Raw genomic sequence first — 72,089 nt, 5'->3', positions numbered from 1 at the left:
CAGGGTAACGACGAGAAGCTACATCCTGTGGCTTTCCACTCCCGTAAGTTTGACGCCGCCGAAATCAACTACGAAATTCATGATAAAGAGCTATTAGCAATAGTTGATTCTTTTATGCAATGGAGGCATTTCCTGGAGGGATCTCCTCATCAGGTCACTGTATTCAGTGACCACAAGAACCTTGCCTACTTTCAAGATGCTCGTGTACTGAATCGACGTCAAGCTCGGTGGGCCCACTTCCTCACACGCTTCGACTTCAAAATTACATATCGTCCGGGGAAGCACCAAGGGAAGGCAGATGCATTATCACGGCGTTCGTATCTAACACCACGTCCCGGTGAGCCAGCCTTCGATAACCAGAAGCAAGTAATCTTGGGTCCAGCACGACTGCAAGCAGCACAGGTCTTTGACATGCCCGTGGATTCCGACATTACCAATACTATACGTGAGGACTTGAAGACTGACGCTTTCGCCCAAGCTATACTAGCACAAATTGACCCCTCTCGAGCGTCATGTTCACAATCACAATCACCAGGTACGGATTATCGGCAATTCAAATACTGTGATGGATTACTCTTCTTTAAAGAACTTTTGTATGTTCCTAATGGTTCTTGCCGCCTTCGAGTAGTACAAAACTGCCATGACACATATACAGCAGGACATTTTGGTAGTACTAAAACATTAGATTTAGTACAACGATCATTCTGGTGGCCCCGTATGCGACAATTTGTCGAAGATTTTGTTCGGACTTGCGATACATGCTGCAGAGCGAAAATGCCAAGACATCATCCATATGGTTTATTAGAACCATTACCAATTCCAAGCAAGCCATGGCAATCCATTGCTCTTGACTTCATTACAGATCTTCCAGTCTCTAAGGGATTCAGTGCGATTCTCACAGTGGTGGATCGATATACGAAGATGGCTCATTTCTTACCATGTACTAAAGAAATATCTAGTGAAGACACCGCCGAAATTGTCATGCGGGAAGTATGTCGGCATCATGGACTCCCTGATAATATCATCAGCGATCGTGGACCCCAGTTTGTGTCAAAATTCTGGAAGCACCTTTTTAAAATGCTGAAGGTCACTTGTAACCTCTCCTCCGGCTACCACCCACAAACCGACGGTCAAGCCGAACGAACAAATCAAACACTGGAGCAGTATCTGCGGTGCTTTCTCAACTATCATCAGAATGACTGGGCAGATATTCTTCAGTTCGCCGAATTTGCCTATAATAACGCTATCCACGCATCGACTAAAGTCACGCCATTCTACGCTTATACAGGATATCATCCCCGGTGGTGTGTCCTTGAAACCCCAGAAGTGTCCACAAATCCTTGCGCGGAGGATCGTTTGGAGCGGTTACGCAAGATACAAGCGGATTTATCTACTCAACTCCAGCAAGCTCAACAATCACACAAGGACTACGCAGATCGTCATCGACTTCCATCCAGTTTTAACATTGGAGATCGGGTGTGGCTGCTACGACGACACATCAAGACTACTCGCCCATGTGAGAAGTTGGATTATCGGCGATTAGGTCCTTTCCGTATTATCGGGAAGATTAATGATGTCGCTTTTCGTCTCGAGCTACCTCCGCAACTTCGGATACATCCGGTGTTTCATAGTTCTCTCCTCGAACCCTATCACAAGAGCACTATCCCAGGACGTACTATACAACCACCACCTCCTATCGAGCTCGAAGATGGACCTGAGTATGAGGTCGCTGCCATCCTCGATTCCAAGATTGTTCGCAACAAGCTCTACTATCTAGTCGATTGGCTAGGATATAGTCCCAGCGAGCGTACTTGGGAACCGATCGAGAATGTGACCAATGCTCGTGCTCTTCTAGAAGACTTCCATCGACGATACCCCGAGAAACCGGGTCCTCAATCCAAAACGACTCGTGGAACTCGTCGTTTTAAAGGGGGGATAGTGTCATAACTAGACTCGAACCCATAACCTTTTGTTACACGGGTCGAGACTTTACCATTAGGTTATGAATTGTAATTTGAAGGATATTATTTTCATTTAGGTTTTATTGGGAAATTGATGTATATTCCAGATTTCTCTGGAACATTCTAGAAACTTCAGGAGTATTCCTGAAGACACTATAAAAGGAGGCGCAAGGCATTAGTTCGAACCAAATCGGTTCAACGCCAGTCTTAAGCCTTCTAACTACTGTTGTATATCTTCCTTCATATAATACATATATCTTTCGCATCATCATTCTCTCTCTCTCTCTCTCTCTCTCTCTCTCTCACTCACTCATTCCTTCTCTCAAAGTTCGACACCTCTCATAGTACTAATCCTTCTCTGTCTTAGTACTATTCCCCAACAATAGTACTAATCCTTCTTTTAGTACTAATTCCTTCTCTGCCTTAATAGAGTTCCTGACAGCTGGTGCATACCGATGTGTGTCAAGTGGACACGAAGTCACATGCCGGATCGTAGTACTTCGTGACGTTCATAGATGACCACAGCCAGAAGTTGTGGGTCTCACCATTGAAGACGAAGGATCAAGGTTTATTTGTCTTCGAGGAGCTCCACACGAAAGTGGAAGGAGAAACCGGCCGAAAGCTGAATGCGGTTTGAGCAGATAACAAAGGAGAATACCGGGGGCAGTTCGAGGAGTATTGCCAGTTGAAGGGAATCCGGCTTGAATTTACAGTGCCGAAGATGCCAGAACTAAACGGGCTAGCTAAAAGGATGAACCAGACCATAATGGAGAGAGTCCGGAGCATGCTCACACATGCCAAGTTACCCAAGACGTTTTGGGTTGAGGCGCTGACGACAACAACCTATGTGATAAACAGATCACCCTCAGTACCCTTGGGAGGAGACTCACCTCAGAAAGTATGGACCGGTAAAGATGTATCTTATCGGCATCTAAAGGTGTTCGGGTGTCTCGCATACGTGCATGTGGCGAGGGACAAGAGAACAAAGCTGGATCCGAAGTCCTGACCATGCATATTCCTTGGATACGGCGATGACGAGTTCGATTACCGGGTGTGGGATGTGGTCGACAAGATGGTGTTCTGGAGTCAGGACATAGTCTTCATGGAAGACATGACCATTGCCAACTAGGAGTCAGAGAAGAAGATGATCAACCCCGGATCATCCAATGAAAACCGGTTTGAGGACACAAGGACCTACTCGGTTGAAAACCGGAGGTGGCCGGCAACCGGATGACACTCGACGAACCGACTGGATTCGGACAAGAAACCAAACCGACCGAAGAAGAAGAAGATGATGAAGACACTGGAACAAGACAAGATCTCGAATCGGATTCAGATTTGGAACAAACAGAGGAGCTGGTAGTCAAAAGCCAAGGACGGAGATATCCTCTCCGAGAGAGAAGACCCCCCCGGAGATTTCCGGATGCAAAGCATGTGTTGCTAACCGATGAGGGGGAGCCAGAAATCTTCGAAGAAGCAAAGAGAGACACCCACTACCGCAAGTGGTTGAGTTGCATGTAGGACAAGATGGATTCCCTGCATGAGAACCACACATACGAACTGACGGAGTTGTTGAAAGGGAAGAGAGCACTCCGGAACAAGTGGGTGTACAAGCTGAAACCGGGAGACACTAGAAATCCACCAAGGTACAAAGCCCGAATCGTGGTGAAGGGCTTCTAGTTTAAGAAAGGAGTGGACTTCGATGAGATCTTTGCCCCGGTACTAAAGAAAAAATCCATCTAGACGGTATTGAGCATAGGAGCAAGCATGGACCTCGAGGTAGAGCAACTAGACGTCAAGATGGCATTCCTACATGGCGACCTCGAAGAAGAGATCTACATGCATCAACCAGAAGGTTTTGAGAAGAAAGGGAAGGAGCACCTGGTGTGCCGGCTGAAGAAGAGCTTGTACAGATTGAAGCAAGCTCCTCAGGAATGGTACTGGAAGTTCGACTCTGTCATGACCGACCAAGGGTACCACATGACGCAAGCCGATCACTGCATGTTTGTAAAGAAATTTGACAGAGGAGATTTCCTGATACTCCTCCTATATGTGGATGATATGTTTATTGTCAGACGAGACCAAGGCAAGATTCGGATGCTGAAGAAGGCAAGATTCAGATACTTCTCAATGAAAGACTTGGGTCCGGAAAGACAGATATTGGGAATGCACATCATCCGGTATCGATCGAAGAAGCTGTTGTGGTTGTCACAGGAGAAGTACGTGACAAAGGTGCTTCAACGGTTCAACATGTCGGAGGCGAAGCCGGCGGATCGACACTTCTGGCAAACTACTAGCTATCTGGTAAACAAAGTCTGAGGACAAAGGCGGAGAAGATGGATATGATGAAGATACCATAGGCATCTGCCGTCGGAAGCTTGATGTACGCGATGGTATGTACCCGGCCGGATATCGGATATGCAGTCGGAGTGGTAAGCCGGTTCATGAGCAATCCCGGAAGAGAGCATTGGAACACGGTCAAATGGATACTCCGGTATCTGAATGGCATGTCGAGTATGTGCCTCCGGTTTGTTGCACATACCAACAATAACGATGAATTCGGTCTCAGTTGGCCAAATCGTGGAGCAGGGCATGCAGGTTTGCTTCAACGACGGTGGCTGCTTCATTGAAAAAAATGGAGGACTCGTAACCAGAGGATGAAGAGAAGGCCGAATGTTTATTCTTGACTTGGACGAGGTAAAATCGACCATGTATGCAAATGGTCTCAAGGTTGAATCAAATCTCGAGTTGTGGCACAAGATAATCAGCCACATCAACCTCCAATGACTCTGAGCTATGCAGTCGATGGGAGTCGTTATTGGACTTCTAACCTCTGAGTCAAAACAAGTCGACTGAGTACATGAAGCTTGTCAGCTCGACAAACAACACCGACTTCCCTTTCCAAAGGAGATCCATGTAAGCAAAGGCCTCCTCGACGTGATCCACTCGGATGTATGGGGACCAACTCAAATACCAACCATCAGAGGATGTCGGTACTACATCACCTTCATCGACGACTACTCCCACTACACATGGATCTTCTTGATGAAGAAGAAGTGTGAATTGTTCTCCCACTTCCAAAAGCTCAAGAGACAAGTGGAGAACGAAATGGGTCGGCATATTCGATGCCTACGATCGAATGGAGGAAATGAGTACTTTTCCAATGAATTCATCTCCTATCTCCAAGGTGAAGGCATACAGAGAGAATTTTCATGCCGACACACACCCCAACAAAATGGTGTAGCCGAAATAAAGAATCGGCACATACTTGAGGTAGCACATGTCATGTTGCATGAGAAGCACATGTCAAAATACTATTGGGTGGAAGCGACATCCATGGCCATCTACATTATGAATTGATGCACAACTACTGGAGCATACGAACTAACTCCATACGAGCTGTATACTGGAAAGAAGCCGACTTTGTCACATATATGACTATTTGGAAGTATTGCGTATGTCCACATCCCGAACGAAAAATAACAGAAGCTCGACCCGAAGTCGGAAAAATGCATTCTCATGGGATATTCATCCGAACAAACGGGGTACAAGTGTTTCAACCATTCTACTCGTGTGGTTCGGGTAAGTCGGGATGTTATCTTTGACGAATCGGCATCATGGTATGAGTCCAATTTGGCTCCATCTAAACCAACTGAGGAAGAGTTGGAAACTCGGATGACAACATTCGACCACAGCTTGTACCAAGAGAAAGTCCATGCTCAACCTTGATGAGCGAACCACATGAGCCTTCCAGCACCGAAAGCATATCTCGACCAGGGGTCAGATCAGACAAGGGTAAAGGTAAGATGCTCGAATATGATGTCGATCGCCCTGACGAAAGTGATTTAGATGAGTCGGCTAACTCACTAGACAATGACTTCGGTGTGCCCATTATGCAGACCCCGGCGTAAAGAAGGCGTTGGCATCTACGAATGAAAAACTTTGACGCTTGTCCTGAGAGAAGAATCCGGTTACTCGATTCGGCTACAATGAGTATATGGCACACCACTATGCCTTCATGATGAAGGTAGCAGCCGAACAAGATCTTGAAAGTTTTTCGGAAGCGGCTCATGAACCTCGATGGATTAAAGCCATGGACGAAGAAATGAAAGTAGTAGTCGACAACGAGACTTAGGATCTTGTAGCACCTTCACCGCACAAGAAGACAATTAGTTGCCAATGGATATACAAGATCAAGCACAATGTTGATGGCTCCATCAACCGATACAAAGCTTAGCTTGTCGCTAAGGGGTATGCTCAAACCCATGGCATTGACTACGAAGAAACCTTTTGCCTTGGTGGCAAAGATGGCCACAATTTGGACACATCTAGCACTCGAGAGGCGGCAAAAGGATGGCACCTCCACCAAATGGATGCAAAAAATGCGTTCCTCCAAGGTGTGCTAGAGGAGGAGGTGTACATGGTACAACCACCCAGGTACAAGTCGAATTCACATCCGAATGTCGTGTGTAGACTCAAGAAGCCCCTCTATGGCCTCAAGCAAGTGCCAAGGGCTTGACATTAAAAAATAACGCAGTCTCTGCACCGAATCGGCTTTCGAATGTCTAAGTCTAACAATTCATTGTTTATTTGAAGCAACTCCAATGGTCTGATCTTCATCGTCATATATGTCGACGACTTAGCGATCAGTGGTGAACATCTAGCCAACATCAACAAGGTCAAGATGCTCCTATCCGGGAAGTTCGAGGTGAAAGACATGAACGAACTTCATTACTTTCTGGGAGTCGAGGTCATTCAAACCGGCGATGACATCATGCTCTCCCGATGCCACTACATCATGAACCTTTTGTTCAAGTTCGGTATGACTGACCACAAGCCAATTTCGACTCCCCTCGATGGACTCTAGAACACCATGTGAACCAACTCAATATCGGCAAATCATCAAGAGCCTCATCTATCTAGCTATCGCTCGACCCAACCTGAGCTATCCGGTTGGCCTCCTTAGTTAGTTTATGCAAACACCGTGCGACACACATTTGCGTTGTGCTAAGCGAGTCTTACGATACGTTAGTGGAACCATGGATCGGGGAATCTTCTACAAGGCATGAGCGACTATTCGTCTAAAAGGATACATAAATGTTGATTGGGCCGACAATATATCCGATCGACGATCAACATCCGGTTTTGTCTTCTCACTCAGAAGCGGAGCCATCTCGTGGAGTAGCAAGAAGCAACCGACAGTTGCGTTATTCCACACCGAAGCAAAATACAGGGACGCGGTTATAGCCACCTACGAAGCCATTTGGCTGAATCGGCTACTCAAGGACTTCAATGAATCGGTCGCCAAACCGATACGTATCTATTGCGACAATCAGAGTAGCCTACAACTAGCCCGAAATCCAGTGTTTCATGCCCGAACAAAACATATAGAGGTACACTACTATGCTCAGGAGTGCATTATTGCCAGAGATATCAACCTTCACCACATCCGCACAAATCAACAGACGACCGATATCTTCACCAATGCCTTAGGAGCAAACAAGCTCCACCATTTTTCACTAGCACTCGGCCTTCGACCACTTCACACTCCAAGCCTTCATCGACGGCTTGAGGGGGAGGAACTAGTGACATGAGTCGGGATTCAATGCCGAACACCGAATGCCGAACACTTGAGCTTGAGGGGGCATGTTCAGATATCAAGCTCAACAAGTTTAGTTATATTTGTCATTGTTGGGAGACAGGTCCCTCCGGATGGGAAGGGAGAAGAACAGTGCCGATGAACAAACTCGGCCGAGGCCGAGACCGGATGAGGAGTACCCGGTTACGGAGAGCCGGATGATACAGACCCGGTGAGAACCGGACGAAGAGACATATTCGTAAATATGTTTCTGAGAGCCCATCGAGGCTATATTTGTAAATAGCCTAAAAGTCATATTAGTATAAATATGACTTAGGGAAAACTTTTAGTTGTGTGGTTGTTATTCACTTGTTGGTGCAAGAGAAGAGAGAGTGTGTAACTGTACAGAGAGAGAGAGAGAAAGAAAGAGGTCGTTGCCTCTGTTGTAACCGCCGCCTGTGGCGAATATCTGTGAGCACAAGGTCGTTGCCTCAGTGAACTCACTATTGTACATTCTTACATAGTGACAGTTTGCAGCCTGTGGGCTGCCGTGGTTTTTCCCCTAGTTTGGGGTTTTTCCACGTAAACCTCTTGTGTAATTTTTCCTCTTCTTTGTGTCGCGTCTTATTACCTGTTTTCTGTGTATCATTCTAAGCTTGGTTGTGGCCGAGCCTTGCGCATAAGGAACGACCAGTTGCCGTCAGTCATATGTGTAACTTAGTAGTTACATGTACATAGAATCTAGTTAGTGTGTTGACTTCAAAGCCTTAAATAGGATTTTGTACCTAAATGGAGATACATTCTAGATCCTCCACTACCAAGTTCATTGATATATAGGACTTACATTCTTGTACCTATATTCTTTTCACACATGGTCACCCTTGCACATGAGATGTATATATACCTCATTGTGGGTATATTTGTTTTTTGATGTCTTTTAATATAAGTAAGAGTTCCTTGCGCTACACTTGTGTTAATCATCCCCCATCTTGTCTTAGTGTTTCTAAATGTACTTTCTCTCATTCTCTCATACATCTACACAAACTCATATCACATAATCTTCCGCTACTTAATTATGTACGTGTTCAACTACTCACATAATTAGACACTAATTAAACCTAAGTTAATTTCCTAATTATTTACATAATCCATCTACCCGAAAAGTTCGAGTGAGTCGTGATGTCGTCTTCGATGAATCAACATCCTGGTATGAACTAGAGACGACCTCGACTCCAACCCCAGTCGACCCTAACTTGGCCGACCAAGAGATAGAAGACGAAGATCACCTTAGGCACATGTTCGAAGAAAGTCCAATTATGACTAGACTGAGTGGACCTCAAGAGCCTCTGAGCGATCAAAGCACATCTCAGTCGAGTCTGAAGCTAGAAAAAGGGAAGGCCAAAATGCCAGAATACGAGGACCTAGTCAACAAGGAATTGACACACTCACTCAATAATGAGCTCAAAGGCCTCGAGACTCCTATGATCCAGAAAAATGGAGTATTGAAAGCTATGATCGTTGCAAAGGAGAAACTTCGTTGATCCACCGGAGAGAAAAACCCGGTCCGCCGATTCGTCTATGAAAACTATATGGAATATCATTATGCCTTTATGATGAAGGTGTTGACAGTTCGAGAACCTGAAACACTTTCTAAGGCAGCCAAGGATCCACGATGGAGCAAAGCCATGAATGAGGAGATGCAGGCGTTATGGAAGAAGAGACATGGGATCTCGTCCCCCATCCCCCACACAAGAAAGCAATTGGTTGTAGATGGATACATAAAATAAAACATAATGTCGATAGATTAGTGAACCGCTATAAGGCACGACTCGTAGCTAAGGGATTTGCTCAAACACACGAAGACGACTATGAGGAAACCTTTGCCTTGGGGGAAAAGATGAGGAAACCTTTGCCTTGTTCAGATAGTCATTGCACTCGTAGTTGTTGAAGGCTGGCACCTCCACCAAATGGACGTAAAGAATGCCTTCCTTCAAGGAGAATTAGAAGAGGAGCTCTTCATGATTCAACCACCTAGTTTTGAATCGATCAAGCATCCGACCGCAGTCTACCTGATGGAATTCGACATGTACCGACTGACGACCCCTACGGCATAAGCAAGATTAGGTCATGTCGCCACTATCCTGTACATGATACTTCGTACTACTGTTGTGTAGGGTATCTATAAAAGAATACGTGTGCGGAAGTGTATGTGAAGGACACGATTCCAGAAGTACGATAGTTCAGTAGAACGTAGAAATCACAGAGAAGGAGAGGGAGAGACAGAGAGAGCAAAAACCGAAACTATATTAAAAAATAAATCTTTGTATGTTCTCTGTACATACTTCGTGCTCAGTGAGCATCTTTTATACAAGCCCTGACAATTGGGCTGACACAAGTACTTACAGTACTTGACCGCTCATAAATGAGCATCCTACATTTACTCCCAAAATTATTCCTTACGATGAATAACATTCTAACGGCCTCTCAATTTACACACCGCCACGACTATATTGTGTGTACGGTTTTTACGCACCCAATGTTGAGCTTGTCTCTCAATAGTATCTTTCCATTGAGCTCTCTCTCCTTGTTTGTTGATGGAGAGTCTCTGTCCGATAGTCGGATCGACGTCAGAAGCAGAGTGGGTGTTGGCTTCGTGTTCTCCATACTGAAGTGCCTCATCACCTTTCGGATGTAGTCAGATTGGGAGAGTTGGAGAGTCATCATCTTTCGATTTCGCTCGATCCTCATGCCTAGTATGATTCAAGCTTGTCTGAGTTCCTTCATCGCGAACTTGTCGTGAAGGATCCGCTTTAGCTTTTAGATTTTTGCTTGATTGCTTCCTGTAATCAGCATGTCGTCGACATATAGGATTAGATAAATCTGGGACTCGTCGGCCAATTGTCGAGTGTATACACATGGGTCAGAGTCGGACCGGTTGTAGCCGGGTTGTTGGATGTAAGAGTCGAACTTCTGGTACCACATCCTCGGTGCTTGTTTTAAGCCATCTAGGCTTTTCTTCAATCGACATACAAGGTTACTTTCCTTCCCCGTCGCCGAGAAGCCTGCCGGTTAGGACATGTAAATGTTCTCTACCAAGTCTTCGTGTAAGAATGTCGTCTTTACGTCGAGTTGCTCAAGCTCTAGGTCTTCTGCCGCCACGACCCCGAGTAGGAGCCGAAGGGTGGTCATCTTGACTATTGGAGAGAATATCTCATCGTAGTCGACTCCATGTTCCTGTTTGAATCCCTTCGTGATGAGCTCAGCTTTGTACTTGGGCTTCTCTGAGTCAGCTACATATTTGTATCAAAATACCTATTTGCAAGGTAGTGGCTTTCTTCCAAATGGTAGTTCGACCAACTCCCATGTATTGTTCTCTTTGATCGAGTCCATCTCGGAGCTCATGGCTTTGATCCAGTCGATTTCTAAAGAGACATTTTTGCCCTCTAATTTTTGTTGGTTCCACTTAGAGAGGATAGAGTCTTTGTTGAAGGCTACATCATTACTTCAGATCAATTTCCAGTTCTCCCGATCCCATAGGCAATAGCCGAAATCCCCATCAGTTCCATAACCGAGAAATATGCATTTTGTTGCATGGGTTGCCAACTTGGTCCTTTTCTCGACATAGGAGTCGATTAATCACTTGATCAACTAAGATTAATAATAATAATAAAAGTTATCTTTGTAAATAGCCCATACTGTGTATGAGTATAAATCCACCTAAGGCAAACATAGTGTGTGGGAGTGTGCAAAACATAACGAAGAGCTTCGGTACAGAGGATAATAGTGAAGAGAGGATGAGGGAGCTTGTGCGCAGGCATAGACATAGGCAGAGAAACTTGCAGCCAGAACCTGAAGTGGGAATACTCTATTGTGCAAAGTCTTGTAATGTGTTTTCTTTCTCCTATATATCCACTCTATAGTGAAGATCTGTTGCCCTGTGGTTTTCCCCTGTTCGGGTTTCCACGTAAAATATTGTGTATTGTGTATGTTGTGTTTTCTCTGTTCTTCTCTGTACATCTTTTGTTTTTCTGCATTTGTGCAAGGTATTAGTCTACTGTTTTCATAGATCTATGGACTGAATCTCGACAACACGAGACTTGTCTCTCTTTTGTGGACTTCTCTGTTTGCTTCTTCCTTTGCGGGGATGTTGTGCCACATTTGCCTCTGATTGGGACAAGACACCTTTTTCCTTCCTTCTTGTCTCGCCATTTAGAATACTTGTCTTTACCACTTGTAAAGACAGATTCTCTTATTGGCATGAGGCATTGAGAGACACCACCAAGTTCTCCCAGCTTTCCGACAAGGTACACAGCAACAAATGAGCCTTTAGAGCGTCGTCTAGGGGAAACTTGGCTGCTGCAAGTTGATTTACTAACCCCATGAAGGTACATAGAGTTCGGGTTAGGCAATAAAATGGCATCATCACAACCTGAGTTAGATGTGATAGAGGCTCGTCAAACCCAGGTTAGGTTTTAAGCGTGCACTATTTATAATATAGAGATCGAATGATGCAGATCGCATGCACGATTCGAAACGTGTCCCGCACCATCCGTGTCCGCTATTTCCTCGCCAAGCCTAATTATGATTTGGTAGCAAATAGAAACGTCGTTGTCGATGAGAGAGAGAGAGAATATGGGCCCCAAAATGGTTAGGGGGTGCTGCTTTACTCAATTTAGAAGATCATATGGTGGCTCGAAGATTCAATCTTTTGAAAGGTATGTGCATAGGTACCCAACCTTGGGCAGAAATAATTACTTATTTTGTGGAAAAGGGAATTACAGCTTCGTGGTGGAATATTGTTAATAGTACTCGGCAATTTAAATGTTCAGAATCTAGTATGGTTCAACAAATGGTGCTTTCGTGGCAGCGGTGTTTGAAGTTGTTTAATTGGAGGCCTCCTGAGTGCAAAAAAGATATAAATTCATTGGCAACAGAGGTGTTGGAAACTTCAAGGATATTACACTAGGAGGGAAAAGAAAGTCTAAATTCACAGTTCAATCGAATGGCAAGGCTAGGTTTGATAACTGTAGAAGATGGTGTTTTAGAGTCATGTAGGAAAATGATGGCCTTTCGGACAATCAGAAATAAGTTTCATATACCACGTGGATATGGGTATATTTGGCAATCAATATTGGCGATGCCTACATTAGTTTTCCCAAATCCAGAGTTGGTGGTCGAGGAACCATGGAAAGATTGGTCATTTGGTAATGGGAAAATGATTTTTCTGGTGAACACTAATGATGTGTACCATAAGTTGGTTGAAGAAAGAGCTTGGTTAGAAAATAAGGTGTTGGATACATGGAGCATTACTAGAAATGTAAAGTGGTGGCGTAGAGTTTTAGATGCCGGGTGGCAGTCTCATCTTCCATTCCGTGCAAAGGTGTTTCTTTGCGTGCCATAGTTGGTGGGTTGCCTTTGGCGATGGCCTTAAAACGAAGACATATTTCAAATGGGACATGTTTTTTTTGTACAGTGGCTGAAGAAGATGCTAGACATAGGTTTATTACATGTTCGGTAGCTACGGCCATTTGGGTGATTATGTCACAAAATTGGGCATCGATAATAGGAAATATTTTGTCACCTTATAAATGGGTTTTTATGGATGGGGATAAAGTTATGCCCACACCATCATTCATATAAGGTGGTTTTTGATTACCTTAGATATTGGGGGATGTGGTTTAATTGGACCATGAGAAATGAGTTCTTGTTTGATGGACTTCATGGGATAGCACAACAAATCCGTAGGATGAAAGGGAAATTGATTTGGCAATTTTCACAACTATGTTGTATGGGGATCTTGTCCCAAGAGGAGAGATAGACTTATGTCATCTAGTTTTACAATACCTGAGAGGGTTTCCCTTGCACAACACTATCACTATTTATATACTATTTTGTTTTAATAACAAACATTGATTTACGAAAAAAGAGAGAGGATATGGGCCGTCGTCCATCCATCCATCCATATGTATGTGTGTATATCCATATCCATATGATACCATATGATACCATATCCATATGCTACCATATGATACCATATGATACCATATCCATATGCTACCATATGATACCATATGATACCATATCCATATGCTACCATATGATACCATATGATACCATATGATACCATATCCATATCCATATGTAATAATGTATGTATGTATGTATGTATGTATGTACATACATATACACACCTGTACGTACGTTATCTGCTCTCTGCTCCCCTCTTTCTTTCTTCTCTTTTCTGTTGCAGAGCGAGCGAGCGAGCGAGCGAGATATGGTAAGACGCTACTATGGCGCAGACACGGGAGTATCTCGCCTTCTGTTCTGTCTCCCAGAGGAAGCGCAGGTCGTATAGCCGGAAGAATTAGCTGTCCAGAAAGTTGATTGGTTCTCTGTCCCAGACGCATTTGATCTGGGCTATGGCGTCTTCCACATGCATTGTTTCTTGGCCATCTCATTCACCTGTAAGCACTTCGATTACTTCAGCTCCTAGGTCATCATCAATTTCTACTGCACAGGTTCCCTCTTGCATTCTTTCTCCTCCTATAATCTTTCTCTTCACCAATCGATCAATTTTCCCGAAGATCAGAGAACAGTGTAATTTGTTGCCATATCAAAGGAGATTCCCTCATCACGTGTGTTTGGAAGACACATTGAATCGAAAGCAAGGAAATGTTTTGAAAAACAATCAGTTTAAGCTTTTTTGTCTTGACAAAATCAGATCAATATGGCATGGATCAGAGTACTCAAGCATTTTTCAAGCATTGAGATGGAAGATTAGAACTCAATCAGTTCACGATCATGATTTTGTGGTAAAACGAACCACTTCTTTCAGTCTAGAAGTTGGGTCAAACTTTCTTCATTATAATTTGAGGACATCCTCTCGAGCTTCAAGTGGTAGTGAAGAAGTTGAACAAGATGTCTCTCATGAAGAGATAAGGTCTACACCTACGTCACCATTCTTCAATATAAGAGATGATGAGACTCTTATTAGAAAAGCAGCTCTAGCTGCTGATGCTGATATGGTTTTGGCGATAATTGCGACAAAATGCCCGGAGAATCCGCAAGGTCTTGTTCTGACATTAGAGGATTGTTGCATACTTGTTCGAGCTTCTCTTGCAGAAAACAATGCTAATTTGGCATTTTCAATCTTGAATGCCATGCGTGGTTCTCAAATGCAGAGAAGGGTGGGAAGTGTTACAGGTATGAAGAATATACTATATAAGTTTCTGTATTTTACGTCTTCACTAATTTCTGCCAATCGTTAATAAGAATCATATCTAGGCGAAAACTTTGTGAACCAAAACTTCCATAACTTGACCATATGAGATCCATATTTTTAAGTATAGCCATATTTGGATTTGTCCAATGAGTGTTAAATGATGGGCCCTTGACAAAGTCTTCATAGGTAATAATTTGGACATTCAATTTTTATTAACATTCAATTTGGACTTGGGTGAGATTTAATTAACATTCAATTATAATTTGGACAGGTTGTCAATGGCCCCAACCTGATGTAAGGATTTACATTGCTTTAATCAAAGGTCTTACTGCATCTTTACGAGTAGCTGATGCCCTTCGGGCTGTTGGAGATATCAAACGACGAGGAATACCAGATGGAGAGGAGGTAATCTATATATTGTACTTGAGGTTTGGCTTTTTTTATTACTCAATTACACCTCAGGAAGTTGAAATGTGATACTGTCATGTTGCTTTAAAGGTCTTTGTAGTAGAATGATGTTTGAGCGTTGTTCAGCCTGAAATAAGTTTTTAAAATATTGCTGTTATAGTTGTTGCTCCAAAATGGGAATCTACGCGTTCTTCTGGATGTATTATATAAATGACATTCACCAGCTAAAATATGATCATAAGTAGCTGGATTTTTATTAGATCTATACTGGCTAGTCTATTTATTTTGGAAGAACTTGAATGCAGAAAGAAGTTGCAGTTGAGTTGCCAGGCCTTTTGAATGCTGACTTCTAAGCATACTCTTATTAGCTACTCTATGGCAAAACTTAATTCACCAACGAACCTACTGTAACTCCCTGACAATGAGTTTCTGTCTATTTTGAATGTTGAAAGAGGAAACCCTTATTTATTACACTGCCATATTCTAATTCACTGACCCTTTTGTGAATTTCTAATCTTCCCGATTTCTCATAATTTAACCTTGTTTGCTTCTTGCTCAACTGCAGAGGGAGAGGGAGAGGGAGGGAGACAAAAGTATTGGTTCTCTATGTCATAGAGCCTTTTCAATCGATCTCTGTAGGTAGTCTCGATGACATAGATCATTTGAGGAATCGATGTGTTCGATCTGTAGTGGATCTGCTACAAGAACGATTAAAGCTGGCCCTAAACTGCTTGGAGAATTCGATTAGACAAAATCTTCATAGATCCGTCAGATGTAAACATAAATTAACTCCTGGGGATTTAGTAACGTTCATCCCAATAATAGCAACTTTTAAGGAGTTTTCTGGTTCACATCCCTTATTGCAATTTCTAGACCAACCAATCCACTATCAGAACTAGTTCATAGAAGGAGATTAAGTTCTCTAGGCCCCGGTGGGTTGACGAGACGAACTGCTAGTTTTCAAGCTCGAGACATTCATTTCAGTCATTACAGGCGTCTATGCCCAATCAAGACATCCGAAGGGATGAACGCTGGGTCCTCCAATCTTGATTTTGAAGAGCTTTTCATGTCCAATGCTTGCGATGCTTTCATCTTTCAAGGAAGCTTCTACAAGCTCTCTACATTTTAAGAGTGAATAAATTCAAATTTCCCTAAATGTTGCCTTCTAAGCAAACCCCACTGGCTACTCTGTGGCAAATTCTAATTCACTGACCCTATTTTCAATTTCTCATAGTTTAACCTTGCTTGCTTCTTCCTTGACTGGAGGAGAGGGAGAGAGACAAAATTATTGGCTCTGTTATAGAGCCTTTTCAATCAGTATTTGTCCTTGATTCTGCTTGATGTTGAAGATCTATTCATGTCCAATGCTTGCAATGCTTTCATCCTCCAAGCAAGCTTCTACAACCACTCTATGTTTTTAGAGTGAATAAATTCAAAATTCCCTAATCAAACGTGCGCTGTTGACTACTTAAAACAACTTTTGCAAAATTTCTTCAGGATGATAGCTCTTCAATCCCCCATCGCATTTCCAGTATAAAAACAATTACAAAGAGATGGCATCTGCAGTCCCTGAAGGATGCTGCATAAAGTTCTTAGGAGCATTGCCTGTGGTTTTGCCACACATTTGGTCCTTGGTTGGGAAGTTCATGCCTCCAAACTTCGTCCTATGACTTTAAGATGGTATTTCAGAGTTTGTATTAGAGGGAATAGGAAAATATACACTTCCCTTTTTTATAGAGGTTGATCTTGGTTCGATGTCTCCATAACATCTTTCATTATGTTTTGCTTCCTTTCGAAATTTAAATGAGGCCATTTTTCTGAAGTTGCTCTACCGGCAGTTTCAACAATACAAGTATACATACATCTGAAAAGCTATTTCAACAGACACTCATTACGATGATGGTATGAAAATCACAGATTCCTCATGGGTTCTGATCAGTCATAATTGTTAGGAGTTATTCATTTCCTACTTTGTTTCTTTTCAGCATTGGTCATTGTATATATGTTTTTGTATTGCATATATATTTAATACAATATGCTTTATGAAAAGTAGAGAGATGTATTTATGTTTATAGGTGCCGTTTGGAAAGGTTGTGAAATGTCCAACTTGTGACACCGCATTAGCTGTTGTACAACCACACCATGGTTTTCAGGTTTGTAGTTCTTTTCTGGTTTTCAATATGTAGAGATAGTGTTGATTTAATTTATGCATTGAACTGGTAATAATGTGTCCTTTGTTTAAGTTGACCTGTAAATTAGTTTCGCGCTAGCCTTGCAATGTACAATCCAGAAATACAATTCTAGCACATGAAGACTACTAATATCTGAGGATTAAACTGATATTAAAATGTATCTAACTTTTTCTGTGGGAGAATTATAACACTAGGATAGGGTAAGACCCCATAAGCTGATACATCTTCTTTCTGTCAACCTGGATTACTCATTGAAGCAATCTAACACATGGGAAAATTATCAATTTTGAAAATTCACATATAAACATTCGATAGATGATTTATTGATTATTATTGCCTTTAATTATTTTGTTTGCTTCCATGACGAGGAATGTCTCTTTACAACTTGACTGCAGCGGAAATTGAAAGGAATCCAAATTTTATCAATTAATAGTGTGAAATATCTTCACAAACTTGTGAATCTATAGTCATAATCAAACATGAGTTTGGGCTGAGTTTTATACAAATTCCAGGATGTTCTCACCTCCATTTTCCAAAGAATTTAGAAGGAAGAAAAAAGAAAAAAGAATACAGTGACTCTTATTGTTGTTTTTACCATGTACATATGTCTGAAATAACATACATTTGTGAAAGACATGTGCATATTTTATAAGATGCTCACATTTTCAAACATACATTTTGCATTAGACATGTACATATTTCATAATTTGCCTTACATTTTTCTCAAACTTTGACACTATAAAAATATACTTTTTAAATCAGAAAGAATGATACTCATTGATATTTGTCCCAAGGGATATGGAATTAAATCTCAAATCAACTTCCAATTGCATGCATCCATTCACATGCATGCTTCTGGCTCTGTATCTAAATGGGTTTGCATAATCTGTATTATATCACAGCACACATTGCATGTAACTATAATTTATATCATTTAGAGACTGTATATTGTGTCGCCTTTGATAAAGCTGCGGGTTGTGTAATGGTTCTTGATAGCTTATGTGCCAATTAATACCTAAATATCGTTAGAGTTTTCTTGCACAAACTTCATCATATTTTCAAATGTATAAACTCACCATTTTCTACAGCGTTGCAGCTGGTTCCATGCTCCAAATGTCGATATCAATATGAACTTATGTCTGGAGATGTTGTTAACTGTGAATCTGAGTCAATCAGGTAATAATGATGAATTATCATATTTTATACTGTGCAGTGCATTTTGGTTGCTGCAGATGTGTTATTTAAAGATATATCTTGTATTTGTATGTATAAATATCAAGGTAGGTGCCAAATGCTGGTGTGGGATGATGGGAAGGTTGGAAGTCTAGATCTGTTGGCTGTCAGTATAGTGACTTGACAACTAGGATAATCGTACCACAATGGAAAAAATACCATAGTATAAGGTTTTCTAATAGACGATTTTATGAGTATAAACAAAGTGAAGTCCTGAGGGTGGATGAATCATGTTATAAATATGATTTGTTCTGGCAATGCCTTTGTGTATGATTATCAGTTTTGTTTATTAAAAGTAAAATATTTAAATATTGTATTCTGTTGTTTTCATTTTCTGTTTAGTTTGTGAGGTCAATTTTTTGTTATCTTACATTTGAGTTATAGTTTATAGCATTCTCAAGTCTTAATGTATCGCATACATGCTAAAGATGTTTCATAATATATTTTGCGTGATTAGTGTTTCTTGTGATTTTAAGCTGAAAAAATAAACTTGAAAACATGCTCCAGGGAAGATAGTTTTGGTATATTCACGGTGACTGATCCTGATGTTTGAAGGAAAAGATCAAGACAATAGTCATGATCAATTTTTTCACACCTAAATTAGGTTGTTGCAATTTGTATCAAGGTTCAGGAGACCAAAAATGAAGTTCTCTTTTGTCAGTATGTTTTGATGCATTTCACACTTTTTTAGCCTTTATGAAATACAACTGTTCACATTTGCTCATACATTTTTTTTGTGTGTGGAAATGTTCATTGCTATCCCATATAGTTGTATGTTTTCAATTGCACAAGAGCGGAATCACATTTTCTTTTGTAGGCTCTTGTGAAGTTTTCTAAAGTCTTTCTGTATCCAAATGTCATATGCTATTGGCTCTGGAATGTTTCCTGTGAAACCTAAACTCTCCTGTTCTTTTGCAGCATGAATATTTCAGCATTTGAAAGAGCCTTGAGAGCATTGCAGTTGAAGAAATATTCATTGCCTTCTGCAGTTCATTCGTTTGTGGTAAGGTCCTATTGTATTATATGTTACTATCTTAAAATCAATTAGCATAGATCCAAGTTGTTTTGAGTTAGTTTTTCACAAACCATCTTACATTATCGATCATGCTGAGTTAAACAATTGTTCTAAAATTTGAGTTCACGCAATAATGTCTATGTTATATAAACATGTGAAAGATAATACTATGTTGAAGCCAATACCTTCTGCATGCAATATCATTCTGAAATCGTAAGTACCTATGAATAGTCCATTGAGAAAACGTCTTCTAACTTTATTTATCTGAATAGTATTATTTCATATATATTTTTCATTATTGCTTTTGATCTACCTTTTCTGGATTATGATTCACTTGTAGATAAAATCTCCAGACGGCATGGCTCGGACTTATCGATTTGCCACTGCATCAGCTGATGTTCCAGCACAGCAAGGGGAGCGAATAACTGTGGCTGCTGCTGCACCAGAAGATAGCGCAAGGGGCCTTGGGCCATTTAAGATTAATGCTAGGGCTCCTGGGTGGCGTCCGAGTGAACCTATGTCTATCACAAATCATTTTACCGGATCTGTCTACCCATTACTTCGTGCTCCTCCGAAATCTGGTAGTGGAGCTGATCTAGATACCAGTCTGCTGGTTCCTGTCATATTTCTCTTGGCAAGCAGTGATGCGGCAACTGCATTAATTGATCCCACTCTTCCACGGACAATAGCTGTTACTGCAACTGCAGCTGCTGTATTTGGAACTGCAGCTAATAATTGGATTCTTCCTATTCTAAATCAGGTGTGTGATGTAATAGAAGTGACAGTTTTAGGACGATTTATGAAATGTTACAATTTTCCTTATCTGTTTTTGCATTTGTAGCTACCCCAGAGGACTGCAGATGCAGTAGCATTGCGGCAAGAACTGCTTGCACAGTATGAAGTTTTGCAAGCACGCCTTCAAGAGCTTACACAAGGTGCTGCAGAAGAGGTCTCTTTCCAAGTCTTTCTTTTCTATGGAGATCCTTGCTATGTATAAGGACAGATAAAAGGTTTTCAGAACTCATGGTTGTATCATTCCAGGTCAGGATTCTTGCTCGATTGTGTCAATTGCAAAATAAGATGGAGGCTGTACAGGAACCAACTTATAGGTATTTGTGGATAAAATTCTCATATGAAGCTTATGAATCTTTCTCGTCTGATGATTTGTTTTGTACAGTGCCCGCTTGGAACGTATTGGCAAAGCTAGAGAAGGATTGGATGAACGGTTGACATCGCGGTTGGAACTAATTGATAGCTATGCAAAGGTCTGATACTTCTTGGAATATCCTGAAGACATAACCCTAATATTTTCTTCCTAATGTCTCTTTCTGGTTTATATTATTCTGATTCAGGTATCTTCAATGATTGAGATAGAAGTTGAGATGGACATAGACGTGTTAGCTGCAGAAGAAGGAGCTGCTATGGTATGCTTTGATGCATGTATATTCTCCCTGTGATGTAATACTTCAACCAATGGTATGTTTGTCAAATGTCTTGCAGGCTAACATTGCTGCACAAATTGAGCAGTTGGAAGAAGCAGAAAGTCTTCAGAAGGTAAATTTCTCTCCAATTAGGATCTGTCAGTTGATTTGCAAATTCATGCTAAGTAAGGTCAGAAAATGTTGCCGCAAGGAACAATGTAGTTGTACTAGTTTGTAGACGTCAACCTTGACGCGCACATCTCTAGTAGCTGTTAAAACCTCTTTCTTTGCAAGTAATATTCACTCAACCAGAATGTTTTAGTAAACATTGGGCAGTAGCATGGTTTTTGGATGAGTCTCAGCAATAACATGTTCCAATAGGTGAGCCACTCATTTTTAAATATTTCTTTAGAATGCCAATGATTGTCTACTCTTTTGAAGCAACTTTTGAGCCAAACAAATGTCATTACATCACCTTCAAAATAACACATCATTCTGATTGCAATGTCTCATATGATGTGGGGCTAGAATGTGTGTATGGGGTCTCTTCTAGGATAATGTTAACTGCTAGTGGGTTGTAATGTGTGCCTCAAGGCGGAGATAAGATGATCAGCCTAAATGACCTATGGTGCCAATATTGCGTGGTGAGGTACTGGCGGCATTGGTAGCTGTCATTGTTGTGCTGGTGCTGACTCTCACAGAGTCAGGGTGTGCGGAAGCGTAGCGTGTGTCAGAGTGGGCGTGTGAGCAAGAGAAGGAATCAATGAAAAATGCACATGAGGGGGATGAGAGCTTATGCACTGAAGAGAAAGCTATACTGATCGACTAAAAATCATCAACAATACACAATAGGCCAAGTGGGCTTTATATACAATTCCTCAAGGGACTGCCACATTAAATGTGTTTGCTGGACTTTAGTCATTGACATCCACTTGAGTATGATTGTCATAAGAATATCTAATATTCGTTAATGACATTTACACTTGACAACTAGTGAGATGTCACAATCTAGTTCTTCATGTAACTAGATAGTCACATGGATTACAATAAAGTGTGTGCAAACACTTTTTCACATATCGTGCTTTTCCCCATAAGCACGTGTTCACATGAGTTGAGCTTGATTCTCAACAGTGCTCATTGGTATGGTCAGCATTGGCTCTTTCATTGTCCATTGTGGTCTTGGATAGCCTCATCATGATCCCCAAGGCAGAGATAAGATGATTAGCCTAAATGACTGCTAGTGCCAATGTTGCTTGTTGATGTTCTGACGGTGTTGGTAGCTATCACTGTTGTGGTGCTGCTCATTAGTATGGTCAGCATTTGCTCTTCTGTTGTTCATAGTGGCAGAGGATCAGAAAATATATTGAGCTCATTTTTCCTTAATATCTGTGGGGGAGTAGTTCTCTTTTATACAAGAAAACAGTGTCTAAAATAGAAACTTTTAGTTTCTTATATCAAATTTCAAATTTGATGTTAACTCCCAGCTAGGTAATTCCTGCCTTTTTTGTTTAGTAACATTTTAGTTACTTCAACACTCCCCCTCAAGCTGGTTAATATGGCTTACCGCATTGACTGCATATGGAATATCAGGCCTTGCATGAGAAAAATAGATTAGCTTTGCAGACGTTTTGCAACTTCTGCTATAGATGGATGTTTGAAAAAATATTTGGATCCCCTTGGCTTTGGTTGTACCCCGTAGACATCATGGAATGTTCCAAAACATGTTTGTGGAGATTATTTGAGGCCATATAGAACTTTCTTAAGCCATTTTCAGGAACCTTCTATAAAGAAGTAGAAGATAAAATGACAGTTTTCTGAAATATCTAAAAGCAGAGATGTAAAAACAATTATGGGGTTTAACACAAAGGAGAGATTAAAGAAAGGAGAAGCAGTACTGCAAAACAAAAGCCCACCTCTTAAAAAAATGTACAAGGTAGGAGTGCACGCACATATATATGTGCTATTCAAGACACATAGAATATGCTCTTAGAAGAAGAGCTTTAAATGCTGATGGGACAGGTAAGTCATGGCCTCATACCTATTTAATACTGAGTGGGAATCTTGTCCAAGGATCCCATTCAGTGTACAAAATATTCTTCTAGAAGTTGTATCTTGCAACTTCAGAAAACAATATTTTCATGTTTACATAGAACTACAATACAAATTAGTATAAAATGTTTTGCATACATTCATGCTGTGAATTGGCAGCAACCAAAATGAAGAATTTCTGGCATTGTGTTATCGCATGTATTCTCATTCTTAAGACCACTCTCCTTTTGTACAGCAATGGAGAATGCAGGCTGAAGTTAATGATGAAGTTGAGAGACTATTGCAATCTTCTCCAGTTCTCACAGATGCATAGGGAGAAGTAAGGTGAGATGTTGTAGCTCAAGTATTTTAATGATTTTATTCTCATCAGTGAATGCTGTCATAGTTTTGATTTTGATAGTTCTTAAACTCATACTCATGTGATATTATTTTGCACAGCTATGGAATGCATTACCAGCCCTTTCAAAATGCAATGCCATAGGCTGAACATGTGACATTTCATTCCGAAAAAATGTCATTTGACACACAAAATGGATATCTCATGAGGTCATTTCCATTTTGTGGAAGCATAAACCTAACCAGATTTCTTTGGAAACAGAGGGATTGTTAATATCTGGCAAAAAGATTTTGTCCTCATGTACAGACTCCAAAGATACCAAGAGAAAGAAGAGATGTGAATGTATAGCGCAAAGCATTTATCTGTTTTTCCTCAATGGAAAATGTATCTTTATTACTTGAAAATATCAAAGTCCTACAGTATCATCTGTGTCCACTGTCAATTATAAATCAGGCATGGGTGATCTAGTGTTCAAGAACCTTTAGAGGTTTGTGTTTCAATCATTTATCCTTTGTCTTCTTTGTCATGCTGCAAACCATATTGTATATTATATCGCATTGTGGCTGTGGAGATTGGAAGGAAAAAGAGATGTCATAAGGCATTTAAATCTTTACTTGTTCAAGATGATTTTCAAACACTTCGGTTTTTTTTTGTTTGCAAGCTATAGGAATTCACGCCTAGATTCTTATTAATGGTGATGCTATATGGAGTGCCAATATGAATGATTTTAGTATTTCAGACTCTGTGATTTGGAATGTGTTTGTGATATTGTTTAATTAATTTGCCCATTTGATCGAGGGCACTTGAGTGAAGTCCACAACCAGGTTGGAAATTAATAATAGACCTCAAGCATACAAAGCTTCAAGTAACAATAGACATGCAAGTTTGTTAATTCATCATGATACATGTATTGTAGTTGCGAATCCTCACCTAAACAAGATTTGCGAACAGCTTATGAGGGATGTGAAGAGGATTATGATAGAAAAATATGGCAATATGTAATATATAATGAAAGAGCAATAGCAACATGTTTTATATTTTGTTAACATTTTATGTGCTAGAAATTTCCATCTAAACTAATAAAAACTGAAGATGTTAACAACAATAGAATGATTGGTTGAACCTTGCACTACCTTTTTCTAGGAGGACCATTACCATGGTTTGTAGTGTGATCCTCCATTTCAAGACAAAAGTGAAGCTTTTTTTAGAGCCTCAAGAGGGTGGCAAGAGGAAAAGGAGCCTCTCTCAACCGATGATTTTGTGCTTCATCATCGAGGTCTTATGCATATATACATACACATACGAGGGAATATACATGTGAAGATAAACACGGAAAGTGGTTAGAACTAAAGCATGCCTCATTTTTTCCCTTCTATTTGGTGAGCACTTTGATTATGAACTTGGATAATTGGCAATGGATATGCAGATAGAGATATACATCAGATATTCAAGCCAAAGCAAACAGTTCAAGTAAAGTGATGCTCTGCTATAGGCAGCCCTACTCTACTACTAACAAACAGAAAAATGTATGTATAGGCAGATTGAAATGTGGATGGATGGATGGGTTGGAATCCTTCCCCTCCCCCCCCCCCCCCTGCTGGATAATGGCCATGGCCCATATCCATCCAAATCTTCCTGCTGGTTAAAGCCAAGGAAACAGAACAGGAGTCCCCTTCCCTTGTCATATACATATTCCTGGGAAGGGATGGATCCTTGAAGAAACCATAGAACCTTTGTGTGTGCGCGTGTGTGCGTGCAGCAGCAGGGTTTCTTCTACATTCAAAGACGACAACAGTAGCTGCAGTATCCGCAGCAAAGAGCCATGGTCGGAAGTGTTCATCCACCATGTTTGCAATCCCCTGTTTTAGCTATCCCCTCTACTTCCCTTCTTCTTCTTCTCCCTCCGCTCCACGTCTGGTTGCCAACCTCCTACTCCAGAAGGACAGCCCTCAGAAACGCTACCACACTTGTCTGCAGAAACCAAGTCTCCGGGAAGAAATTCCAAGATGTGGTTCCTTGTAATGGCATTGCAGAAGAAGAAGAAGAAGAAGCAGAAGAAGAAGAAGAAGAAGAAGCAGAAGAAGAAGAAGAAGAGAGTCCACAAGTCGGAATACAGAATTGCACCTACAGACTTCAACCGTCTTCTTGGTTGGACAAAGAGTTGCCTCACATCTTGTCTATGCAGGTTAGGCAATCATCTCTCATTTTTTGTGAAAGTTGTGGTGGTGCGTATAATTTGGAGTAGAGGCATGGCAATGTATGAGCGAAACACCAAAAATTCATATGAAATTTGTTGACTTTATAACTGGCACATTGAAAGTTTTCTTTGTATCTATGAATTATAGGAAATTATGAGAAAAACCACAACCTTTGAAGAACTTTGCAGATGTTGTATACATATCGGCTGATTTTTGTTCATTTTATAACCAGAACTCTTAAGAAAAGAAATCGTTTCCAGTAAATTCATGCGTAAAATAAAGTTAGACTCTTCAATGGAGACCCCCCATACTTTTATTGGGTACTTGTTGTAGAAATATTGCTTTAGATGGTTTGGGCATGTCATAGTTTGCGTGCATGAAAAATCATTAATGGGAAGTGTAATTTAAATTCTTTCACTTATTTGGAAAATAATGGGATAAGTTTTGGTGCAGCAGTTTGCATTGTCTATCTCTATTTCGATTTCTCTTTGCTGATATCTTTCAGGAGAATGTACCAAGTGGGATTCTCGTGACACGAGGATATTGGACCTGGCAGATTGCCGAGAGTACCCATTACAGGCTTTCTGGAATTATGAAGTAAGCTTTCTCTTGGTCCTGATGTTATTTGTAAGGGATATCAAACTTGAGAAGTCATAAAGCTCTTTAAAATACTTTAATTTTGGTCTCCTGAAGATTTGCTATTTCAGAAAAAATTACTCATATTGGTGAAATAGGTTTTTCTTTGTAATGGCAAGATTCTTTATAAATAATACACATAGTACTCATGTAATCAAATTAATATGTGCTAGGTTTTGCAATATCACAAAACAGAATGAGGTATTTATAAATGAGGTATCTGCAAGAGCACTCCTTCTATCGGATGGCACTGTAGATCCCCTTACGACATCAATAAAGGTGGAAATTTTTTGTGTGATCCTTTTACTTCGAACCTTGCCCTAAGGGTTATAATATCTTGTGCTTTAAACTGGACACTTCATATGATTGCACAGATTGTATTTAGAATTTCTCTACTTAACTGTCGCTTTCAGATTCTCGCAAATCATCCTGAAAATCAATTCAGAAATAGAGCTGATGGATACTGGTTTGCGTATATTCTTCAGGCTGGAAAGAGCACACAAATAAAGGTTGAATGCTTGACCATGGATGTAACTCCTTTAACTGTGTAGCTTTGTAAATACGTTTCAATTGCATAAAGATATTTAAAGTTATATGCACCAAAAAAGAAAGGTTATATTAACAAGTTTGAAAAGGGGATGGATTCTAGCACTGCTGATGTATTTCAAGAACTCAAGATTTTTTTATATTTATGTTCACATATTTGAGGATATCCAATAATTGCGCTCTTTTAAGGACACTGTAGAAGTAAAAATGCTTTACTTTTAGCACATTCTCACAAAGTTGATTAAACGTGCAGACTTGCTCAATTTAGGACAGAGCTTCTCATGATAAACAATGTTTTGGCAGAGGGAGAGAGGGAGAGAGGGAGGGAGGGAGAGAGATTCTTGATAATTTCTAGGTGACTGTGGATATCATGGCAAAAAATGGAAAACCATTGGCACAACTTCAGGTGTGTGAATTACTTATATGAAGGTTCTCATTGATGTTGATATAATTTTGACTTGGAATATCCATGCTTTGAAATGTTATAATAGCTTGTGATGGTGAGGAAAGATTTATATAGCGCCTTAGATGTTTTTGAGGGATGAATGATATCTGTATATATGATGTATCACATAGCTCAAAAAGTTGTGGAAAACAAACTTCTGTGATATTATCTAGCTGTTATTGGTCTTCCTTCGGTGGTTTTGGGTTTAGGGCAGTGTACCAGGTAGTCAACATCCAAAAGAGTGAAGACAACTTTGGAAAGTGCATGGTTATATTCTAAACGAGAGAACATTGTTATGAAAGGATGATAAATGTTGGATAGGCTAGTACAACTCATTCTTAAACAAGCAAGCTGAGATAGGAAAGGAGAAGTTCTACCAATTCAATGTAGCTTTGAATTCAGCGACAACCTCAGCCTTTATAAGACTCATAATGCAATTGTTCTAGTTAAATTATGGGATCCTTGCTCAAAAGACATTATGAAAATTCACTTTCATTGATTGACTACTAGTACATGGCTACAGTTGATGTAGGATATAAAGATTCACTCTCAGTCCTGTAGATGTGTAAATGAAATCGAGTTTTAAACATGCACATATATAAGGTAACTGAAAGAATGTTTTTCGAAAGTTTTTTTGGGTTTAATGCAAAGGTTCATTTTTTCTCCCTATTTCAGACTCTAAGGCTGGATGTAAACTTTGTGTCATATGGAGCTCATGGTCGGTTTGTTGAGTTGCAACATATAATATTACCGCTGCAATATAATAATGTCACGCAGCAGACTTCTTGGAAACAGTGAGTTTTGTAGTGTAGAAAACATATATATATATATATATATATATATTTATTTATTTATTTATTTATTTAAATAGTTGCATAGAATGTGTGTGTTATGGTTTTTCTTGTAAAAGAATTTAAATTTTGCACTATTTATTTCATAAAATTTGGCTTATCTGTAGTCCAGATGGCTCTAGAGAGTGACCCACAAGATATAAACCCAGTATTGTTGTGCCAATGTAAAGTGGAGTGATTGCCACCCAAAAAGTGATGACAATTGGACTTTGGAAGAAATGCTTTCAAAAATAAGAATAAGAATCGTTCATATTAAAGCAATGGACTTTCCTACTTTAGTCACTTTTGAACTTTCCAGCTGTTGCGTCTAGCATTCTATTATCTATAGATGGCAATCAAAGATGTACCTTCCATCTTTGAGAGGAACTTGTGAACAATTGACTTTAGGGAAAACTCTGATGTCTATCTTGAGGTATAAACTCTGAAAGCCTTCTCGAGTCATTGCAGGCATTTGACGCATAGAATGCCATTTAACTAGTCTGCAGCAGTTAGGAGCATGGCCTTCGCCTGGAGGGAGGGTTCCTTGTCCATGTGCTTGATGAGATGAATGCGGAGTTTGAGGACTTGTTAGTCCATTGGGGTGACCATCTCCAAGCCAGAGACTAAGCAGAAGGCGGTGGTCCCGATTTGGGGACTTGGTATTACATTGTTTTGAATCTTGTCTGGTAAACTCAAAAGTGTGGAATGTGGCTTGCGATCCCTCTGTATGATTCTCATTGACATTATTCTTTAGGATAGACTTGGGGATCTTTTTGGTGGATTCCATGAGGCTGTTGGCTTGTGGGTAGTGCACCATGCTTTTCTTGTGGGCCACAATGTACCGAGTGTTCAACAAGTGGATGACATCGTTGATGAAGTGTCTATCTAGGTAGCTCTGATGAGTTCGATGGGGCATTAAACATGACATCAAATGTTTTTGTCACTATGATGTGATGATTCCCAGTTTGGGCTGCTGTGGGTGTAAAATGGATTGACAAAGTTGAGGCCTCATTTCCTGAAGGATTCTAATGGGAGCACAGGTTGGATGCAACATACTGGCCTTAATGGTGGGCTGGCCCAACCAATGACATTTATTGCATGCTTTGCAGAAGAAATGGGCACTCTTCTGGACTGTTAACCACTATAGGCTGCTGTGGCCAAACCTTAATTGTCGTGTCATCGCCAGCATAGTAGATCTTGAGACACCGGAGTGGGTCTCATTCAGTATGCAGTTCTTTTCATGGGAGAACACATCACGGCATGAGCTGTCATCCTCGACTTTGTGGTAAAAGATATTGTCAAACATGCCTGGCGCTTCCCACTTGTGGAACAGTTCTTTGCTGCCTTGGAGAGCTGGTGACTGGTGTAGAACCTGGCCAATACCATCTGCATTTGTACCACTGCATATGCACATTGCTTATCGCCGATTTCTAAGGCATCAACAGACATGTGGAACTCCTGATTCCAATTAAGGGGTTGTACAACCTGTATTATAGGAATAGCCTTACAGACCAATTCTATATTAATTTTAATGGGTTAAGAGTATGGTAGCCAGGAAACCAGTTACCATTGGAACTGGGACAAACCCATATGGATATATGATATGTGGAAAAACATGGTGTACTGGGAGCCTTTAGTGTTGGGCTATATAAAGGGGACTAGCTACTGCCTTAATTATGGCATCTTGAGATGCTGTCAAGACTCTATTAGGGAGGCAGAGCTCTTTTCTTCGGATCTGTTATTCAACAACCAAGGAATAATATAAGGTAATGTTTGGTGGTATGGGACACAATGGTATTTTATGTTTGTCTCATCCTTTACACAGAGGTGGTCAGTAATCCATTCTTTTGTAATCCATTTTTCTCCCTAATCTCTTATTTTTTTGTGCATCATTAGTACGATCCATTATAACCGGGGCCTGATAAGATGACCTTGAATGGGTGGAAAGCTTTTTCCTATGCCTGTCCATGTAAACAGACTGATGGACCGCAGCATGGAGGGATGTCGCAAAGTTTGCTTGGTTAAGATTTAATCTTATGTTTGGTCTTAAAGGCCACTTTGGCCTCTAAAAAGACGTTAAATATCTTTCATTCATTCATTCTTCTATTGGGGTTTAGACCAAGACCCTTGAATGGTGTTATAATAGATCAAGAATTACTAATTTGCCATGCACGTAAAGCATGGCCATCTGAACCACAAATTCGTCATTATGTCATTGCAAATAATCGCCAGTATCACCCAGCACTAATGGTGCTTCCCTCTTTTCAGATGTATCTCCATCTTAGAGCAGCACACGTTAGAGATTTTTTGAATGCAGAAGTCTTATTCTAAGTTCAGATTATCGAGTTCTTAAATATCTAGGTTCTTTAGAACTCAATGTTTAGTTATTTATTTTGGTTTGTTGTTCTCAATGACATGAAAACATTGTAAGATTTAATTTTTTGTTCAACCTTTTAGGCCAACTTATCCTCTTAAAAGAATTAATATAACTTTTTTTCTAGGTTAAGGCTGGGGCATATTTGCAATAATGATATTAAGAGTTAATATTTTCATTTATGGTTGCTTAACATTCTGTTTTGCTAGGATTGCCAATGGTAGTACTGTCCTACCTGTGAGGACGCATGTTCTTTGTCATTTGGATGATCCATTAGAGGTACTTAAAACGTAGGATTCTCAACCTTATCACATTTCAACTTGAGGTATTTTATGTGTGTTTAGTTATTCAAATATGCTCGTGCTTTCTTAATTTGCCTACTCTGGTATTGGTATTTTATTTTAAGGTATGCCATATGCCATGCAACTTGTGGAGATACAATTGTTATTGGAGAAACACCCCTTGCTATTATGCAAGGTACGTAAATATATTCTATTTTATGTTATAGTTACATTCGTGTTATGATATTCTATTACGGTATCGTTTACCAGGACGCTTTCGACATCCACACAATATAATGCCATCAACTTTCGCAAAGATAGCTTGCCGTTTTTTCCACCCAACATCCTCATTAGCATCTGCTTGTGGCATGCAGGTACATTTCACTTTTTTGAAAATAAAAACTGAAATGGAAAACAAAGCTAGTTGCCAATTTTCACTTTTTTGATATTCAATAAGTGTTTTTTGATCAAGCATGCCTAGTATCTATCTTTGGTGATACTGTATCTGTACAACCTTATTGAAAATGCTGAAAATCATGCCTAATGACCTCATATGTGAGGCATTCCAAAGTGATACATTCTTCGGTTTTCGGTACATTTAGGCAGTCACGTATCTTTTCTTGCTGCTCAATATTCATTTAAACCCCAGACTCTGTTTCCAATGTGAATGAGAAAGAAAGAAAGAAAGAAAGAAATAGTAACATCTTTTAAGAGGCCAAATTGGCCTATAAGACCAAATAAGTGATTACATCTTGAGTGTTGTCTTGTCTTTGAGAACAAATCAAAATAAAATAAATATTACACAGTAAATATAAAAGTAAATAAGATGAAAAGAGAAAAAACGAGGGAATCTGGTTTTTGGCACATGTGAGATTCTCAAGTTAGGTATATTGTAGCATTTGTCTTCGAAAGATCTCTAGCATAGGTCGATCCAGAATGGAAATGTCTCCGAAGCGAGGGACGCACCTACGATGGCGGGAGATAATGGCTTTTATTTGTCGATGACAAGGGTGTCGAGGTCGTGGTCCATGGGGCCGGGGCCTACGTGCACGGCAAATTGCATGATGGTCCTCATATTCATCTTCTTTTATAGCAAAGATACCAGATGTGATCCCTTAAAAACTATATGTATATATCTTCTTATCTCTATCTGCAGTTGATACGATGATAGTCATACATGCCACATCGCTGTGCACAAGTATGTGTGTCTCCTTATACATGGCTTGGGTGATAAAACCATCTGGGGCCGTATGTAAGGTTTATATTGGGTCATCCAGTTTAATGATATGAAGCCTTATCACGTTATTTCACTCAGGCTTAATAATATAATAAAAATGTAGGGTCAAGGCTATTCTCAAAAATATCGAATGCATCCATATCCATGCTAATCTTTCATATGTTAATACCAACAATTGGTTTCACCTTCCTCTGCGAGTTATATAGATGAGGCAAGAGACAACTGTTGAGAGTGATGCCTAGGAAATTTCCAGATTCAATATATACAACTCACACTAGAAAATGTGAATGCCTCTTTTCAGGATCCCAACTGTAAAGAAGTAGAAGATAGAATGACAGTTTTCTGAAATATCTAAAGGTAAAGATATGAAACTAAAAACAATTATTGGGTTTAACACATATGAGAGATTAAAGAAAGCAGAAGCAGTTCTGTAAAACAAAAGCTCATCACTTAAAAAAATGTTGAAGGTAGGAGTGCACGCACATATGTGTCCTATTCAAGATAAACAGAATATGCTCTTAGAAGAAGAGTTTTAAATGCTGATGAGACAGCTAAGTCATGGCCTCATAAATACCTATTTAATGGTATGTGGGAATCTTGTCCAAGGATCCCATTCAGTGTACAAAATATTCTTTTAGAAGTTGTAGTACATTTCTGAAAACGAGATTGTAGAACTCTAACAAAAATTAGAAAATATTAAATTATCTAAAAAACGTTTTTCTAGTTCAATTGTAGAAAACTAAAGGGCCTTTAATCCCAACTCCAACCCAGTTCTAACTATCTCAAATGGTACTGATGTTTTGTTCCTTATCATATGAGCTATTATGACGTTCAATGTTTCGCTAATCTTCCGCCATTGGAAGACTTAGTCTCCATATCACTGAGGCGCATCATCACCCAACACCTAAGGTGCTTTCCTAGCTTCAGAAACCCCTCCATTTGGATCATTTCATATTGAAAATATTTTGAAGGCAGTAAGCATGAAATGAGAATATCTGGTACGATAGGCATTTTTACTAGTTTAGTGATATTTATTTTTATTTGTTGCCATCAAAGATGAGACAATAGTTTATGTTTTTTTTTCGGTTGCGTAGATAATTTTGTACTCCGAGAAAATGTAAATATATATTTTTGTCTTTCAGAATTTTTCTTATCCACTATCCAAAAGATCAAATTCATTGGAGTTCCATTGCCAAAGATTTTGTTAAACTCTGTGGTCTCTGCTGTGACATGTTTCACCTTCCTCTTATCTTTAATGACATCTTCGATGCGCCACAAAGGATTTTAACAATCTGTGTTTACTCTTGTAGTGGCGGAATTCCTTCCTGTTGCCTCTTTGTTTGGTCTTATAGGCCATTTTGGCCTCTTAAAAGATGTTAATATGTCTTTCTTTCTTTCTTTTCTTTAGTGGGTAATGCAGAGTAGTAGATTGAACCAGAGAGTTTTTCTTCCCTCTACAACTCAGCCTTTGCATTTGCTCGCTGTTTCTTTTAATTTATTATCTTCCTCTACGATGTCAATCATGAGAGTGATGGCTTCTTGTTCTACTACTTTGGCCCTGACATCTTTTGTGTACTGCTATCATTGTCTGCTTTTCGTTTCTGTTATTTCAGTCCTTTTCTCTTATCCGGGATGTTGATTTGTTGGACACGTCTTTTTGTGTATTTTTGGCTCCACATTTTTATTTTTTGGAGTTTGGTTTCCTCTCCGTGGCTACTTTTTTTGATTTCAGTGCAACCGTTTATGCATGCAGCCATTTCATTAGCATAGCTGTGTACTGTGCAATGATTGAACTTGCCTGTGTCGTCAAGTTACGTTATATAATTTGCGGTGCAACTGTCTGATGTCCAGAAAAAATGTTGCTACTTCGAAGGATAGCTGATTGGATCTATCTTGACTTATAAATTCTCACTTTTTTTTTTAACCTTATGGCCCATAATGTTAACTCCTTAATGTCGGTAAATGTCAGCAAATTTAGTTCCAACTGTCGAGCATCAAACCTTGTTGGTTATTCTTTATTAATTTCAAGCTATTTAGTTTTCGGAAGCTAGAGAAGAAAGACATTTTTCTTTTAGTTCTTGCATTGATGAGCTAACATAACAGTTGTAATCTATGTCATATGTCATAAGCATTTTCTTTTGGCCTTGTATATCATTTTGATCTTTTTTAGATGTTAATATATCCTTCTTTTCTTTTATTTAAAAAAAATATAATCTGCAGGCACTAATTGATATTGTTGGAAAGTTGAGAGTTTTATTTGCTATCTTTTTTGCCATACTTGGCAGGTGAGTCTTTCATAAGTTGTATTATTTCTGTTTGCAATATTATGTTGGTTAAATGCAAATTCCAGTCCTTTTTACAGTTGTAATCTTTTGTAGCATATTTTTCACCTATATACCTGATAGAATAGGTTTGTGTGGAATCCTAATTTGAGGCAAGAAAAGAAAATCTGGAGTGAAACTTCATGTTAAATGTGGATGAAACTTTTTGTATGCACGTAAATGGTGATAAATAAATAGAAGTTTTTGGTCAAAATATGTTGTAGATTTAAGAAAATATTTGATTCCTTGAATCACATAAATTGGAAATAATAATCAGTTATGTCAAAGGGGGTAGAATGTGGTCCATAATCTCTCACTTAAAATTTTATAGCTACTTTCTTTCAGACGTCAGTCCCATTCTAACACTGATCAGCAATGCTAGGACTGGCTTTGGTAGTTCAGAGTTCAGAAAGTCGTGCAGTGCTAGAATGCCTGTTGTTAATTGGGAACTCATAAAAAAGGATGACCTTAGGTTTTGATTTAGATACATCAAAGGATGACCTTAGGTTTTGATTAAGATACATCAAAGGATGACCATCGTTAGTTGAAAGTTGCATTACCAAGTAAGAACCCCACATGTTGCAAGATTAGAAGCTTTATAACTACACTAAAAAAAATGATGATTTTGATTAAGATACATCAAAGGATGACCATCGTTAGTTGAGAGTTGCATAAGTAAGAACCCCACATGTTGCAAGGTTGGAAACTTTATAGCTACATCTATATCAGTGGACATATATGAGTGTCTATATGCAAATGGGAAAACATACTGTTAGATTATGAGAGCATCTGATATTGGTATGGTTTTTATTGGTTTATTACTGTATTCTTTTTATCTGTTTGATTTGGAATGTCCAACCATTAAATAGGTGTAGTGGATCTGGTGATCATGCAGACTTTTTCAGGTACGGGGTGTGTTCTATCAATTGGCAGGTCAGCAGGTAAGAGTTTTCGCTCGTCTTTTCCTGGTTCAGTGTAGGAAATATTATTTATGCTAATGGTTTGAGCGATTTCACGAAGGCTCGGCTTATAGATGATGTGAGTGGAACTCTTCCACCTTATGACCAATTCATCACACTAGGGCCGGTAATAGTTTTGTTACATTCTACCCATGTGATTTTTTCCTGGAATAATCCAAATACTGATTTTACATGTGCTGTTTTTGAACTGCCTAATTGTTGTAAACAGATTGAGACACAAAGTACTGTAGACTACCTTCAAGAAATGACAGGTTTCGGAGTTGCTATTGTGGATGCAAACAACTTAAAGAGAGTTCACATTTTAGCTGTGAGTTCCTACTACTGAAGTCTATGGTTCCAGACTCAACTGGAATGGTTTGTAGTAAGTTTGGGTCTGACTGAAGTTCTCTTTTGCCAGGCATCTGACAAAGTGGATCAGATTTACTTGGAAAAGACACTTCTAACCAATCCTGCAGGTTAGTTGTAGCTTAGCATAGATTAACTCACATTGTGAATGGTAGTAACATCTGTCTTTGGTTCCAGGAAATGCTGATGAGCAGACACCGCTTCTAATTGTACGCAGACCTCAGGAATGCTAACATTAGTACATTTATATCCTGTTGAAGACCACTTTGTGATACCCAGGAGTGATGATAGCCTATATTTTGAAGTGTCTGAGAAACATTTCTCGATGGAGCTTGCTATGTTGATTAGGATTGGGTTCGACAAGTCTTTGAGGGTAAAGGACCCACATACCAATGTCCAATCTATGTCGAATATTGATAGTCAAAAGGATACATGAAAAGCCTACTGTGTTATATAGAGAGAAAGAAAGGTGTTTTATCAAAAGCAATAATGTACATTTAGATCGAGACAAATGAAAAATGAGTGGGCATTGGAGTCATCACTTTTTTGATGAAAACAAACTGCACAAGTCTGAGCTAAGGCAAATATTCGAACCTTATGCCATAAAATCTTCTTTTGTCTTACTAAGAATAACTACAACATTCTGGATTAAATTAATCTCCTCTTTGTCGATCTTATCCAGTAATTTGTCCTGTACCAAGTGATTATTCTTCTTAAGACATCACGCCATTTTGGGATGTTAATGTTTTAAGAGGAATCTTAAACATGTCTTTTTAAGAGGCAGGGCCATTATTCCAGGTTTCTGTTGAATTCTGAAACTTCAGTGGTAATTGAAGCTATGGGAGAATTTTATCCAAGCTTGCTTCTCATTATGTTTTCTGTGTTTCAGCACACCTTGTGAATGATAATATAGCATGGTAATAGGACGTCATTTTACTGGTAAAAAATCAACAAGCTCACATGTATATGTCAATGGACATCAAACCCAATGAGCTTGGTGAATGAATGGATTGCCCATTTGTGGCATATAGCTAAATTAATTTTGTTATAAGTGGAGTATATTTATTAATTGTTAATTATTCAAGTTGTGATAACTAGGCAAATTAATAAATAAATGAAACTTTATTTAATGATGAATTTAAATAGGTTGTTGCAAAGGTCAAGTGAAAGTGTCATATTAACATACACTACAAACCATTGTGTAGTCTAAAAAACCCACTTGTTAACTGTTGTGTAGATGACAATGCAAACCATCATTTAGAGGTGCAAAACTAATTGCAAACCATCATGTATATGTCATTACCAATCATATCATGTAGCAAATTATACAAGGAATGTGTAGAACTCATCGAAACCATTGTTAATGTCTTAATTAGCTTGATGTTATGTTTGTTGGATTTGTTTTTGTCCTTTGTTTGTTGGTGTGTGCATCAACCTCATAGAAAACCATCATGTAGAGTTGACAGACAACCGTCATGTAGAGCTTGTTGAAAACAGTAGGATTGAGGGTAAAAAAACCTCAACTAAAAATTATCATGTAGAGTTCCCTTCAACCATCATGTTGAGATTTCAGAATCATCATTTAGACACTCTCATCTTGGTGTGCCATTGTGGTGAACTATCATGTTGTGTGTAAAAAAATTGAGTACAAAAACGAAACCCACTCGCAACATAGTGTCAACTACAGTATATACACAAGTCAAACATGTCTCATTGTATTGGATACTTGGTTGTTTTTTTGGGTCCACAAAAACCTTCAAAAGGTATACAAAGTGCAACGAACCTACTACCCAATCATAAAACGAGTACTCATGAACTTGGATGGTGGCTTAAAAAGGTCAATCTAAATGAGAATCTTGAGACAGAATCAACTACGACATCCACCTCTCTTGCCCTTTGGAAAGGTTTGCCATAGTTGACCTTGGACAACTTCATATGCACTAAAGAAGATGGAATCCTTGAACTCAAAGCTTTGAATAAAGACATTGATCTTTGGTTGAATTATCTAGCCAATGGCAAATGACTTGAAGAAATGCTAGTGGAAATCAAAATCCATCCTTGGTAAATGCACGACTGCAACAATAGCTTATTGAGTATGAATAGATATGTTGAATTTTGACGGCTCATGAGTGCCGCATATATACCACCACATTCATACACAACATTTGTGCCTAAATTTCCTAGCACTTTTACTTGCCATGAGGAACCAACAATTGGATGCCAAACCACTAGGACTCCAACAATAACCCAATTATAGAATACCCACAACATTGAGATGATAGCCCCAATTATTGACACACCTAATTTTAGAAATAGCTATTGCTCTATTTATCCTTAGTGGACCAAGAGTGGGGGCCCACTCCCTCTCATGGTCATGTGAATGATAGCCACAATTCATCCGATAAGTAAGCTCGTACCTCAAGATATATAGTTGGGTGATGCTTACGACCATCTAGAATGATTCGAACAATTGCATAAACCTACGAGCCACTCTCACGTGGGACAAAAGTCGTCGTTTTTAGTCTCACCCTAGAAGACCAAGCAAGAATTTTATTCTACCACTTCCATATGCTTGGAATAACTTCCTTCATGTAAAGGAAGAAATTTTAACCAACTTCACAAGGGAACCAAAGTGGAATCCTATAGTCTTTTCTCTAAAGCATGAGATGAAAGGAACAATTGAAGATTATATATGTACAACTGTAAAGAATTGAGAGTGAATTGAAGATTATATATGTACAATTGTAAAGAATTGAGAGTGATTTTGTGCAGGGGAAGGTGTGTATGTAAGAGAGAGAGAGAGAACACAGAGTTATACAGAAAACCAGAAAACTATATTCAAAAGAGAAAATAAGACAACCAACTATTACAAAGAGGAGAAGGTTATTATGTAGTCACCTTCTCTCTATGTTCTCCCACTACAACCACCACTTACAAAAAAGGTGGAGACTTAACTATCTACTAAATATGTGTCATAAAACCTTAAAGTTCTATAACACACTAGTTACTATACTAGGAGGTGGGGTGTTCACACACTTGAGTATACTAAGGTGTGTTCCCACACTAGGGAAGTTGAGTTTGATTCTCAACACGCCCTTTCAAACACAATTTCCGGTCGCCGAATAGTTGATTCAAACTGGTCTTCGGGTCGGCTTTGAGTTAGATACGGATGGCCCGCTCACTCCCGTGATCATTCTACTCCGATCGACGTCATGTCAGACGGTTCCTTACTCCCTCACGCTCGGCCGGTCGACAGTCGAGAGACCTAGGTTCGTTGTGAATTGTCGTAGCTTGTTGACGCCCAGGGCCTTTGTGAAGATGTGGTCGGTTTGCAGGTTCGTGCTCATGTGTTGCAGGTCGATATCTCCGGCCTGGACACGCTCTCTAATAAAATGGTAATGCACCTCAATGTGCTTAGTTCGAGCGTGGAATATTGGGTTGCGGGCCAAGTGGATGTTGCTCATGTTGTCGTAGTAGAGGAGAATTGGATCCTTGGTGGGAACGCCGAGATCTTGCAAGATTCATTTTAGCCAAACAACTTCACATGTAGCAATCGCTGCGCCCATGTATTCGGCCTTTGTGCTCCACAATGCAATTGTCGGCTGCTTCTTACTGCTTCACGATATGGCACCGCTGCCGAGGGAGAAGACGAATCCCGATGTTGATCGTCTGTCGGCTTTGTAGCTGGCCCAATCGGCATCGATGTACACTTTGAGTCGAGTCGGTGTGACCGATTTGTAGAGGATGCCGAAGTCCATCATCTCATTGACATAGCGTAACACTTGCTTACAATAGGTGAGTGTTATGTGGTGTCTACATAAACTGGCTAAGGATGCCGACGGTGTAGCTAAGGTCGGGTTGCATAATAGTGAGGTAGATTAGGCTTCCGACTAGCGGTCAATAGAAGGTCAGCTCACACTCTTCTGTGTTGGAATCAACATATAGCTTTAGATTTTGATTGAGAGGGGTAGTGACGAGCTTACACTCTATCATCCCAAACTTGAAGAGCAGATTTAGAATATAGTGTCCTTGGGAGATCATGATGTTGTATATGTTGGGATTACGGTCCCTCCGGATGGGATGGTCGGATGTCCGGATGATGAAGACCCCGGCTACGGAGCCGGATGATGATGACCCCGGCTACGGAGCCGGATGATGAAGACCCCGGCTACGGAGCAGCCGGATGATGAAGACCCTGGCTACGGAGCCGGATGATGAAGACCCCGGCTACGGAGCCGGATGATGATGACCCCGGCTACGGAGCCGGATGATGAAGACCCCGGCTACGGAGCCGGATGATGAAGACCCCGGCTACGGAGCAGCCGGATGATGAAGACCCCAGCTACGGAGCCGGATGACGAAGGTACCCGGAGATAGATCCGGATGTGGGGACATATTTGTGAATATGTTTGCCAAGGGCCCTTGAGGCTATATTTGTAAATAGCCCGAAAGTCATATGTGTATAAATATGACTTAGGGCAAACTGTTTGTTTGTTACTCATTTTTCTAGTTTTTCCACTTAGAGGGAGCTAAGTGAGCAGCCGAGAGAGAGAGAGAGAGAGAGAGAGAGAGAGACGAAGAGGTCGTTGCCTCTGTGTATTACCGCCGCCTGTGGCGAAGACAGTGAGCTCAAGGTTGTTGCCTTGTAGCTTCACCATTGTACATCTCTGTTTATAGTGATAGTTGGAGTTTGAGGACTCCCGTGGTTTTTCCCATTTAGGGCTTTCCACGTAAAACATCCTGTGTACTCTTCTCTCTATTGTCTTCGTACAATTTTGTATTTCCTGTTTTCTGTGAGTTGATCCTATTCCTCGGTTGTGGCCGAGCAATGTGCTTAACAAAGTGGTATCAGAGCGACGATAACACAGAAAATGGAAGGCGGCGGTAGTGGGCCTCCGGGCATGATGGTGTTGAACTCACAGAACTACGCCGACTGGAAGATAAAGATGGAAGACCTTCTCATCGTCTGAGACCTATACGAACCGATCGACAATGCCGAGATACCCAAGGGGGTAATAGAGTCGGAGTGGAAGCTCCTGAACCGGAAAGCCGTAGCGACGATCCGGCAATATGTCGATGTGAGCGTTCTACAACATGTGGCGAACGACACCAACGCATATGAGATGTGGCGAAAGCTGTCGGGCCTCTACGAGAGGAAGAATACGTTGAACCGGACCTCCCTGATGAGGAAGATAGTGAACCTCAAGTACCGGGACGGCGAGAGTATGGTGGAACACGTAAGCACGTTCATGGGATTTGTGAACCAGCTTGCGGTGATCAAGTTCCCGTTGGAGGATGCAATGCAAGCCATCATCCTGATGTGTACATTGCCGGAAAGCTGGGAGAACTTGGTGGTGACTCTCAGCACCTCCTGCACCGAAGATAACTTGTCCCTACAAACGGTAAAGACAAGCATTTTGAACGAAGAAGCGCGTCGGAGAGATAAAGAACCAACCTCCGATCCGAAGATGCTGCTTACCGAATCGGATCGGGGAAGACAACGGAACCGAAGTCCGCAAAGACGGGAGAAGTCGGGGACCCGGTCGCAGTCAAGAGGAAGGCCCACATGCTTCCATTGTGGGAAGCCGGGGCACTTCCGAAAGAATTGTCGGCATTACCGAAAAGACAATGGAGCCGACGACACCGATTCGAAGAAGTCACCGGAGCGAAACGGTGCATACTGGGGAGCCACGGACCGGAGAGGTCCGGATCGGCGAGGGCAGGACCGGAAAGGAACGACGGCACTCGCGGCAAGTGAAGAAGAGATAATGCTCATTACCGAAGAGAGGGAGCTGAACCTTGCCGGTGAAGAGATGACCTGGGTGGTCGATTCCAGAGCGTCGTTCCACCTGACCCCGGAGAAGAAATACTTCTCATCCTACACAACCGGTGAGCACGGCTGTGTCCGAATGGGAAATGAAGGTACATGCCGGATTGCCGGCATAGGAGACGTGTGGCTGATGACATCAACCGGATGCAAGATGCTGCTGAAAGATGTCCGACACGTTCCGGAGGTCCGATTGAACCTGATTTCGGCCGGGAGGCTAGACGATGAAGGCTACACGGGTAGCATCCGGAACGGTGTCATGAAGTTCAGCAAAGGGAGCCTGATAGTGGCTCGGGCCCGGAAGGTCAACACACTGTACCTGATGAATTCCCGGCTATGTCCGGAGGAGCTGAACGTGGCAGCTGACACTGCCGGTGAGCTGTGGCACAAGAGACTGTGCCACATGAGTGAGAAGGGGATGAAGAGGCTTGCCGAAGTCAACCTGATACCGGTAAACCACGTACACTTGGGGAAGTGCACTGATTGCCTGGCCGGTAAGCAAAACCGGACCTCCTTCCGCTCAAGACCACCGATGAGACGTAGTGTACCATTGGAGTTGGTACACACTGATGTGTGTCAGGTAGAAACGAAGTCACATGGCGGAGCCCAGTACTTCGTAACATTCATAGATGACCATAGCCGGAAGCTGTGGACGGCACCGTTGAAGACAAAGGACCAAGTATTGTCCGTCTTCAAAGAACTCCACGCGAGAATGGAAAGAGAATCCGGCAAGAAGCTGAAAGCACTACGAGCGGATAACGGAGGAGAATACCGAGGGCAATTTGAGGAGTATTGCCGTTCGATGGGAATCCGGCTCGAGTTTACTGTGCCGAAGACGCCGGAACTGAACGGGCTGGCCGAGAGGATGAACCAGACCATAATGGAGAGGGTCCGGACTATGCTGGCGCATGCGAAATTACCCAAGGGGTTTTGGGCTGAGGCAATGTCGACGGCAACATACGTGATAAACAGATCACCCTCAGTACCTTTGGACGGAGACACGCCGCAGAGAGTGTGGACCGGTAAGGAAGTATCCTACCGGCATCTGAAGGTGTTCGGGTGTCTCGCATATGTGCATGTGGCAAAGGACCGGAGAGGAAAGTTAGATCCAAAGACCCGGCCATGCATATTCCTCGGTTACGGCGACGACGAGTTCGGCTACCGAGTATGGGACCCGGTCGACAAGAAGATATTCAGGAGTCGAGATATCATCTTCATGGAGGACAAGACACTCGCCGACTGGGAGTCGGAGAAGAAGATGAAGAGCTCCAAGTCGACCGGTGAGGATCAACTCTACGAAGAGCAGTCCCGACCGGCAAGGGACCGGTTAGCACTCGAGGATCCGGCCGAAGACGGTGAAGAAACAGAACCGGCCGAGGAAGATGAAACTGATACCGGAACCGGCCCTGATCCCGAAATGGATTCAGATGAAGAGGAAATGGAGGAGCCGGTTACCGAAGCTCCGAAACGGAGATATCCTCTAAGAGAGAGAAGGGCCCCCCGGAGATTTCCGGAACCAGAGCACGTGCTGCTAACCGACGAGGGGGAGCCGGAGAGTTTTGAAGAAGCAAAGGTTGACACCCATAGCCGCAGGTGGTTAAGTGCCATGCAGGAGGAGATGGATTCCCTGCATGAGAACCACACATATGAACTTGTGGAGTTGCCGAAAGGAAAGCGGGCACTTCGAAACAAGTGGGTGTTCAAGCTGAAACCGGGAGATGCCGGAAACCCCACGAGATACAAAGCCAGGATCGTGGTGAAGGGGTTCCAGCAGAAGAAGGGCGTCGACTTCGATGAGAAATTTGCCCCGGTAGTGAAGATGACCTCCATCCGGACGGTGCTGAGCATAGCGGCAAGCATGGACCTCGAGGTAGAACAGATGGACGTGAAGACGGCATTTCTTCACGGTGACCTCGAAGAAGAGATCTACATGCAGCAACCGGAAGGATTCGAGAAGAAAGGGAAGGAGCACCTTGTATGTCGTTTGAAGAAGAGCCTTTACGGACTGAAGCAGGCTCCCCGGCAGTGGTACCGGAAATTCGACTCCTTCATGACCGACGAAGGGTACCAGAAAACGCAGTCTGATCACTGCGTGTTTGTGAGGAAGTTCGAAGGAGGAGACTTTCTAATACTCCTCCTGTACGTGGATGACATGTTGATCGTTGGACGGGACCAGGTCAAGATACGGATGCTGAAGAAAGCGCTTCACCGAACCTTCTCAATGAAGGACCTGGGTCCGGCGAGGCAAATACTAGGGATGCACATCATCCGGGACCGGAAGAAGAAGCAGTTGTGGCTGTCACAGGAGAAGTACGTGACAAAGGTACTTCACCGGTTCAACATGTCGGAAGCAAGACCGGTCGGGTCAACCCTCCCGGCAAACTGCAAGTTGTCCAGCCAGCAAAGCCCCAAGACAAAGGCTGAGAAGGAGGACATGATGAAAGTACCATATGCCTCTGCCATCGGAAGCTTGATGTACGCAATGGTGTGTACAAGACCGGACATAGGATATGCAGTCGGAGTGGTGAGCCGGTACATGAGCAATCCCGGCAAAGAGCACTGGAACGCGGCCAAGTGGATACTCCGATACCTGAAGGGCACGGCAAACATGTGCCTCCGATTCGGCTCCGGTAAGCCCGAACTCGACGGCTTTACCGATTCGGATATGTCGGCTGATGCAGATACCAGCCGGTCCACATCAGGGTATGTGATGACGTATGCAGGGGGAGCTGTTTCGTGGCAGTCGAGGCTGCAGAAGACGGTTGCGTTGTCAACCACGGAGGCGGAGTACATGGCGGCTGTTGAAGCCGGCAAGGAAATAATATGGATGAAGGACTTCATTAGAGAGCTCGGTATCCGGCAGGAGGAGTACCGACTCTACTGCGACAGTCAGAGTGCCATCCACCTTGCGAAGAACGCGGCCTATCACTCCCGGACGAAGCACATCCAACGAAGATATCACTGGATCCGGGAAAGGATAGAAGACAAGGAGTTCATGTTGACGAAGATCCACACGGACGAGAACGGGTCGGATATGCTGACCAAGGTGCTCACACCCGACAAGCTGGAAGCATGCCGGAAGAGGATCGGATTGGAGAGACATCCCATGCCGAAGTGAAGGGGGAGTTTGTTGGGATTACGGTCCCTCCGGATGGGATGGTCGGATGTCCGGATGATGAAGACCCCGGCTACGGAGCCGGATGATGAAGACCCCGGCTACGGAGCAGCCGGATGATGAAGACCCCGGCTACGGAGCCGGATGATGAAGACCCCGGCTACGGAGCCGGATGATGATGACCCCGGCTACGGAGCCGGATGATGAAGACCCCGGCTACGGAGCAGCCGGATGATGAAGACCCCAGCTACGGAGCCGGATGACGAAGGTACCCGGAGATAGATCCGGATGTGGGGACATATTTGTGAATATGTTTGCCAAGGGCCCTTGAGGCTATATTTGTAAATAGCCCGAAAGTCATATGTGTATAAATATGACTTAGGGCAAACTGTTTGTTTGTTACTCATTTTTCTAGTTTTTCCACTTAGAGGGAGCTAAGTGAGCAGCCGAGAGAGAGAGAGAGAGAGAGAGAGAGACGAAGAGGTCGTTGCCTCTGTGTATTACCGCCGCCTGTGGCGAAGACAGTGAGCTCAAGGTTGTTGCCTTGTAGCTTCACCATTGTACATCTCTGTTTATAGTGATAGTTGGAGTTTGAGGACTCCCGTGGTTTTTCCCATTTAGGGCTTTCCACGTAAAACATCCTGTGTACTCTTCTCTCTATTGTCTTCGTACAATTTTGTATTTCCTGTTTTCTGTGAGTTGATCCTATTCCTCGGTTGTGGCCGAGCACTGTGCTTAACAGTATACAGTCCGAATTACTTCTATCCCTAGAAAGTAATGTAGCTCCTTCATGTCTTTCCTTTTGAATTGGCCGGAGAGTAGCTTCTTGGTATGTTCACGTCTCCCCTTGTTCCAGAAAAATTACACTAGTTACACGTTGATGAATAGTAAAAGGGTTATGGTTAACACTTTGTAGTTTATTCTCCCTATGTTGTTTTAGCTCTAAGATATACCTACCTAGTCTCTTTACATCCGGGGTATCTAATAGTTTGGAGAGGGTGGGAGAGGGTCCTAATATCTCTTGGTATTCCGCCTGTATCTCGGCATAAGTTGGGCACGTGCACGTGAAGTGATACTCATCCTCTATCTCTATGTGGCATAACCTACATAGCCTTTCCTCTGTAGGGACTCTATTAGCCTGACCATTCTCAATCTCAAGTTGGTGAGATGACATCCTAAGTTGTCTAATGGCCACCCTTGGTGCATTTGATAAGAATCTATCTAGATATCTTGGTCGTGTAATAAAACCTAACTTAGAGAATTGCAATAAGTGTTCCTTATAGTACAACATTTTAGATAAGAGTGGCTCTCGTGGGGTGATACATTTATATCGAGTGTAAATTTGCCATATTTCTTGGAGTATCACTTTATTATGATCTTCATGAGAGATTAGAGTTTGATCAGTCCCATGGTTGTACTTAAGGGGATGTAGGTTATTAATGTCTATGTCGTTTGCAAGTAACCAACTCACCACAGTGCTATGCCAAGAGCTAGTGTCTCCAAATGCATGTAGGGATTGGGATGCCTCAAAGGCTCGACGGGATATCATATCTTGTGGTTGGCTATGTATGATTCCGATGAATAAAAACTACCACTTGAAAAAGTGCTTCTACTAACACCGGGGGCATACTGAACTCTACTCTAATAATGTCATGTGGTACTGTCGATTTGCTTCGGAGTTGACGTGATAACATCGTCACCAAAGGTCTGTCAATTGCGTCCGCATGAAAGATGGTAGACCTGGAGCCCATACTATTTATGCATACATGAAGGAAGGGGTCACTAGTGAGTTGAAGAGCCATCCCTTAGTCCGTGGCTCTTGAAAGTATGCCTAGTGGCATTGTCTCTCTAAGGAAGAAAGGAAGAAACAAAGATATATCAACGCCTTCTAAGGCCAAAATTGGCCCATGAGACAATGGTTTACAACAAAAAATGGGATATTTACCCATTCATCGAAAGTAACCCTCTCGTTAGCCTATCTTTGGCTGCCTAGGTCATTGAGAATTTACCTGAGCGAGCACTAAATGTGACTCCCAAGGATACATATGATCCAACTACCTCAACTAGTTTATGAGAGAGGATTAGGTGACATTTACTCCTAACTCGGGACGATGTATTGTGAAAAGAACAACGTGCGGAAGCAACAGAAAGTAGAACGTAGGAAAAGACAGGTTTAATGGAGAGCTTGGACACATACATAGTACGCGAAAGAGATAGAGAGAGAGAGAGAGAGTCAATACACACAACTCTATTAAAAAATAATACTTAGTCTGTACATAGAATGTGCTCCGTGAGCACTTTTATACAAGTCCATACAGACTGAGAAAAGTACTGACATGTACTTCAATGCTCATAAATGAGCTCTACACTAACTCCTAAAATATATTCCTACGGCCTTGCGGTTTACGCATTGCTACAAATTCTTGTTGCGCACCGGTTTACGCACCGGTCCGGCCTAACCGATCGGGTTCTCGGCTTGCACAGTCGATCTGGCCAATGTTGAGCTTGTATCTCAACACTCCCCCTCAAGCTCAACTTGAGGCTCTTCTGGTTCTTTCGGATCACTGCTTCGGTTTCTTCTAGCTTCACGCCTCGCTCGCGCTCCTCGACCTGTTCGATTCTGCACGCCTCGACCCTTCCGGGTACCGTGTGTGCTCGTGCAGCCATTCTCAGCTCCGTTGCTATCGCGGTGTTAGAGCCTCTTCGACTACCCTATCTTCCGCTTGGCCCTCGGTTGATTCAGCGTTTCCGAATCAAATATCCGAACCGAATCGGCTTCCTCCGATCGGTTTTCGCTCTCATCCAAGTTGGCTTCATCTCCCCCATGCTTGGCTGGCTTCGGCTCTTTCTTTCGACTGCTGCCCTCACGTTCGCTTTTGAACTCTTTCGCGGATCCGCCATCGGCTTCTTCAACCGATCCGAAATCGAATTTGTCATCCGACTCGGCATCACGGTCTCTTCCGCTCTTTTCCTACTCCCTTCCGTGGTCTTCTGGGACTTCCAGGACTTCTCTCCCCCTCAAGTTCGGCACATCAAGGTGTCGCAACCCAAGCGCACCTGAGAGTTGCCGCAACTTGTCGAGACCAAGGGGCTTGGTGAAGATGTCGGTGGTTTGCCGATCCGTCGGAACATACTGAAGTTCGACTTCACCGGAGAGGACACGCTCGCAGACAAAGTGGTAGTGCACCTCAATGTGCGTAGTCCAAGCGTGGAAGACAGGGTTCTTCGCTACATGGATGTAGGTGAGATTGTCGTAATAGATCGTCATCGGATCAGACATCTCCACCTGCAGATCCTTAACTAGCCGTTTCAGCCAAATGGCTTCGCATGTGGCAACAACCGCTCCTCTATACTCGACTTCGGTGCTCGACAGTGCAATTGTCGTTTGCTTCTTGCTACTCCACGCGATCGCAATGCTCCCAAGAGAGAACGCGAATCCGGATGTGGATCGGCGATCGCCGGCATTTCCGGCCCAATCAGCATCAGTGTAATCGACTAACTGCGCAGCAATATCGGTCCGATATAGTAGCCCTCGGTCCTTAGTGGCACTAACATACCAGAGTATGCGTTGTGCGCATTGAAGGTGCTCCTCGGTTGGTCGCGCCATGAACTGACTAATCACACCGACCGGGTAATTGAGGTTTGGTCGAGTGATAGTCAAGTAGATGAAGCTTTTGACAATCTATTGGAACCTCTTTGGGTCGCAAACCTTTCCAGAGTCGGGGCGAAGCTTGATGGTTCTATCCAAAGGAGTCGAGACAGACTTACAATCTGCCATCCCAAACTTGAAGAGCATACCCAGCATGTAATGCCGTTGGCTGATCAGTATGCCTTCGGGGGTACGGATCACTTCGATCCTGAGGAAGTAATGAAGGTCCCCTAGGTCCTTCATGTCACATGATGCCGCGAGCTAGACCTTTACGCAATCAATTTTTCCTAGGTCAACGCCGATGATGACCAAGTCATCAACATAAAGTAAAATACTAACTGGCCCGAGTTGACCTTGCCGAATGAACAGTGAGGAGTCCGATTTGGACGTTGCAAATCCCATCCGACATAATCGTTGTGTGATTTTCACGGCCCAAGCACGCTAGGCTTGCTTTAGTCCATAAAGGGACTTCTTCAACCGGCAAACCGCCGAGGTGTTCATCCCAGAGTGAAATCTGGGGAGCTGTACCATGTACACCTGTTCCTCAAGCTCGCCTTGCAAGAATGCATTCTTGACATCCATCTGATGTAAATGCCACCCCTTTGTCGCTGCTACGGCTAGTAGAACGCACACGGTAGTCATCTTCGTGACAGGCGCAAAGGTCTCTTCGTAGTCCACGCCGTGCTTTTGCATGTAGCCTTTCGCTACTAACCGGGCCTTGTAGTGGTGGACCGAGCTGTCGGTGTTGTACTTGATCTTGTACACCCACCTACATCTGATCGGCTTCACACCCTCGGTGCAGCAACGAGGTCCCAGGTTTCATTCTCTGCCAATGCGTGCATCTCTTCCTCCATTGCTGCACGCCAATTTGCGTCCTTTGCCACTTTTGCGTAGCTCCCTGGCTCACGCACTTCCGCTACACGCGTCATGTATGCATAGTGATGCGTCATGTACTTGTTGTATCCGAACCGCACAACAAGGTTCTTCTGGTGGGTAGATCGGCGTAACTGCCCATTAGCCGATGTTGAGGCTTTATTGGCTGACGCGGACTTTGCTCTTGAAGGCCCATCATCGCTCTTCTCGGAGTCGGATTCGCATCGATCCAACTCGCCCTTATCCGTGCCATACTCCGGCATCTTCTTCTTCCCTTTTGCCTTGCGCGTAAGCCATCTCCTCGGCTTCCTGCATGGGAAATGCACGACCGAGTCTCCACTACTCGCCGACTCTTCTTCGGACTGATCAAACCAACCCAGTCGCTCGTTCGGTCCACTTAGCCGAAATGAAAGCGAACTCTCATCAAGGGTCTTGAATTCGCGGTCATCCAGAGGCATTTCAGCGTCGCTGACCTCATCGTCAGAACTCGGTTCCGGAGATCCGGAGTCGGAGGCAAGTACCAGGACGCGGACTCGTCAAACACAACATCGCGGCTCATGTGAGCTTGTTTGGTTCAGGGGTTATAACACTTATAACCCTTCTATTCGTCCGAATAGCTGACCAAGATACACTTCTTGGATTTCGCATCCAACCTTCGGCACATGCACATACGCAATTCTACCGAAGACTCTCAAGTGTCGTAGATTCAGCTTTCTTTCGAAATACAGTTCATGCGCAGACACTTTGTCTCTGATCTGATTCTGGATGTAGACCGCGGTTCGTACCGCTTCGGCCCAATAGAATTTGGGCAAGCTCTTTTCTTCCAACATTGCCCACGCTGCTTCCACAACCGGCCGATTTTTCCTTTTAGCTACGCCGTTTTGCTCCGGCATATACCTGCAACTGAATTCGCGCCGAATTCCCATTTGTCGCAGATAACTATTGAATTGGTCGGAAAAGTACTCTTTTCCGCCATCCGACTGTAGGCACTTGATCTTCCTCCCTGTTTCCCTTTCTAAGAAGCTTTTGAGGTCCCGAAAACAGTCGAAGACTTCACTCTTCTTTTCAATGAGATAGATCCACGTGTGCCGCGTGTAGTCGTCGATGAAGGAGACAAAATATCGACTCCCGCCAAGACTAACGTTCTGTGCCGGCCCCCATACATCTGAATGTGTCAAGTCGAGCTTGTTCCGGCTCCGGTTACACTCGTTGGGGAAAGGAAGTCGGTGTTGCTTCCCTAGCTGGCAGGTGTCATAACTAGACTCGAACCCATAACCTTTTGTTACACGGGTCGAGACTTTACCATTAGGTTATGAATTGTAATTTGAAGGATATTATTTTCATTTAGGTTTTATTGGGAAATTGATGTATATTCCAGATTTCTCTGGAACATTCTAGAAACTTCAGGAGTATTCCTGAAGACACTATAAAAGGAGGCGCAAGGCATTAGTTCGAACCAAATCGGTTCAACGCCAGTCTTAAGCCTTCTAACTACTGTTGTATATCTTCCTTCATATAATACATATATCTTTCGCATCATCTCTCTCTCTCTCTCTCTCTCTCTCACTCATTCATTCCTTCTCTCAAAGTTCGACACCTCTCATAGTACTAATCCTTCTCTGTCTTAGTACTATTCCCCAACAATAGTACTAATCCTTCTTTTAGTACTAATTCCTTTTCTGCCTTAATAGAGTTCCTGACAGTTTGAACCGATTTTGGGGCGCCTGTCTGGTCTTTTCTCTCCCTCTTCCTTCTGTCTCCCTCCTTTCCTACTAGTCTCTTATTTCCCTTTTCCTTCATCCCATGGCCACCGTTAGCGCTGAAGAGTATCAATCCGTTTTCTCGGAATTTCAATGCTTGAAAGAGAAGTTTCATGCTTTGGAACAAGAAAATCAACGCTTGTTGGGGGATCTTCAGCAAATTTCCTTAGAAAAGCAGCAAACGCAACAACAGCATGGGGAACTTGCGTTACGCGTGCAACAACTCGAAGCAACCATCGTAGCAATGCAACAACAAGGGCACGGAGCACAAGGGATTCATAAAGAACCCAAGATTGGCCTTCCCACGAAGTTCGATGGAACGCGATCGCAGTTTAGAGGGTTTCTTAACCAGGTACGGTTAGTTATTCAAATGCATCCGTCCCGATATCCCACCGATGCATCACGAGTGGGTTTAGTAGGCACGTTGTTAAATGGCTCAGCATTAGCATGGTTCGCTCCGCCAGTAGAAAAGGAATCTCCAGTACTAAATAATTTTGAAGAATTCATAAGTGAGTTTAAAGCATGTTTTGGAGATACTGACAGCATAAGGACTGCAATCAACAAAATCCGGCGATTACGCCAAGGTGACCGTCCAGCCTCCGCATATGCTGCAGATTTCCGCCTACTCGCCGCCGATATCCCCTGGGATGATCAAGCATTGATGGAGCAGTTCCGCTATGGTCTACGCAACGATGTCAAGGATTTACTCTTGACTTTCCCTGAAGAGCCAAAATCATTAACAGAAGCAATCAGTCGAGCGGTCAGATGTGACAACCGCCTCTTCGAGCGACGTTCGGAACGACAATTTCAGATGCCGAGGGCAAGATCCGAGCCTACCTATGCCTCAGTGGTAGCAAAACCTTTTCAAAGGGAGTCACATAATGCGCCTCCAGTAAGTACTCCAACTCCAATGGAAATTGACACTACACGTCGTCGTGGGCCGCTATCGGAGGAGGAAAAGCAACGACGCCGAACAAACCGATTATGCCTTTATTGCGGTGGACCAGGGCATATCGCGATAAACTGTCCCCATAGACCAAGAAGGCAGGTAAACCAAGTCGTTGTTAGTTCTGACTATACTAAACCCGAGTCTATTTCAGTAGGAATCTCTGATAGTCCTCATAGTCATAATAGTCCTAATAGTACTAATAGTCCGAATCTCGCAAACAAATTTGATGTCCTTAGCCAATTAGAAGAAGAGTTAAACGACTAAGTCCAGCCAAAATAGGAGCCGTTTGGTTGGACAGCCCTAGATCTGTGCAGCCCATTAGTGGTTCCATTCCCTCTAAGCAAGTTAGTGATGTGTTCGTAGCCCAAGTAGCAGTTAGTACTAAAAGTACCCCTCCAGTACATACCTTAGCCCTTCTAGATTCCGGAGCTAATTCTTGCTTCATGGATAGGAATTTTGCCCGAGCTCATCAGATATCTCTCAGAAAGCTCCCATGTCCAGCCTCAGTAGTAGTCATTGATGGTCGTCCCATTGCTTCTGGTAATATCATAGAAGAGTCGGAACCCGTTAATATTGTCCTAGATAACTTAACATGTGTAGTATCATTTAATATTATTAGTATTCCAGAACATCCCATAGTTTTAGGATTACCATGGTTCGAGTTACATAACCCAGACATAGATTGGAGGACAAGGGAAATCCGGTTGCGACAAACCCAAGGACCTACCCAGAAGGTTGCAACCATTTCGCTACGTCAGTTGCGTGAGGAAGGGCGCAAGGAGGAAATGTTTCTCTTCGCAATATCAGTACAACCCTCCAGCACCACCAAAGAGGAGTCCACCGTTCAACTTCCCGAGAAGTATCGTCAGTATGCTGATGTGTTCGATAAAGTACAAGCCAACACACTTCCTCATCATCGGCCGTACGATTGCGCCATCGACTTACAACCGGGAAAAGAGCCGCCATGGGGGCCGATCTACAATTTGTCACCAACCGAGCTAGAAGTCCTTCGAGCCTATATAGAGGAGAATTTGGAGAACGGTTTCATTCGGCATTCGAAATCTCCAGCCGGCGCACCCATTTTCTTCGTCAAGAAAAAAGATGGCTCGCTTCGACTCGTTGTAGATTACCGTGGCTTGAATAAGGTCACAGTAAGAAATAGGTATGCTCTTCCCCTTATCTCAAGTCTTTTAGAACGGATCAACGGTGCCAGGTTCTTCACGAAGATCGACTTACGAGGAGCCTATAACCTCGTACGGATCCGACCAGGAGATGAATGGAAGACCGCGTTTCGCACCAGATATGGGCACTTCGAGTATACGGTCATGCCGTTCGGACTCACTAATGCGCCGGCAGTCTTCCAGCACATGGCGAATGATATATTTCGAGATCTCTTGGATGATTTTTTGATCATCTATTTGGATGATCTACTGGTTTATTCAAAGACCCAAGAAGAACATGATTCTCATGTACTATTAGTACTAAAACGACTTCGAGAACATGGTCTGTATGCAAAGTTAGAGAAATGTAGTTTCGGGTGCAACCAAGTGGAATTTCTCGGCTATGTCATCTCCTCAGAAGGCATATCTATGGACCCAGCCAAGGTCAAAACGGTGATAGAATGGCACACTCCGCGTTCGGTGCGGGATGTGCAATGCTTCCTAGGCTTTGCAAATTTTTACCGGAAGTTCATACAAAATTACTCAAAAATTGTGCTGCCTCTCACACAACTCACCAGGAAGGGACAATCATTCATTTGGTCTAAAGAGACGGACATGGCTTTCGAGAGTCTTAAGAAGGCGTTTACATCAGCTCCAATTTTAGGTCATGTGGATCCGGAAAAACCATTCATTATCGAAGCTGACGCATCGGATTTCGCATTGGGGAGCATTCTGTCACAACAGGGTAACGACGAGAAGCTACATCCTGTGGCTTTCCACTCCCGTAAGTTTGACGCCGCCGAAATCAACTACGAAATTCATGATAAAGAGCTATTAGCAATAGTTGATTCTTTTATGCAATGGAGGCATTTCCTGGAGGGATCTCCTCATCAGGTCACTGTATTCAGTGACCACAAGAACCTTGCCTACTTTCAAGATGCTCGTGTACTGAATCGACGTCAAGCTCGGTGGGCCCACTTCCTCACACGCTTCGACTTCAAAATTACATATCGTCCGGGGAAGCACCAAGGGAAGGCAGATGCATTATCACGGCGTTCGTATCTAACACCACGTCCCGGTGAGCCAGCTTTCGATAACCAGAAGCAAGTAATCTTGGGTCCAGCACGACTGCAAGCAGCACAGGTCTTTGACATGCCCGTGGATTCCGACATTACCAATACTATGCGTGAGGACTTGAAGACTGACGCTTTCGCCCAAGCTATACTAGCACAAATTGACCCCTCTCGAGCGTCATGTTCACAATCGCAATCACCAGGTACGGATTATCGGCAATTCAAATACTGTGATGGATTACTCTTCTTTAAAGAACTTTTGTATGTTCCTAATGGTTCTTGCCGCCTTCGAGTAGTACAAAATTGCCATGACACATATACAGCAGGACATTTTGGTAGTACTAAAACATTAGATTTAGTACAACGATCATTCTGGTGGCCCCGTATGCGACAATTTGTCGAAGATTTTGTTCGGACTTGCGATACATGCTGCAGAGCGAAAATGCCAAGACATCATCCATATGGTTTATTAGAACCATTACCAATTCCAAGCAAGCCATGGCAATCCATTGCTCTTGACTTCATTACAGATCTTCCAGTCTCTAAGGGATTCAGTGCGATTCTCACAGTGGTGGATCGATATACGAAGATGGCTCATTTCTTACCTTGTACTAAAGAAATATCTAGTGAAGACACCGCCGAAATTGTCATGCGGGAAGTATGTCGGCATCATGGACTCCCTGATAATATCATCAGCGATCGTGGACCCCAGTTTGTGTCAAAATTCTGGAAGCACCTTTTTAAAATGCTGAAGGTCACTTGTAACCTCTCCTCCGGCTACCACCCACAAACCGACGGTCAAGCCGAACGAACAAATCAAACACTGGAGCAGTATCTGCGGTGCTTTCTCAACTATCATCAGAATGACTGGGCAGATATTCTTCAGTTCGCCGAATTTGCCTATAATAACGCTATCCACGCATCGACTAAGGTCACGCCATTCTACGCTTATACGGGATATCATCCCCGGTGGTGTGTCCTTGAAACCCCAGAAGTGTCCACAAATCCTTGCGCGGAGGATCGTTTGGAGCGGTTACGCAAGATACAAGCGGATTTATCTACTCAACTCCAGCAAGCTCAACAATCACACAAGGACTACGCAGATCGTCATCGACTTCCATCCAGTTTTAACATTGGAGATCGGGTGTGGCTGCTACGACGACACATCAAGACTACTCGCCCATGTGAGAAGTTGGATTATCGGCGATTAGGTCCTTTCCGTATTATCGGGAAGATTAATGATGTCGCTTTTCGTCTCGAGCTACCTCCGCAACTTCGGATACATCCGGTGTTTCATAGTTCTCTCCTCGAACCCTATCACGAGAGCACTATCCCAGGACGTACTATACAACCACCACCTCCTATCGAGCTCGAAGATGGACCTGAGTATGAGGTCGCTGCCATCCTCGATTCCAAGATTGTTCGCAACAAGCTCTACTATCTAGTCGATTGGCTAGGATATAGTCCCAGCGAGCGTACTTGGGAACCGATCGAGAATGTGACCAATGCTCGTGCTCTTCTAGAAGACTTCCATCGACGATATCCCGAGAAACCGGGTCCTCAATCCAAAACGACTCGTGGAACTCGTCGTTTTAAAGGGGGGATAGTGTCATAACTAGACTCGAACCCATAACCTTTTGTTACACGGGTCGAGACTTTACCATTAGGTTATGAATTGTAATTTGAAGGATATTATTTTCATTTAGGTTTTATTGGGAAATTGATGTATATTCCAGATTTCTCTGGAACATTCTAGAAACTTCAGGAGTATTCCTGAAGACACTATAAAAGGAGGCGCAAGGCATTAGTTCGAACCAAATCGGTTCAACGCCAGTCTTAAGCCTTCTAACTACTGTTGTATATCTTCCTTCATATAATACATATATCTTTCGCATCATCTCTCTCTCTCTCTCTCTCTCTCTCTCTCTCTCTCACTCATTCATTCCTTCTCTCAAAGTTCGACACCTCTCATAGTACTAATCCTTCTCTGTCTTAGTACTATTCCCCAACAATAGTACTAATCCTTCTTTTAGTACTAATTCCTTTTCTGCCTTAATAGAGTTCCTGACAGCAGGCTTCACAAATTTGAGCCTTCCGGCCACTGAATTTGGGCAATCCGAACACAACTTGTTTCGATTGCAAGTCCTGAAGCCTTTGATAGTTGACGTGGCCTATCCGCTTGTGCCACAAGTCGATATCCGACGCAACTTTTTGTCCTTTTGCAAACATTGCGGTGCCAACGTCATTGGTGTCGAGGATAAACATCCTCCCGTCTCTGCGCCCTTGCGCAATAACTTGGCCTTCCTCCTCGATGAAGCACCCGAGATGCGTGAACCAGACTTGCATCCCTTGGTCGACGATCTGCCTGACCGACACCAGATTCTTCGTGACTGTTTGGACGTGTAACACGTTCATGAGTTTCCCTTTTTGCCCGACATGGCTCAGGAGAGCTTCAACGACATTCTTGATCGGATGCGGAGTGTCTTCTCCTGTTGCAACTACTCCTGGTTGCATCGGTTTCTCCAGGTATGAGAACCACTCCTTATGGCTCTTCATGTGGTTTGATGCGTCGGAGTCAACGTACCACACCTCCTCCAATTTCGGGGTGCTCTTCTTCATCGAGTTCGCCTCGTGTCTCGTCACGAAGGCTGCCCCCTTTCCGACTTTTTCGGATCCTTCGGCATAGTGCGATTGCTGCTGATTTCCTTTGTTGCTTTGTCCGGATTCGGATCCGGTTTTCTCCAAATCGGCATGCTTCTTCCACCACTCGCTCTCCTTGTGACCTTTCTTGCCACAATACCAGCATTCCGCGACGGGTTTCCCTTGCCAGTTCTCATCACCTCGACTCTCCCTATTTTCGGAGGGTCCAAAATTGCTATCGACATCACTTCAGTGCCTTCTTCCTTGATCCCCTCGGCCGCCTCCATTGCGCACCGACTCGCCTCGTCCGCCACGACCACAGGGCCTATCTCCTTCTGTGTACAACATCTTGCTATCAGTGTGCATACTCGTCGACGCACCCGCGTGGTTCTCCTCTATAAGGAGCATCGGCTGTAGGTCAAAAAATGACGGCGTATTCTCCTGTGTAAACACAGCAGTTCGGAACGCTCCGAACTTCGACGCCAGTCCCTCGAGACAGATCTACACCATCTCACCTTCCTCGACGTTCACATTGATGGAGGCTAAGGAGTCACATATATCTTTGATCTTCGAGGTGTAATCAACCACTGACAAATCACATTGTCGCAAGTTGCTCAACTCCTGTCGGAGTTGGTGGTTTCTGGCTGTGGTGCTTGCGGCAAAAATCTTTTTCAGATTTCCCCAAGCATCCTTTGGCGTTTTCGCATCCCGAATATAGCTCAAAAGCTGTTCGCCCACACAAGACGCGAAGCAATAGAGAACTCTGCTTGTCGACTATTCCCAAGCCGGGAAGTCTTTGTGTCTCTAATCGGGTGCTGTGTCATTTGCTCCGTCGACATAGCTCCAATATCCATGCCCAAGCAGGTATTGGTGCATCTTGTACGACCAAGACACGTAGTTGTTTCTGTCGAGCTTCTCGGTCGGAAGCGAACAAGCCATGCCTCTATCCATTTTGTTTTCCCTATTCTTTACAAAGGTTAGGTTTTTCTTCTTGAGCTAAGATCGGTTGCAGAGGTTCTCAACCCTCCCGCTCTGATACCATGTGAAAAGAACAACGTGCGGAAGCAACAAAAAGCAGAACGTAGGAAAACACAGGTTTAATGGAGAGCTTGGACACATACACAGTACACAGGAGAGAGAGAGAGAGAGAGAGAGAGAGAGAGAGAGAGAGAGAGAGAGAGAGAGAGAGAGAGAGAGAGAGAGAGAGAGAGAGAGAGTCAATACACACAACTCTATTAAAAAATAATACTCAGTTTGTACATAGAATGTGCTCAATGAGCATTTTTATACAAGTCCATACGGATTGATAGAAGTAGTGACACATACTTCAATGCTCATAAATGAGCTCTACACTAACTCCCAAAATATATTCCTACGCGGAATATCTTTCCAACGGCCTTGCGGTTTACGCACCGCTACGGCTTGTTGTTGCGCACCGGTTTATGCACCCGGTTTACGCACTGGTCCGGCCTAACCGATTGGTCCCAACCGATCCGGTTCTCGTCTTGCACAACTGATCCGACCAATGTTGAGCTTGTATCTCAACATGTATGAAAGATAAGAACTTTAGTTTTCGCTAGATTCACTACCAGTCCTCGTTGTGTACAAAAGTGATCTAAGGCATTAAGATGCTTTTGTAGGTCATGTTCCAAATCCAAGACCAAGACAATGTCGTCTGCATAGAGTAAGAGAGTAACTTGCGTATCCCTAATAGTTACTCCCTTGCCTCCCTTATGAGCAATAAATTCAGTGATCTCATCAATGTAGATCCCAAAAAGAGTCAATGATCTCATTAATGTAGCCTCCCTTATGAGCAATCAACAATCAGATAGGCCACTTGGGCATCTTACGCACCTAGAGACTTGCTCATATAGGGCATAAATGGCCTAGATAATGTCATTTGGTATCTCCAAGCTCTTATGTCTATCAAAAAACCTCTCCCTAGGAACTGTGTCAAAGGCTTTGTGGAAGTCCACAAAGCAACAATATAGTTTCTTCTTACGAGCCTTCGTCTAGTCAATTAAGCACCTAAGTGTGAAGATATGGTCAATAGTGGAGAAGGCTTGTCTAAAGCCAGCCTTCTCAGATGCTTGAAGACTTAATGTTTCCATATAATCGTTGAGCTCCACTTCCATTACTGCACCATATAGTTTAGCAAGCGTATGACCTATCATAATGGTCCTATATGTATTTGGGTCCATTGGATCCCCACCTTTATGTATAGGGGCCACTGTGTTCATGGTCCATTGTGGTGGAAAACCCTCAGCGAGGGCACGGTTGAAGATTAGAGTGAGAAAGGGGGCTAGGCACTCTCGAGCATATATGATGTGCTCGGCTCACAATCCTGTGTGGTCCATGGATTTCCTATGTTGTAATTTTTTTATGACCTTCGTGACCCTAGAGGTCATGAAAAGTGTCCCTATGGTAGGTCGAGGTGTGGCAGGCATTGGAATGGGTGGTTGGTTCGGGACATGGTAGAGTCTCTCGATATATGTTGCCAAAATATTGGGATCCTCAATGGGTGTTTGTGGTCGCGGTTCCTGTAGTCTCTTCCATGCAAGGGCGCAATCCCTAGTCATGAGCATATGGTAGAGTTCCCAATATTGAGATGCTTTCCAAGCTCTTCTTTTACGACGTGTCATATTGTGCATCTCCCTGCGAGCTTGTACTAAGGAAATAGTACCACTAAGTCGTGACACTTTAAGTTGTTTATACATGTTACCGGCCGGCAAAGGAGTCCAGAGTGTGAAACGGGGAGTTATTTAATTAGTAGGAATGGTTGTAAGTAAGCTATGAGTGTGGACGGACGGACCGGAATTGGTATGCCGTTCCGGATCCGGACCGATCCCGAACAGGTGCGGATGGCACCGTTTTGTACTACAGACCGGAAACCTATTTAAAGGCCCGGATACGATGTAATGAGAAGCGGTTAATTAATAAAGCTTAGTGTTGTTATCTCTCTGTGTTAATTGCCGTTCTGCATTCATTGTTATATCTTACGCGTGTGAATATTAAGGACGATCTTGCTAAGTAACCTAATTAAGTCGGATTAAGCGTTGAGTCTAATCCTGTTGCCATAACACCCCTTTGGTGAAGTGTCTTCCGTAGACACCTTGTGTTAGGCCATTGTCTGGCCCTAAGAGTTAACACAGTTTTTGGCGACCACGATTCCTGTTTTTGCAACGAACGACGGCATGGATGGATGACTAGATCAACACACGACCTGGTTACAGATCGAACTCGACGCCTTGCCGAAAGGCAAAGGAGACGTGAGGCTTTCCAGCAAGCGGCGCAGGAAATTAGAGCGGATCTGTTACGAGCATGACCATATAATATCCCGTGGTAAGAATTTACCGTAGTATTCTATACACGTGGATAAGTGTGAGGGTTAAATGAGAGTGTAAAGAAGGGGAGGATTACTTTTAATCCTCGGGATTGAGACAACCCATTAGGTCAAGTGTGAACTTGCCTGGGGGCCTTGGGTTTCGCTATAAATAAGAGGCCTAGCTACCCTCATTTGATTATCTTTTGACTACATCGAGACTCTGCTCGTGTGGTGGGTCAACTCTTGTAGCGAGCGCGCCAGCACCAGGTACGACTCGACGCCACGGCGGTGGTATGGGACGCCGATCGAGGCTCGAGTCCGTCTCGATCCCTTCGCTCGGGGGTGGTCGGGTGGATCGGCACCCTTCTTTCTCTTTCTCCTTTCTATCTATCTTTTCATTATCCTTATCTTAAGCTTACATTAGTACTATGATCTATAATATTTGGTATCAGATTTTTTTACTAATGTTTCTTTGTTTTTCATTTGTCTTTTGATTGATGCTGATCGATCATTGTGCGGTTGGCCTTGATCCAGACAACGATCAACAAAGAACTTCGGTAACTCTTTCCATATTTTTCTTTCTATTCTCTCTTCTCCCATCTAATCATGTGTTTAGTTTATATGTAATTTTTTTTTCATTAAGTCAATGATGTTGTAGTGGTCTTTAATTGATTATCTAAAACGTTTACATATGTGCACGAGGTCAATACCTCGTTTGACATGTTAATAATATGTGATGAGTGTCGTATGCGTACGAGGTTAATACCTCAATTACGTATTACGTTCACGAACATATGTTACGTTTGCGTATGAGTTTAATACCTTGATTTGTTGTAAACGATATGCGTTTGGTCTCGTATGCGTAAGAGGTCAATACCTCCATTGCGTATTACGATGATCTCTTATTTGTGGATGTTTCGTGTGCGTAGAGGTATATACCTCGATTACGTATCTCGATCACATCATTTGTGGCTATTTTCTATAACGATATGTTGAATATAGGCATATGTGGTCACATATATACGTATTTGATCGTATATATGTGATAAGTAAACATATGTGTATATTCGTTATTACGTGATTATATCGAAAGTTGTCATGATCGGGAAAAGGATGTTGGTGGCCGTCCTCACATTTTTGTGAGAATGGCGTTGTCACCATCCCTTTTTCAACATTTTTTTATTGTTGATAACCCCGTTGATGACCTCGATTTCGTTACGTAAAGAAACGCCGATAGCCAAAATGATGTTGAGTACGTAGGGCTTGACCCACTTCAAGTGAGGTCGCTCCAATGACGCGCGTATCCAACATCCCTCCCTCGTTACATGGATACGATGCCACCATGAGCTCGTTCTTACGAGAGGCATTCGTAATGACGTGACCATGTGATGGCCCACGTGAGCCTACTACGAAACAAGGGCTCATTTGGCTTCACCATTAGGTTGCACTTTGGCGTATGCCATCGTAATTACGAGACTTGAGGTTAGGTAACGTATCAACATAGTTTTGTTAAATGAGGGCGAAATAAGGACCTTGACATATATGTTCTTTTAAAAAACATATATGATCAATTGCCTCGCATATCTCTTATACGCATCAAACATTAAGCATTCGAGAAGAGCAACTTACTTGGTTGGCTCAAGTGTTTAATGTATTTGTTCTCGAGGTCTCGAGTTCAAATATGACCAAGACCATACAACATCCTTGATACATATGACTATAACACATGTTTAGACTTAAGGTCTAAGTGCACCTCGGGGTCCTCGTAATAGGACTTAAAGAGCCGAAACCACTTATGTGGGCACCGAAACATAGTTTATTGTTAACATTTTTTTTCGTGTATAAACTATTCATGACGCGAACATACATGGTTGAGCCTCGGGGAGCCACCATGAAAAAATTGATATAGAGATCAGGGAAAGACATTTATTTGTCACCCCCATGGTTTTTAAAACACCTTTGTGTTACCATAGTAACCTGATCTTGAACCTCATCTCATACGTCTAGAGGGGTATTGACGTGAGATAATGATATCGATTAATGCTCGCCCATGATATGTTTACATCACGACATGATGTTATGACTATATCTCTGACCTTATCCTATTTCTTTTCCAGAAATAATCTTTAATGGCTCAAATTAACGACCCGATGTCATCCGCTCAAGCGGAAGGAACTCAAGGGAATCCTCCTGGACAAATGTCCACTGAGATGTATTTGGCACAAATAACCCAATTCCTTAGTTTCACCGCTCAACAGATGACCGAACTTCGGCAATCTCAGAGTGCTCTTGAGGCACGTGTCATTAGTCTACAACGTGAGACTAATAGACCTGATGAGCGACAAGGTGAACCATCATTTGTCGTTAAGCCATTTACGGGAGACAAAAAGGAAAGAACCGAAGAAGCAATCTGCACATGGCTGGGACGATGGGAGTCTCATTTTGAGCTCTATCCCACGCCAGATAGTACGAAGATTGCATATGTCGGCCGAGAACTCGGGGGTAAGGCCGCCGCCTGGTGGCGTGGCCTCCGTACTATGGGGAAATTGCCCGATACCTGGACAGATTTTGTCACGGTTTTTAAGGGCCAATTTCTGCAACCTCCCTCTCGAACCGAGGCAGCACAAGCCTTAATGAACCTCTCTAGCAGGAAGTTTTCCTCGCTAGAAGACTATGTCCACCATGCTAGAGCCCAAATCCAAAAATCGGGTCTAGAAGGGGACAATTGGTTGATAGCTTGTTTTGTCAATGGCATCCCCAATTCGGACTATCACTGGATAGTGCACGATAAGGATCCAAAATCCTTCGAAGAGGCCGTTGAAATAGTTCTTCGCTATCAACGCACTTCGAAGAAGGACCATAACAAACCCAACGAAGCGCCCGGGACTAAGCAGTCGCAATTTGTTGGGAAACGCAAGACACCCAACGAATTCCTGGATCGCGATTGTAAGCGACAACATCCTTTTTGTGTATTCTGCAAAAAGAAGGGTCATACAAAAGATCAATGTCGAAAGCTCCAACGGAAAGAGCACGACAACAAAGCTAAAGCTGCAGACCATAAAGGTCAGATTCCTAATGTCCTTCAGGTCTATACACATCATTTAAGTAATTGTCAATGTTCTTTCCCTCACTATGTATTGGGTCCCAATGATTTACTACGTGCAAACGGGTATATCAATGGATCTCCCGTACAGTTTTTATTTGATTCGGGAAGCTCACACAATTTTGTGAATGATCGTTTGGTTCAGATATGGGGAATCCAACCCACCGTAAGTGATCACACCTACACGGTGCACTTGGCTGATGGAAGAGTACAATACATCAACGGGGCGATTCATTCATTAGGAATTTCTATTGATACTTATATAGCGGAAGTAGACTTCCATGTAATGAATCTTTGTACCACCGATGTAATACTGGGTTATCCCTGGTTTTATAATAAAAACTCTTCTTTATTTATTGATTGGGTTCGTCATTCCATTTCTTTTGTACTGAACGATTGTACGCATTTTATTCAATGTGTAAAAAAACAATCCCTCTCGATTGTTTCCTCGTGTCCATCAATATCCGAGTTGTCTTGTTCTACGTTATTTTATTGTGTACTTGATCCGGACATTCACGTTTACAATATCGATAATGTCCCGATTCAATTAACATATTTTGAACAACAACAACTTGATGAAATCTTAAATGATTTTCATGATGTTTTTCCAAGTGAACTACCTGATGGGTTACCTCCTAAACGTAATATAGACCATCGTATAGATATTGTACCTGGTGTTGCACCAATAAGTATACCTCCGTATCGCTTAAGTCGATCCGAAGAAGATGAGGTATCTAAGCAACTCAGGGACTATTTACGAATGGGTTATATACGTTATAGTAAATCTCCATGGGGTGCACCAGTTCTCTTGGTTAAAAAGAAAGAGGGCACATGGCGTATGTGTATTAATTACCGACGCTTGAATAAAGTGACGATCAAGAATTCGTATCCATTGCCCCGGGCTGACGATCTAATTGACCGTCTCCAGGGAGCTCGGTATTTTACGAAACTTGATCTCCGTACTGGCTACCATCAAATACGAATAAGTGAGGACGATGTTCCTAAAACGGCATTTCGTACGCGCTATGGCCATTACGAGTTTTTGGTTATGCCTTTTGGTTTGACCAATGCTCCGGCTACTTTTCAACAAGAAATGAATGACATTTTCCGAGAACAACTTGGAAAATTTGTCGTTATTTTCTTGGATGATATTTTAGTTTATAGCCGTACATTACAAGAACATGCTAGACATGTCCGCTTTGTTTTACAAACATTGCGTGACAAACAGTTTTATGCGAAGATCTCAAAATGTGAGTTCTTCAAGAAATCAATTACTTATCTAGGACATCTCATAACCGAACGAGGAGTTGAAATTGATCCTTCTCGCATTGAGAAAATCAAGCTTTGGCCCACTCTTCGGAATATTCGAGAAGTTCGATCATTCCTTGGTTTTGTGGGGTTTTTGCGAAAGTCTCTTCGTAATTACTCCCAATTGACGATGCCGTTTACTGATCTTTTAAAAGGTCAAACGCGTAAGTCTACAAAACCTATTGTGTGGAATGCTACACTAGACCTTGCATTTAAGGAACTCAAGGACCTAGTTTGCAAGGCTCCTTCACTTCTTTTACCTGATCCTTCAAAACCTTTTGAGGTTGAAACCGATGCAAGCGATTATGCTATAGGTGCTGTCTTGTATCAAGATGGTAAACCAATAGCATTCGAGAGTAAGAAACTTGATTCTGCTCAATGTCGGTATACCGTTCAAGAAAAGGAATTATTTGCAGTTATACATGCGCTCAAAACATGGCGCCATTATCTTTATGGAAATCACTTTGTGGTAACTACGGACCACGAGTCCTTGAAATATTTTTGTGACCAACAAGACCTGAAAGGTCGTAAGGCACGATGGGCTGATCTCATCCAGGACTTTGATTTTTCCATACGATATCGTAAAGGTTCCATGAACATTGTCGCTGATGCACTAAGTCGCATCCGTGAAGTTAACACGCTTAGCTTCACTGAAATATCATCAGATCTTTATGATCACCTTCGAGGAAAGTATCCTGATGACAGTTATTTCGCAAAATACTGGGCTAGAGTTGAGTCTGGAACAGACACCACCACATCCTCGAAGGAATACTTCCACATTGCTAACGATTTGCTCTACCGTAATGGGAAGGTTTGTGTTCCAGATTTACCCGAGGTCAAAAAGAGGATTCTTTTTGAATGCCATGATGCACCCTCAGCAGGGCACCCTGGAATACATCGTACACTCGTTCTCATCTCCACTCAATTTTATTGGCCTAAGATGCGTCCTGACATACATAGCTATGTGACTAAATGTCACCAGTGTCAGGTTAACAAAGCCGAGCGACTTAAAGCTGCAGGACTTTTACATCCCTTGGACATTCCCAATAATAAGTGGGAAAGTATATCCATGGATTTTATTGTTAGCCTTCCTCGCACCCAAAAAGGTCATGATGCCATCTGGGTTGTCGTTGATCGACTAACTAAAATGGCCAGATTTATTGCTACTAAAACCACGGTAACAGCTCCTGAATTGGCTTACCAATTCGTTGACGAATTGTTTCGTTTTTATGGGTTACCGATGGATATCGTGAGTGATCGAGATCCAAAGTTTACTAGTGACTTCTGGACACAAGTCTTTAAGAAGTTAGAAACTACGTTGAGCATGAGCTCCACGGATCATCCTCAATCCGATGGACAGACAGAACGAGTAAATCAAATTATTGAGGACATGCTTCGAGCATACGTTGGTGCAAAACCAACAAAATGGGAACGTTATCTCCCAATTTTGGAGTTTGCTTATAACAGCTCCAAGCATACGTCGACGGGATATAGTCCTTTTATGTTGATGTATGGTTTTCAGCCACGAGCCCCGATTGATGTTACTATACATCATGATGAGTTGCGAAGTACGCAAAACTTCCTTCGGGATATGCAAGATATGTTGCATATTGCACGAGATAATATAAAAACAGCTCAAGATAGAGCGCGTTTTTATGCCGATCATCATAGGCAACCTCGTGTATTCAACCCTGGACAGAAGGTATTTTTACGTGTACCTCACAATTCCAAGACATTGTCTACGGGTAAGTGCGCTAAGTTAGCCCCACGGTTTTGTGGACCTTTTACAGTCCTCAAACGCATTGGGTCATCAGCCTATCGTCTCGCTCTTCCCGATGGTGTCGGAATTCATCCAGTCTTTCATGTGAGTCGTCTAAAAGAACTTCTAGGTTCTGGCGACAATACAGTTACGACTGAAACTCTGGTTACTTCTGAAGAATTATCTTCTAAACCACATCTACCAGAAAGAATTCTCAATGTTAAAACAAAAAAATTACGTACTAAAGAAATCCGAGAATTTAAAATAAAATGGCTGGATAAATCAATAAAAGATGCCACATGGGAACGCGAAACTACTCTTAGAACTAACTTCCCTAACTTTCCATTGCAAGAGTGCAATGTTTTAAAGAGGGGGAGTATGTTACGAGCATGACCATATAATATCCCGTGGTAAGAATTTACCGTAGTATTCTATACACGTGGATAAGTGTGAGGGTTAAATGAGAGTGTAAAGAAGGGGAGGATTACTTTTAATCCTCGGGATTGAGACAACCCATTAGGTCAAGTGTGAACTTGCCTGGGGGCCTTGGGTTTCGCTATAAATAAGAGGCCTAGCTACCCTCATTTGATTATCTTTTGACTACATCGAGACTCTGCTCGTGTGGTGGGTCAACTCTTGTAGCGAGCGCGCCAGCACCAGGTACGACTCGACGCCACGGCGGTGGTATGGGACGCCGATCGAGGCTCGAGTCCGTCTCGATCCCTTCGCTCGGGGGTGGTCGGGTGGATCGGCACCCTTCTTTCTCTTTCTCCTTTCTATCTATCTTTTCATTATCCTTATCTTAAGCTTACATTAGTACTATGATCTATAATAGGATCGCTCGTTTTCCAACGTAATCCGGAGAGTAGCGGAGGACTCCCTCTAGTTACAGCAAACATCGCACCCGGACGACGGCAGCAGCCTAAGTAGCCTCCGGGAAACCGAATCCCTTCTCTAGGCGTTGGCAAATGGAGAAGGCGAAGCAGAAGCCTTTTCAGCGTATGAATCGGATTCCGAAGGGGAATACAACGTGCACACGAACTACCATAGCAGCAACTAAACCCCGGGCGGACCGGAGGACGAAGGATCAAACACCTTACCGACACCGGAACCGGAAGTGCTAAGGCTGGAACCTCCGGAACCAGCAGAGGAAGAGCGACCTCCGACACCAGAAGTCGAAGAAGAGAGGCCTCCGTCACCAAAAGAAGAGGAAAGACCACCGACGCCGGAAACAAACTAGGAAAGACCACCGACGCCGGAGAAAAACCAGGAACGACCACCAACACCGCCAGCCCACGCACCGATACCGGACGACGACATGCCGTTCCAGTACTCCAAGTATAGAGATGATCCGGACGCGGAAGCTCATGTTCACGCCTTTGAACAGACATGGGAAGCAAACCATGTGTCCCAACGATTGACCCCGGAGGAAGAGGAACGCTCTAAGATAGCGGAATTTGGCGTCACATTGGAGGGACCGGCAACAAGATGGCGCCGGACGTAGGACCCGTCTACCATCAACACCTTTGCAGATTTAAAAGATAAATTCTCGCATTTTTTCCAAAAGGAGGTGGACCAGACAGTAATGGTGGGCTTATTTTATACCATCCGACAGGAGGCAGGGGAGAGCATTCCCCAGTTTTTCATCCGGTTTCAACGGATGCATAGTCAGCTTGCCCGCGCACCCCCGAAGGAGGAATTACGGACTATATTCCTAAATGCGCTCCGGGAACCCCTACGCACGGTTTGCACGGTAATGGACTTCCGCACAAGTACCATCGACCAGGTCATTGACCGGGTGAGAGAGATGGAAAAGACAAGCTCTTGGCTCACACTGGGAGCATTCCAACGGGCGTTACCGTCCAATGAAGACCTCCGGTTTCGGCAAGCAATACAGTGCACAACCTGCTTGAATTCTGGACACTCGGCACTAGAATGCACTATGAGGACACAATGTGTAATCTGTCAATCCAAGGGCCATACGACGGATAGGTGCGAGTATAATCTATTGAACCGGCAAGCACCGCCCGTCCGACAAATAGAGCCACGCAGCAGCCGGGATGAAGAAGAGAAACGCTGGCGGCGAATGGACCGCGACCGATCGGCACAGGATGTTCGGTACGGCGATCGACGGGAGAATGATGTCCGGTACGGTGATCGGCGGGATAACTATGACCGGCATGATAGATATGATCAGTACCGGGATTACAATAGACGATACGAACATTACGACCGGGAGCACTCCCCCGGGTATCTGCAGCAACGGGAGGAATACGGCAGATATAACGAACAACCTCGTCAAGAGTACCGCAATAAGAAGAACTATAACAAAAAACGGCATTTCAAATAAGGCGGCTACCCACGGGATCCGGAACAAGGAGCTTCAAGCAGCCAACCGGCCCAAAACCCCGCGCTTACCACAGGACCTGCCTCGGGTACAACAGACAATGCCGAATCCAGCAATACCTGAAAAGCCTACTGCTACTACTGCCGACAGGAAGGCCATTATAGTAATCAATGCCCAGTGAAAAACTATGAAAAACGACCGGCAGTAAATATGGTAGTCCCTGAGGTGGCAGATCTGCAGCAGGTGACCACAAGGTCGAAGGGCATGGCCAAGGAATGGGAGACGCAGGAGACCATCCGGAAGCAAGCGATGGAATGGGTGAAGAAAGCAAACGAGCAGAATGTCACAGACTTACAGCGGCAAAAGGAGAACACCGTTGTCGTAGTGTATTCCACACACTACGTGAAAACCATAAAATAATATATCCGATTTTAGATACATATAGATAAATAAATAATATATCAAAAGAATTTATCACGTGCATAGGGCAAGATTCGAACCATGCACCTCCACGTAGATAAACCCCAACTTTATGATTGTAATAACTTATCTTTAGTGTTATAAATATAGATTTAATACGTATAAGACCTTTATTTACACATACCTTTATTAAAAGGTAAAAATCATGTATTCTTTAGAGTGTGAATATTTTATTTACACGTGACATTAAAAGTGACTCATGCACATCTAGCGTGCACGAGCCCTATATTTAGGAAATGACAAAACATCACATGCACATTTAGTGTGCATGGGCACTTTAGGTGAGAAAGCATGAAGCCATGCTTAGCCTCTTCCATCTTTATATAAGGAGGAGAAAAATATGTATATGGTTGTTGATTAATATACAAGGATTGATCAATCTAATATATTCGTGGGATTCACGAATTTTGCCATCAAAATTACTCTTATAATCTAAATATTGTTTTAAAATACACTAAACTCGTGGGATTCACGAGATTACTATCTTACTTCTCTTCATATTATTCATAACTAGCCTTAAGTTGTATTCCTCTTCCTCCTAGTCCAAAACCTCAGCGGTTCCCACCCGACTCACGCAACGATCCGGAGCGGAAGGGCTCGACACAGTTGGTGAACCCGACGTGAAGGCGGGTGGTAAGGAGATGGAGAATCAACAAGAAGCGATGAACATGATGATGATGTTCGAGCGCACTCTACAAGAACAACGCGCGATGTCGGAGATAGCGGCCTCAGTGGAGCGGCTCGTGCAACGAAACGGGCAATTCAACGGGAAAGACGTGTCGCGGTATCTTCGGGATTACAAGGCGGAGATGCTACGGTGCGGAATATCGGAAGGACTGCAAGTGACGTCCTTCAACCGGGTGGCGACCGATGGGCTTCAAGCAAGCATCCATGGGCTACGACAGCAAAATCCGACATGGGAGGCGTTTGAAGTAGAGCTAAAGAGGACGTTCGCCATCGAGGATTCCTCCAAGGCGACGCGAAGGGGACTCGAAGATTGGGTGGAGACGCCGGACAAGGGATTGAAGGTTGTTGATGTGTTTTCGGCATTCGAAAGCCGGTTCGGGAGGTTGTCCGCGAGAGATCAAGCTATCCTCGTACCGGACAAGGTGATCATGTTCTTGCGAGCCGTGGACGTCCGGGACCGGAAAGATCTCGGAGTGCTCTTGGAGGACACGACCACGGAGAGCGGCCTCACCGAAACATGGGAAAGCGTGCGGGATATCGTCGCGCGATACACGAAGAGGGGGCAATGGCTTGCCGATGAGGAAAAGAGGGTTTCGGAACCGATTCCGAAACCGAGAACCGGATTGGAAGACCATCAACTGAGGGCTCGAGAGACTACAACCGAGAAGGGGATTGATGCATCTACGGTGGGGCAACTATTGAAGGAGATGGAGAATCTGAATATCGTGATGGTGAAGAAGTCGGATGACCGCCCCACAAGCTCCAAGTATACGGACCGACGGTGCATATGGTGCGATAGCGCCGAACACGATCGGAGGGATTGCGACGAGCATAAGGAGGCGCTACGGCGGGATCTCATCTACTACGAGGGAAACCGGATTCATTCGATGGACTCTCGGAAGCCACTCTGACCGAACTTCCGGAAAGGCGGCATGAAGAAGGTGCTCGAGGAGGAATTGGCGGCGAGAAGCAACTATGCGACAACCGCGGGAATATGTGTCGGGGAGTCATCGAGAGCAAAGACGTCTTTTTGGCCGGAAGTTCTAGAAAACACCGAGAAAACCGACTCCAACGAGATCCGAAGCACTGCGGAAGGCGTCCGGGAAGCTACGGGATGTGAGTGCCCTATCGACAAGAATAGCGTATACGCCCTGTGTCAATTGCATAAGGTGTATGTGGACGAGAAACGACGACGAACGGAGGATGCGGCCGGTCCATCGAAGATACCGGAAAGCTGGAACTCCGGAGGTAAGGGAAAAGAAAAGGCGACTCCGGCATTCAAGCTCGCCTCGGACATAGAACAACAAACCGACTTGAAAAGAGTGTTCGAGGAAAGAATCTTGGATAGCCGGGTAGATTTCTCGCTTCGGGAGCTACTCGGAATAGCAAAGAAGGAGTTCCACGATCTTCTCGTGGATCTCGTGAAGCGAAAAAGACAAAGTACGGAGGAAAATGCTCCAAGGGTGAATGTGAACACCGTTTTAATGAACGACACCGAAGCGGAGGACGAAATTCCGAACTCCCACTATACAAGGCCACATTGGGCACGCGCAACTACGGAGACTCCGGTCCGAATCGGCAACATTAAAGAACCCGTGCTAGCATTGATTGATCACGGATCGTAGATCAACTTGATGTCCAAGGAGTTCTACCGGAAGGGGAAGTGGCCTATTAACACCAACCATGGATGGAAGATTCGGGCGGCCACCAAAGCAACGGAAGATCTATTTGTGGCTTGTCCGGATGTGACGGTGAAGATCGGGGATGTCGAGATTGACCAAAATTTCTTCGTGCAAGATGAGGTTTCACATTCCGTCATCCTCGGCCAACCCTTTATCACGGCATCACGGATGGAGACGAAGGTGCTCGATAGCGGTGCGGCTTTTGCGCGAATTCGGAGCCAAAACGGTGGGAAATCCGTCCAATTCCTAACGGTGCCGGCAAATCACGAAAGTAACAAGAGGGAACTCTTGTCCCAAGTGAGAATGGATTTTTAAAGAGGATTGTTGCGGAGTGGGGAAGTGATAGTCCGAGAAGCCCTGATACCCCACACAGGAAGAAAACTCTCGGAGCAAAACATGTACGAATCGGTCCGGATGGGGCATCTACGTACATGACCGTAACCGGAGGATTGAAGAAAGGATATCGACAAGTGGAGGATAAGTTGCGGTCGACATCAATAATAAAAGAAGATGAAGAAATCCTGGGGATAGTCGAGGAAGTGTTCTATGGGAGCACGCTACAACGACTTGAAGAGCTTGCGGAAGATAAAAGCCAAGGGAACCGGGTAGTCCCGGTGGAATCGGTCGAGATGTACGAGATCATTGCGAAAATGGAACCGGATACGCTCCGTAAAGAAGAAGCAATGGTAAGTACGAAATACAAGACCGTGGAGAAGAAGGTGAAACTGGCCGCGGGACCACTA

At 43.1% G+C, this 72,089-nt stretch overlaps 2 protein-coding genes across 7 annotated transcripts; both read left to right on the top strand.

Moving 5' to 3' along the window:
- The first annotated feature begins 13,821 nt into the window (after positions 1-13,821).
- On the top strand, positions 13,822-23,937 carry LOC147856100 (Pentatricopeptide repeat (PPR) superfamily protein). 4 transcript variants are annotated; one of them, XM_087329350.1, is made up of 13 exons: positions 13,833-14,742; positions 15,033-15,166; positions 17,245-17,322; positions 18,458-18,537; positions 19,513-19,597; positions 19,950-20,369; positions 20,460-20,558; positions 20,651-20,718; positions 20,787-20,874; positions 20,962-21,033; positions 21,110-21,163; positions 23,315-23,403; positions 23,518-23,937. In XM_087329350.1, exons 1-12 carry the CDS (start codon positions 13,959-13,961, stop codon positions 23,390-23,392), a joined length of 2,040 nt encoding a protein of 679 aa, XP_087185476.1. In that variant the 5' UTR covers positions 13,833-13,958; the 3' UTR covers positions 23,393-23,403; positions 23,518-23,937. The 4 variants fall into 4 exon arrangements, 2 of the variants coding, with proteins under 2 accessions (XP_087185476.1, XP_087185475.1); XM_087329349.1 differs by having other exon boundaries at positions 13,841-14,742; positions 20,451-20,558; XR_015530693.1 differs by lacking the exons at positions 21,110-21,163; positions 23,315-23,403; positions 23,518-23,937 and having other exon boundaries at positions 13,822-14,742; positions 20,460-20,544; positions 20,962-21,013.
- A 1,168-nt stretch (positions 23,938-25,105) lies between these two features.
- LOC147856099 (uncharacterized) lies at positions 25,106-36,352 on the top strand. 3 transcript variants are annotated; one of them, XM_087329631.1, is made up of 16 exons: positions 25,122-25,467; positions 25,507-25,601; positions 26,120-26,211; positions 26,424-26,529; positions 26,664-26,759; positions 27,152-27,202; positions 27,917-28,035; positions 30,655-30,735; positions 30,852-30,922; positions 30,997-31,100; positions 34,184-34,248; positions 35,180-35,225; positions 35,305-35,370; positions 35,473-35,571; positions 35,662-35,719; positions 35,787-36,352. In XM_087329631.1, the coding sequence occupies exons 1-16, from the start codon at positions 25,239-25,241 to the stop codon at positions 35,840-35,842; spliced, it is 1,434 nt and encodes a 477-aa protein (XP_087185757.1). In that variant the 5' UTR covers positions 25,122-25,238; the 3' UTR covers positions 35,843-36,352. The 3 variants fall into 3 exon arrangements, 2 of the variants coding, with proteins under 2 accessions (XP_087185756.1, XP_087185757.1); XM_087329630.1 differs by having other exon boundaries at positions 25,121-25,601; XR_015530716.1 differs by lacking the exons at positions 35,662-35,719; positions 35,787-36,352 and having other exon boundaries at positions 25,106-25,601; positions 35,154-35,225.
- The last annotated feature ends 35,737 nt before the right edge of the window (positions 36,353-72,089 follow it).

Source organism: Azolla caroliniana, unplaced genomic scaffold (genome assembly GCF_043228905.1).
Source record: "Azolla caroliniana isolate FFs.n. ecotype wild unplaced genomic scaffold, voAzoCaro1.0.p SCAF_13, whole genome shotgun sequence".
Taxonomy (NCBI): domain Eukaryota; kingdom Viridiplantae; phylum Streptophyta; class Polypodiopsida; order Salviniales; family Salviniaceae; genus Azolla; species Azolla caroliniana.
Note: the sequence above shows the minus strand (reverse complement) of the source record. Positions and strands in the feature narration are given on the sequence as shown.

Excerpts from the sequence above, each read along its gene's own strand:
- LOC147856100 (XM_087329349.1), top strand. The coding sequence starts at position 13,959 with ATGGCGTCTTCCACATGCATTGTTTCTTGGCCATCTCATTCACCTGTA. Across the intron at positions 15,167-17,244 it reads GAATACCAGATGGAGAGGAG|GTGCCGTTTGGAAAGGTTGT; the intron begins GTAATCTATATA and ends TTATGTTTATAG. Across the intron at positions 20,719-20,786 it reads GTACAGGAACCAACTTATAG|TGCCCGCTTGGAACGTATTG; the intron begins GTATTTGTGGAT and ends TGTTTTGTACAG.
- LOC147856099 (XM_087329630.1), top strand. The coding sequence starts at position 25,239 with ATGGTCGGAAGTGTTCATCCACCATGTTTGCAATCCCCTGTTTTAGCT. Across the intron at positions 26,212-26,423 it reads AGGCTTTCTGGAATTATGAA|GTTTTGCAATATCACAAAAC; the intron begins GTAAGCTTTCTC and ends AATATGTGCTAG. Across the intron at positions 35,572-35,661 it reads AGAGAGTTCACATTTTAGCT|GCATCTGACAAAGTGGATCA; the intron begins GTGAGTTCCTAC and ends CTCTTTTGCCAG.